Source organism: Anabrus simplex, chromosome 3 (assembly GCF_040414725.1).
Source record: "Anabrus simplex isolate iqAnaSimp1 chromosome 3, ASM4041472v1, whole genome shotgun sequence".
Classification (NCBI taxonomy): Eukaryota; Metazoa; Arthropoda; class Insecta; order Orthoptera; family Tettigoniidae; genus Anabrus; species Anabrus simplex.
The window spans coordinates 7,690,957-7,763,045 of record NC_090267.1 but is presented as its reverse complement, the minus strand read 5'-3'; the positions used below and the strand labels follow the sequence as shown (position 1 = coordinate 7,763,045).

The following is a 72,089-nucleotide window of genomic DNA, read 5'->3' as shown; positions in this document are numbered from 1 at the left end:
AAATAATAATAAATTTGTATTTCATTTTCTTCGTGCGTGTGAGGCCTTAACACTTTTAGGACAGGGTATATACACGGAGGGCGCGCCTAAGAAGACCAGCTGTTTAGCATGTGGTATGGCGAAAAACCAAATTGTTCGAGGCATGTTTTTCACATCTCCTTTCAGAAACCTGTAACTTAGTCTGTAATAAAGTTTTCTTCACGATTCCTTTTTCAAAATCTTCAGAAAATAACCCTTTTCCTTATGAGGTGCAAATGGAGGCAGTTCGAAGAAAATTAATATTTTAAACTAAATAATATTTTATATATGCACTAAAAATATTTTAATTGTTGAAATGAAATAACTGTAGCTTCTAAACTAAGCAAAATTTATCGATGAAACATCTATTATTTACGTTCCATACTTCATATTCCGTACTATCACAAATTTTATTGTAGTCCGGATTGAAATTAATTAAGAAAATATTGTTGTTGTCAACTTGATCTAAAAACAGCACAGGAGCGAGCACACATTGTTTGCCTACACAACACCAATAAACATATAACACACTGAAACGGACCCAACAATGTTTTTAAATGTTTCCAGTTGTTTCCCACGCATACATTTATTCACAAATATGTTTCGCAATGCACACACCATGGTATCCTTCTTGGCATTTGGTATACACAGTTCTTTAGCTGGTCCTATAAGTGTTAAAGATTAATAATAGTCATCATCTTATGACGTTAGCCGGCAAGTAACCTAGTGCACTCTTCTCCGTTTTTTCGTTTGTTTGTTTGTTTGCTTATTTACGGTATCTACTTTCCAACTGGATAATTATTTTGAGTATCGACTTCCGTTTTCTGTCGTACAGCCATCGCCTTTGTAAATAATGAGTGTTATATGCGAACTCTTGTAAATATGGAAGCAAACAGCTCGGCGAGCGCAAGGTGCTGCACTGTACTCGTTGCTCTTTATTTCGTGCTTCCACTCTTAAGCTAACAGTCCCAAATGATCTTCAAGACACTTAATAAAGCGTCATAATATTCATGTGTTAAAATATTTGGCCTGCAGATATCAATAGCGTAGCCAGGATTTCAGTTTGGGGGGCCCATTCATCCAGAATTTTATTTTTGTAGGTGTCCAAACTTCTATATTTAGGTGGTGTAGAATACCGAAAATGGAAATGAGTGTCCAAGTAAGAGTGGTGGATTCATGCGGATTCCGGAAGCTAATAATAATTTTTTTTTCTTCTTCTTCTCCTTCCTCTTCCCCCGCTTTTCCCACGTCTGTGGGGTCGCGGGTGCGAACTGTATCGGACATGTGGATTTGGCCCTGTTTTACGTCCGGTAGACCTTCCTGACGCCAACGTTATATAGAGGGATGTAATCAGTGTTGTGTGTTTCTTTGGTGGTTGGTAGTGTAGTATGTTGTCTGAATATGAATATGTTGGGACAAACACCCAGTCCCCATCCAGAAGAATTAATCATATGCGATTAAAATCTCCGACCCAGCCGGGAATCGAACCCGGGACCATCTGAACCGATGGCCTCAACACTGATCATTCAGCCAGTGAGTCGGACTCCGGAAGCTAATATTAATGCACATTATGCATAAAATGCTCAATAAAAGGACATTCGTTAAAACTCCTGGGGTGTCTGGACTCCTTGGATGACAACCCCCTTCCTCCCTAGCTACCTCTGTTACTCCCATCCCAACATAACTGCAGCATTTCATATATTCCGAGTACCAGTGAAATGAATGCAAGAATAAACAGTTTGAGTAAGGATGCAATATCCTGGTTTAGAATGAATACGGTAATGTTATTATCATAATAGTCATGTGATAACCAATAAACAAGTGACATTTTATACAAATAATGTGGCAAAGAAATACACACACACGCGTCGAATAGAGATTTCTCGGCCTTCTTGTCCATGGCTAGATGATGAAGGCATGAGAATGATGGCCCACCGTGACTCGTTATTTCGACATTATAAACAAATCCTAGATGAAACAGACTTCGCATCTAACCGCATCTTAAGAAATCGCACAAAGCAGTTAATCGGACATTTTAAAAATTTATATATTTTCGGTATTTAGCTAACAACTTAAATTCTAATCGCGCATGAGACCAACTTAGAGCTTTGGGAATAGGAAAACATCAACAGAGACGGACAACTCCTGACACTCCACTTGACGAACTGAACGATTAGTAGAATAAATATTCAACCTACCCAAATAAACTGCACCGACTCACCGCCCTCCCCTCCAGCAAATCCACCATTCACATTTCACAGTGTCACAGAAAATCAGGTTAAAAGGCTTTGTACTCGATTAAATCAAAGACTACAGGTGTAGATGATATTCCTATTACTTTTATACATAACATTATGGGTGCTATCTCGCCTATACTGACGCACATATTGAACTACTGTTTACTAAACGGAACTTTCCCTACTGTCTGGAAAGCAGCCAATATTATATCGGTACCTAAGAGTTTAGACCCACAATCACCCTCTGACTATCGTCCTATGTCCGTATTCCCTGTGCTTTCTAAAGACTTTAAACGTTTAGTATACGAGGAAGTTCTGGGGTACCTAAATAAAAATGCTCTTTTGTACCCTTTACAATCTGGATTTGAGAAGGGTCACAGTACCACGACAGCACTTTTGAAGGTTATCGAAGACATTAGAAACGCTATGGACAAAGGACTGCTCACTATACGTATCCTTCTGGACTTCAGTAGCGTCTTTGACACTATAGTAATTCCGACTATGATACAGAAAATGGAACTGCTAAATTTTGACCTGGCTGCGCTTAAGGTTTTCAGTTCTTATTTGAGTAACCGTCAACAGCGTGTAACAGTAAACGACACAGCCTCTAAATGGAAAATGAAACTTAGTGTTGCCCCACAGGGCAGTATTCCAGGGCGCCTAATTTTCTGTATTTATATCAATGACATACCATCTGTGACAGGAAATAACACACATGACCTCTGTGCTGACGATCTTCAAATATATAGACACTGCAAAACAAGATATTAACAGGGATCTCCGACGACTCAGTGTATACGCACAACGAAGTTCTCTAATACTAAACTGCAAAAAAATATCAGTCAATTATAATTGGATCACGAAAATTACTGAGCTGCTCAAACAATGTCGCAATCCTGCCTATCCTACTGAACACCTGCCTGCGATTTATGTACAATATCGGGTACAATGTTCATATCACCCCATACTATAGTGAAACGGTTAAAAATGACGGCGTAATGATGAATGAAACAGTTGATTGGTTTGATCACACGAAAGAAATACGTAAAAATATGTTTGGAGTTCTTCATCCTCTTAAATGGCAGAGGGATGTATTTCCATTTGAGCTACAGGCCAAACTAACACATACACGCATTCTCCCTATTCTTGACTATTGTGACGTTGTTTTAGTTGACATGACGAGAGAAGAAACACTTAAACTTCAACGAGCACTGAACACCTGCCTGCGATGTATTTACAATATCGGGTACAATGTTCATATCACCCCATACTATCAGGCTGTCTCATGGCTGATGTCTGATAAACGTCGGCAGCAACACACTTTAACGATGGTGATCAGTGTGGTAGCTGAAAGTCAGCCACTGTATATTTCTTCTAAATTCACCTTTTTATCATCATTTCACAACATTAATACACGTTCTAGATTCATTCTTTCTATTCCACTGCACCGCACAAGTAAAATTAATAGATAATTTGTGGTGACTGTCGCCAGATTATGGAATTCCCTGCCAGTTCAGGTCAGAGAAACTAGCTTTTTCAAATCACGATTTAAGGTCACCTGCCGAGACTACCTGCTGAGGACAGCTGACTGAATGGTTGAAGTATGAATGTGTGCGTTCCTGAGGATTAGCCATTGTTAAGAGTTTTTAATATTAAGTAGTTCTAATATTAATTTAGTAATTTATTTAAATTTATTTTCATTTCTCTTAATTTATGTAGTTTTAACTATTTTAAGTATCTCAGTATTTTATTTAAGATTCTGATTAGTATGTGGTTTAAGTGTACGAGAAAGCCTGGATCTCTAACTTCGCCACTGAACTGAAGGCACTAATAAATAAATAAATAAATAAATAAATAAATAAATAAATAAATAAATAAATAAATAAATAAATAAATAAATAAATAAATAAATAAATAAATAATGTGAAGCGTATGGGTATAGATATTTTGTTAGTTGGTAAAGTAAAGTACACGTTACAACATATGCTATGTGGGGTTTACGTTATCCTATTAGTTTCCAACGCGGTTAGAGCCACGCAGCTGTGTGCTTGAATCCGGGAGATAGTGGATTCGAACCCCACTGTCAGCACCCCTGAAAATGTTTTCCCGTGGTTTCCCATTTTCACACCAAGCAAATGCTGGGGCTGTACCTTAATTAAGGCCACATCCGCTTCCTTCCCACTCCTAAGCATTTCCTATCCGACCGTCGCCATAAGACGTATCTGTGTCGGTGCGACATAACGTAAATTGTTAATTACTTTCCTCGCAAGCCTGGGATACAGAATATAGTAGTATAAAGTTAGTGTTTTGTAACGCTAATATTCGTGTGTATAATTTTTATTAACGTGCCAGAAACCAACGACACAGCTGTTGCTATTTCAACACCGTTTTAAGGGTTACCGATTCAAGCCGGGATATGTACCTGCGAACTCAGACTCAGACGGACAGCGACTCAACCAACTGAGCCACACGAAAAGGAGGCGTTTGTGATTATTGTAGATGCAGTTAGTATTTTTACAAAGGTTTTATGAGGAGCATTTATTAAGGCGTACGTTTCCTTACTGTCCTAAATGCACGAGGGCGGACAGAACTAGCTGGAAGCTAAGGAACCATGCAGGGGTGTCGCTTCCTTCTCTGTTCACTTTTCCAAACCAAACTCCATGGCGTAAGAGCCCCGAAAGGCCATCGCCTACCAAGCGACCGCTGTTCAATCCGAAGGCCTGCAGATTACGGGGTGTCGTGTGGTCAGCACGACGAATCCTCTCCGCCGTTATTCCTGGCTTTCTAGACCAGGGCCACAATCTCGCCGTCATATAGCTCCTCAATTATAAACACGTGGGCTGAGTGTACCTCGAACCAGCCCTCAGATTCAGGTAAAAGTCCCAGACCTGGCCGGGAATCGAACCCGGGGCTCCGGTAAGAGGCAGGCACGCTACCCCCTACACCGTGGGCCGGCTGGTTACTTTCAGGTATCCTAATTTTCGAATTTGACTTAAGGCATCCTGCATTCGATTCCAGGCACTGACAGAGTTAAGAAAGCCATGGGATGGGGAGGATACAGGCTTGTTTTTGGGTGCAGTAGAGTTTTCCTTGAGTCTCCCTACGGCCTGGAAGGTAGTCACCTTCACGGGGTGTAGTACCAAAGTAGTTCCTTTTTTTGAAGAAGACAAATTAAATGAAGATTCTACTTCCTCACAAACGAAGAACGATATTATCAATTTTACGAACAGTTAAGAGTACAGAAGCTATGATTGTACATGGTAACAATCAAAACCAACAAAATCTATTGAAGATCCGTCACCGCACTCGGTAGGACCGGCTTTCGTTTCATATCCACCGGGCGAGTTGACCGTGCGGTTAGGGGCGCACAGCTGTGTGCTTGCATCCGGGAGATAGTGGGTTCAAACCCACTGCCGGCAGCCCTAAAGATGGTTTTCTGTGGTTTCCCATTTTCACACTAGGCAATTTCTGGGGCTGTACCTTAATTAAAGCCACGGCCGTTTTTTCACACTCTCAGCCCTTTCCTTTCCCATCGTCGCCATAAGTCGTACGGTGCGCCGTAAAGCAAATTCTAAATAAAAAATAAAAATCTTTTCACAACCCCTTCCAAGGTAAAGTTGTATCCACACTACTGGCCTGAAATTATTTTGTGGGTACGCCACTGCATTCACTCACCATTTAAGGTACAAGGTAAGTCCGAATAATGCTTGGATATTCAAAATACATCGCTATAAATGATGCGGTTCTGGCTCAAAAGTATAAGGAAAGGTAAGGGACGGGGTCTAGCGTTTTAAGTAGAATCCGTATCAATAGAACGTGACTCCCCATTTAAAAAATGTTTCATGCATCGACTGCGATTCAAGCCTGGGCCGTCCTGATGAGAAGATAGAACCATTGGAACTGAGTTATCACGCCCGCCAATTACAAAAAATTTATCCGCACTTTTGATGGTGCCATTTGAGGTTCCGATCAGTCCCCGGGCATTTGACAAAATATATAGGCCTACCTATCGAACTTAGGCACGCATCCGCGATTGTCTTGCTACTGTAAAAATAAATAAGTTTTCATAACTTACCGAGGATGCACATAGTGTTGGCTTCTCAGTGACAAAACGGTCCTTCTTAAAAAAAGTTACTGTACTTATATGGCACAAAATGAGGAACTAACGTGCAGCTCACAATCCTGTCACAGTCTGCAACTTAAACACAGCACGTCTCTCAACAACGGTACAACCCGAGGATCCCTAGGACATTGTTGTTTCCTGGAACCGATATGCAAAAGCTGACAAGATGTTGTGAGCTTGCAACTGTTTCTGGCCGTCGCCCCCGTTATCTCGGTGGTCACGTTCCGGCCCCCCTGGCTCCCCCTTGGCTACGCCAGTGGCAGCTATCCTTTTATTCCATTGACGATATATCGTCAGCTGGTTCTATAAGGATTAAGCTGAAGATAGAACAATTATGTAGGTAGTCTCTTTGCCTGTAGGCCTTGCAGTTATTGCCTCATCTTTTTAACTGACGCCCCGTTAGCGTCTTGCTTGCCATAATAAGGATAACACAGGCGAGTTGGCCGTGCGGTTAGGGGTGCGCTGATGTAAGCTTGCATCTAGGAGATAGTGGGTTCGAATCCCACTGTCGGCAGCCCTGAAGATGGTTTTCCGTGGTTTCCCATTTTCACACCAGGCAAATGCTGGGGCTGTGCCTTAATTAAGGCCACGGCCGCTTCCTTCCCACTCCTAGCCCTTCCCTGTCCCATCGTCGCCATAAGACCTATCTGTGTCGGTGCGACGTAAAGCAAATAGCAAAACAAAACAAAAATCTTCTTTCCAACTCGTCGTCGCTATAAGACCTACCTGTGTATTAAAGCCACAAGCAAAAAATTATAATAAAATGGATTCTTCATGTCGTGGCAAGCAAACTTCTCCCCTGTCTGACGCGTACTCGTGCGCTGTGCAGTCACTCGCTCTGTTTACGATCGAACCTAACAAATGGTGTTCGCAAGGAATGCGTCTCAACCCTCAGACACATCCTGTACGGCTAGTATTATTTTTCGACTCGTAGCTGGATAGTCAGCCTTGCGGGATCCGTTTCAGAGGATCCTAGGCTCGTTTCGGTACCGAACTGTGTCAAAATGGAATAACGGACGAGAGGATTTGTCGTGCTGACCACACAACACTCCCGTAATCTGCAGGCCTTCGAGTGATCGTGCTAGGTTTGGACAGGTAATAATCCCTGACCTTGTTAGGAATCGAACCGGGGATGACAGGGTGTATCTGTCCCCCTCCTCTGGACAAATCTCACGTAGAGTGACTAGAGGGATTTGAACCACAGAATCCAGTCGGGAACATCGCACCCATGGCCCCGTCCCCTGAGTGAGAGGAATGGTCGCCCTAAGTGTATTAAAAACGAACAGCTGAGATATTTGTTCGCCAATACTTGTGTGTCTAAAACGTTTATGCTAACACACGCACATCCATTTCCTGCTCCAAGCAACGTGTAAGCAACGTGATATCATGTATAATCTGTTGTTATCTTACACATCAGAGAGTTTCAGTGTTCGATTCCATGCTTTTTTTCTGTTACGGGAACCATGTGTTTGTGTCATGAAGCATGTGTAGACAGCAAGGTCAGGTCCTACTCAAGTATGCTGTGCCAGAACATCCGGTTAAGCAAACAACACGCAGGTAGCCGCGCAGTACCTTGTTCAATTTTTTCTATGACATCGCACAAAGCACTCACACCCCTACATACAAAAAATCTTTAAATATTATTTTAATTTTCCTCCTTTTTCCAGAATCTCAGGTAAAACAAATTAATTAGGAAAACATTTGAATGAAGAATTAAACACTTGTGTTTGGAATCTCTATAAGCTTTTACTGCGTGCGTGTAAATGAAGTGTGCAGAGAACTAATATCGTGTGTTTGCTTATATACGCTTGTAAGGGGCTGGTGCACAGCATTTGCTTGTCGAACAAATATTTATATTTTTCCATGTAACAATCAATTCCGTATTTTATGTGTGTGTGTGTGTGTGTGTATGTGTGCGGTTTTACGCTAGAGACTGCTGTGTGTGCGTATAACACCAAAGAAGTGTACTACCGAAAATGAGAAGTAGTGCGTTTGTTATCATTATAGTCTGTTGTTATCTTACACATCAGAGAGCTTCAGTGTTCGATTCCATGCTTTTACCTTTTCCTGTTACAGTAGATATGTGTTTGTGTCATGAATCATGTGTAGACAGCACACGAAATAAGGAGTGAGGTAGTTTCATCTTTTATTCTAGTATAAAACAGAGAGATCAGGGTTCGAATATTGATTTTTTATTCTGTTACGGTGACCATGTTATTGCATCATAAAGTTGATGTTATATTCGCCAAATAAATAGAGAGGTAGTTTCTCGTTGAATTTTATTCCATCTGCCTGCGTGTCAATCTGTATAGTTTTTATCAGGGAGGTACCGCGCCCTCCTCCTGACATATATTTATAATCAATGTAAGTTTTCTGTTCAGAATACGAGGGAATGTACGCTGACTATTGCAGTTTTTACATATATATATTTGAAATTCATGAGTAAGGAAAGATAACAACAGGAAAATTGTTGCTCTTGGTAGAGAGCACAACACAATCCATTTCCAAATCCTCTGCTACAGGATTGATTGTCAACATGATTTGTCCTGTTCAGGAGGGGAGGTCACGCGTCGGATGGTGGAGGAGGCCGAGGGATTGAGCTGACCTCCGCGACGTCACGCTATCGGATACAGAGCATTCCATGGTTTTCTATATACCCATCAGACAAATAAGATAAACTTTGGAAGGGGCATCTCGCACGATGGCGTCGGGAACGGCATCTCGTTGTAAAACTATGCGCTGTAAGGTTAGGCCCCTCAAGATGGTGTCGTGGAAGGTTTATACGGCAATGTGGTGTCGGGAATGGCGGCTAGACTTAGAACTATGATCCTATGGGTTTAGGCCCTCTAAGATGGTGTCAGGAAGGGGCATGTCGGGAAGGTCAGGTAGCCTTAAAACTAGAATCCACTGATTTTAGGCCCCTCTAAGATAGTGACGGGAAGGGGCTTGTCGAGAAGGGCAGCTATCCATCAAACTAGGATCCTCTGAGGTTAGGCCCCTATAAGATGGTGTCTGGAAGGCGAATGACGAGAAGGGAATCTTACCTTAAAACTTGGGTCTTTAGGCCCCGTGTCGGAAAGAGGCATGACGAGAAAGCACCATGCCTTAAAACACTGGCCCAGTAAGGTTAGAACCCTCCATGATGGTGTACGGAAGGGGCATGTTGAGAAGGGCAGCTAGCCATAAAACTAGGGTCCACAGACCTCTCTAAGATGGTGTCTGGAAGGGACATGTCCAGATGAGCAGCTAGCCTTAAAACTAGGGTCCTCTATGGTTAGGCCCCTAGGGATTCTAGCCAAAATCTAGGCCCCTGTGTGGTTACGCCCCTCCAAGAAAAGATGGCGTAGGGAAGGGCATCCAGCCGTAAAACTAGGTTAGGCACCCCAGTCGACATGGCTAAGTCCCGTCGATGTGACCGTTGTGATGTTAGGATATTTCTCTGTTTCAAAATTTCACGTCTCATGCCTGTCAAAATGCACGTGGCTAAGTCCCGACAAGATAACAGCAGTGAGGTCAATTATTGTCTTAATAAGTTGTATTTCTATATTATCTATCCCTTTGGACTTCGATTTTATTCTAAATATGGCTTGTTTAACTTGCGAGGGTGTCACATGTGAAAAGTAGAATTTTTCTCTGTCAGGTGCAGGGGAGTTATAATTGCTGTATAGTGTTCTATGTTTCCTTTCTCTGTCAATGGTATGTCCGGGAGTGGTAAAATATGTATTGAGGGAGTCCAGGGATATGTCAATAGGATAAGCTTGTTGTTTCTTACACACTGCAGACGACCGCGGAGGTATGAATTCATCCACTAAAGACAGTTTGTCGAGAACTGGAGTTTAAATAGTTTGGAAAGTAGTATGTCTATGTCAACAGAGTCGAAAGCTTTAGAGAAATCAAGAAGAGCTAGTATGGTAACTTGTCTTCTGTCCATCGCATTGCGAATGTCGTCTGTAACCTTAAGTAGTGCAGTACTAGTGCTGTGGTTACGGTACGTCGAAAACCAGACTGGTGTTCGTCAAGAAATTCGTGTATTTGCAAGTAGTTGGAGACTTGTTGGTGTACAATGAATTCTAGGGCTTTTGAAAGGACCGATAATATGCTCACAGGTCTATAGTCAGTTACGTCTTCAGGCGGTGATTTTTTAGCGAGCAGGACGACAACGGCAATCGACTTAATGATTGTCAAGAATACAGACAAAGTACTACAACACGGAGAAACATCTGTACCAGGAATTTCAGCTCATGACCTAGTATACATATCCTACTCCTTAAAGACCCGAAAGACAAAACCAAGGACTATTACATTCAGAGATCTCTCTAAAATTGACTACAGTATGTTCACTGAAGACGCACTAGATTTTCCATGGCACCATATACAACAGTTGACGACATTGACATTAAAGTAAACATATTTAACGAATATCTGACGGCAGAAAATAGAAGAGGTCCTAGATATCAAAGAAGTCTAAGATGGAACGGATATAGAAGCAGATGGCCACACCAAAGGAAGAGATATCGAAGGAACCAAAGATGTCCAGATATAAAGCGAGAATAGAAAGTAATTAGAGGAAAGGAAGAGTACTTCAAAGAATTAAAGGAACGGCAGGAAGAAGCACAATGGGAGAAGGCCATCCGGAGTCAAAACATGAACGCTGACTGTGTCGGAGCAACTAGATTATTATACCAACAGCAGCAGAGGAAGTAGAATACGGATAAAACACTTGATCCTGGAGCTACACCATTCAACAGCAGTACTATGGAGGCAACGGGGTGAAAGAATTTTGTTTTCGGATCAGCAACAGAATATAGAATTTGTAGATCAGAACGGAATATTGAGCAACATGATTGGATCGTAGCCAATATTGAGTCATGGTATTTACAACCCGAAGACTTATTGAAAGATTGTCAATCCGGCGGGTTCAAGCTAAAAGGAGGACTTCCCGTCATCTCAGTAATGACATTTGGCGTTCGCGTATCATTCTTACTAGGCACTGCGCCGGCATTAGTAGTCTAACATCGCTAAGATATTATTTTCAGAAATACAAGACAAAGCCCATATTCCCATAATTTCAGTGGCGAGTATTAAAAATGAAAGGCATAATCCCAGATAAAGTTATGATGTATGAAATACAGACGTATCTACCTATTGAGATAGGGAAAATGACAAACACCCATTCGCAGTGATGGATAGAATACAATACAATCTAATTATTGGATCTGACTTCATCAGGGAAAACAATATTAACACTGATTTAAATAGGGAAGTGTTCAGAATAAAATACAGTGACAAAGAACGACAACATGTTACAGCAAAAAATAGAAAAAGAAATGAGTGTGTTAGAGAAGACAATGCACATTTCGGTAGAAGAAGTAGCACATCTCACCGAATAAATAATGTAAAACATAATCCAGAAAATTCTAAAAATGAATGTACAATCGATAAAGGGATTGGAGGTAATGTCGAGCAGAAGAAAACGTTCATGAATCTGTTAAGGAAGTTTGACAACGCTTTCAATGCTCAACCTGGTGCGTTGAAAATTTTCAAATATAAATTATTAGTAAAAGATTGGAGACATTTTAAAGCCAAGCACCAGATAAGTTCATGCCTGAAGCTATAAAGGCAATACAAGAAATGGTAGACAACGGATTAATTTCCAAGGCGCACTCTCCTTATATTAGTCCGCTGGTCGTAGTAGGAATAGGTAATGGCTCTATCCGCGTTTGTTTGAATGCACGGCAGTTAATTGCCAAGTTAATACCTCCTATAAGAAAGGAGATTATCAGGAGATTTAAAAATATGAGATTTTTCACGATATTGGATTTAACGTCATCATATTACCACATAGTATTGGAAGGTAATTCAAAATTGTTCACGGCATTTTTGTTTGATAGATAAACATATATTTTTGAAAGATTTCCGTTCGGAATTCGTAATTCAGGGGCAGCATTTATTCGAGCCCTGGATAGGAATTCGAGGCCTTAGGTTAAGGAATTTGTAACCATTTATGTCGACAACATAGTGCTAGCAACACCAACATTTGAAGAGCATATGATTAAATCAGAACAGCTGTTAGGGAATTTAAAGGAAGCAGGTTTCAAAGATTAATAGGTCTAAATCAATGTTTTGCTAGTCGGAAATTGTATTCGTTGGGCGCATGATTGATGGAACTGGTATAAAACCCAATCCTTTTAAGATTCATGCCATATGCGAATTTCCAAAACTAAGAAGAATAAAACATGTTAGACGATTCTTGGGAAGGACACAATTCTTCGCAACCATTGCCCAGGATACACAGAAGTGGTAGCGCCCTTACAGGACTTGCTGAAGTCGAATAATTGGTGGCGTTGGAGTGATTGTCATGTTCAAGCCATCATTAATGCAAAAAATCTAATGGCTAATAACATCAAATGAGGATATCCAAATTTTGATCTGAGATCTTCGTCCAATCCTAAGTTTCGTTAATTTCTTGGAATTGGAGCTGTTTTGTATCAGGAAAACGAACATGCAGATAATGAGAAGACCTATCAAGCATTTACAAGCAGGAAATTACGATCTCATGAACTCATGTGTACGACAACTGAGCTAGAAATGTTAGCAATCATGTATGCACTACAGCAGTGGAGAAAAATAATTTATAGGTATCCAATAGTTATCAGAATTGATCATAAGGCGCTAACGTTCGCACTGTAATCGCCATTGTCCAGTTTGAGAATATCACCGTGGGCCCTCTATGCACAGCAATTCGACCTTCGAGTTGAATTCTGTACAGGGAAATCCAACGTATTGGTGGATAGCTTAAGCTGGAATCCGATGGACGAAATTCGAGAAATCAACGTGATAGAACTGACTCGCGAGGACGAAGACTCTCTCGAAAACTTGCAACGTTTATCGGAACTGTAACTGGAGGATCGATCGTTAGGAGCAATTATAGAATATTGTTAAAAGGAACGACAAATAATAACCATGAAAATCAGGTGATTGGCACGTTAATGGGTGATTACGTCTTTGAAAATAACATCCTATTTGGATAGAGAGAAGAAGAAACTAAGAGTAGTAGTTCCGTACAAATTAAGATGTGGACTTATTTGGTATATTCATCTCATGATTGGTCATGGTGTAATGGACAAATTGACTGCCACAATTGGAGACATATTCACTTGGATTGGATTTCGGAAAATCATAGGAAATATTATTTTAAGACCTGTGACACGTGCCAAATAGTAAAATGGACCTGTATGGAGGATGCCCTGTTGGAAAACGTGGGAACCGTTTCGTTCTGGTCGTTTTGGACGTTATGTAGAGTATAAATTCGTGTTGTTACAAGGCAAACTCGAAAGCGATAATCAGGAGCTTGGAAAGAGAAGTGATACCTAAAATGAGTAAGGTGAAATGCATATTGACCGATCATGGAACACAGTTCACATCAGCTGAATTCTCAGAAGCATTAGAGAGAATTAACATCCTACACCGATTCAGTTCATATGTCATCTGGATTCTAACATGGCAGAAATGGTAATGAGAGAACTGTCGAAATACTGCCGAATCACTTTCATGAACGTCATTAGACTTGGACTTCATTTCTATCAATAGGAAGGGGATCGGAATAACTTACCAAGGGAGATGTTCAATAAATTTCCAATTTATTTGCAATCATTTAAGAAAAGGCTAGGAAAACAACAGTACGAAATCTTCCACCCGGGCGACTGCCCTAAATGCAGATCAGTAGTGATTGATTGATTGATACCATCACTGAACGCATGAATTATACATGGCATGAATCGCTAAGTAATATCCTAAGTGTTATCCATATGAACAAATACCCAAGGCATCCATGAACATCAGCAGAACAATTGAGGAAAGATCCGATGCTGAAGAAAATATACAGCAAGCTCGGTTATGTATGAGAGGACAAGCAGAGTGACGACTCAAGAAGTTGAGGCATACAAAATTCCACAAACCTTTGTACTTGTAAGGAAAGCTGCAATCTCAAATCCTACTGTTAGATTTTATTCCAACTTTGCTCACTTATACATTGGACCGTTCGAGATCATAGAGGTGCTGGGTAATAGCGCATATAAAATACAAAGCTTAGATTCAGGCAATGTTTCCATTTTCATCGCATCTAACCTGAAGCAGTATCATACTCCAATTAATAGTGGGGAAGAAATCAATGCTATTTGGGACGACGATAATATGAGTGATGAATGGAGTGAATAAACGTCTACGGAGGAATGAAGGGATGATGAATGATGGATAGCTCATGGAAAGCTTAGAAAGTAATAGAAATGGTGGAGTGAATCTTAAATGGATATGCGAAGAATTATAAATACCGTGTTGATAATTGATCGCGAGTTATTTGGAAGTTCAATCTCAGTTAACCGTCCAATTGTTTTAGATAGGGAAGGATGGAACCATTGCAGGTATATAGTAATTTAGAAATTAATGAAGATCACATAAAAGTATACGTCCAGATATATAGTAAGTTGAAATAACTGCACCTGGTGAGCTGTCAGAAACAAATATAAGGCCTCATAGGTTGACATAGATGTTTCAGCTGAGCATGAATGCGTTAAATTTATGAGCGAAAATCTTGATAGTATCTTTATTTGTGTGGTGTATACTTTACGCCTAGTACTAAACTGGAAGCATATAATGAATTTTACGAAGGTATTGAAGCCAGTCCTTTTTTAAATAGTAAAGAGTTAGTAATATTAGAGGACTTTAATTTACCACAAAATATTGCAGAAAACGTTATAACACGTACATCCGTACGCATGAATAATTTCTTGTAATCCATGGGATTAAGAAATGTTAACGGCGTTGTTAATAACAATGGCAGTACTGTCAAATATCACTCCCATTACTGACGACATTACTCTCGTACCAGAGGGGAAACATCATCCGGCCTTAAACATTACATTTTTTACCAAAAAGGAGCAAAATGTAATGATGCGGGAAATAAAGTTGTATACAATTATAACAAGGCAGATTTTGAATTGTTATACAGAGGAATTTCGCACATAGATTGGAGCATTCTTGAAAATTACACTGATGTTAATCAGGCACTAGATATATTTTATTCTGTTATAAATTCCTGTGTTCCGGCAACCGTCAGGAAAAAGAAACAATACCTTGTTGTTTTACGCAAGAGATAATAAGAAATATTACGCGGAAAGCATACCATCACAGGAAAATGCGCGAAGGGCAGAAAAATCGGACTTCCCATTTCTTGAAATTCAAAGAATTGAGAAGAAGTGTTAAGAAAGACATAAGCATCGCGTGTAAAGCCTATGTCGGGCAGGTAGAGCATGAAATAGGCATAGATACTAAGAACTATTGGGCATTCGTTAAATGTAAGCAAAGGAACCCCAATGTCAGTGTAAAGAAATGCAATGGAAAGGAACTATTAAGCGACAAATCTGTTGCTGACAGTTTTGCAGGCTATTTCTCATCTGTATACTCAGAGAAACGGGCGCGGTATGATTTACCGAAATATGAGAATACAGAAATAGATCCATTGATGAATGTACTAAATGTTAATGGAATTAGTACTACCGAAATTCAAAACGCAATACGCAAGATGAAACCTAGCAGGCCCAGATCTAATCCCTCCGTACACAATTAAAATCTGTGGAGATATTTTATTACACCCTCTCTCAATTATTTTTAACATTTCGCTAAAACTGGAACTTTTCCTACAAGGTGGAAGATAACGTGAGTTAGTCCGTTCACAAATCCGGGGATAGGTCAGTAATTAATAACTACAGACCTGTTGCAATTTCTTCTGCATTAGCAAAAGTCTACGAACAAACCCTATATCGACATGTGTTCGAACCTGTAGAAATTATCATCAGTGACACCCAACATGGCTTCAGACCGGGGAAATCGACAACGAAAAAATCTGTTGGAGTTCACTCATGAAGTGTCGGCAGCCATGGATACAGGAGGCCAAGTTGATGTAGTTTTCACAGATTTTTGAAAAGCATTCGATAAAGTTGATCACGATGTACTTTTAAATAAATTAGCTTATTATGGACTCTCTTACAGCTTACGGTAATAGAATTACTTGCATCATATCTCTCTGATAGATAACAATATGTGTCTTATAAAGGATTTGAATATGAGTATTACAATACTGGATCTGGTGTCCCACATGGCTCAAATCTTGGACCATTACTCTTCTTACTACTTATTAACGATCTTCGTAAACGCATACAGTACCTATTCAAACATATTGCTATTCGCAGACGATGTAAAAAATTTCAAAACCATTCGTTCACAGGTGGACTGTAGATTCCTTCAGAAAGACCTCAATAGCATATCACATTGGAGCGTTATTTAGATTTTAATATTTCATGTAATGGTATTTTCCAGGAATAAAATTATTCACTGGTATAATATTTTGAATACTAATCTGTCATCAGTGAATTCTATCAAGGATCTTGGTGTGCATTTTGACGCTAAATTGACGTTCTCCCTACACATAAACGAAGTAGTTGCAGATGCTTACAGAATATTAGGAATTAATAAGAGACGCACACGTGACTTTGCACATCCCGAAGCAATAAAACTATTATACAACTCCTTTGTAAGAAGTCGGCTAGAATATGCATCGACCATTTGGAATCACACCTTCGAACTATATGAAAACAAAGCTGAAATGGTGCAAAACAAATTTTTTAGATGTCTTACGTACAAAATAACTAATGATAATCCTCATTTGATTCGTATGATGACTTCGTGAAACAACTTGACTATAAGTCCTTACCAAGAAGGCGAGTACCTACCTAATCGCAGTTCTTCTGTGTGTCTACAAATTATTAACAATCTTATTGGTAGCTCTAAAGTGCTCTCTCTGTTCAACTTGTCTGTCCCTAACCCATCTACACCCCCAAAACATGTTACTTTCTACTGCTGTAGATCAAGAACCCAACAACATAGTAATTCACCACTGTTAAACTCGATGAAAATATTTAACAAATACTGTATAGCAGTGAGTACAGACTAGATATCTTTGCAACTACATACATATCCATAGTAAAACAATGTAAAGAAATAAGTTAATTGTTTTCTGTTCTAAGTTAAAATCCCACTTCGCTGACTCCTATTGTTACGCTCATAAATTTAATTATCTTTCTAGTTTCTACTTATACCATCTAGCTCATCATCATTATTATCTTCAATAACATCACTACCATCACGTATAATTACAGTATTAATGCAGCTTTACAGCCGTTCGTAAATCATTTTAATTGTAATATTCAAATACCTTCTTACACTAATGTGCATATGTAACTGAATACTTGTAATATTATGTTACTGAAGAAAAGTGTATTTTTATTTCATTTATGACTTTATTTTACAAGGACTGTCATAAGTGATATTATAATTTTAATTTAATATTTGTTTTTATCTAATGTAATAGTATATGTGTTTCACATCATTAGGTTTGTACCTGTCTCAATCAATCAATCAATCAATCAATCAATCAATCAATCAATCAATCAATCAATCAATCAATCAATCAATCAATCAATCAATCAATCAATCAATCAATCAATCAATCAATCAATCAATCAATCAATCAATCAATCAATCAATCAATCAATCAATCAATCAATCAATCAATCAATCAATCAATCAATCAATCAATCAATCAATCAATCAATCAATCAATCAATCAATCAATCAATCAATCAATCAATCAATCAATCAATCAATCAATCAATCAATCAATCAATCAATCAATCAATCAATCAATCAATCAATCAATCAATCAATCAATCAATCAATCAATCAATCAATCAATCAATCAATCAATCAATCAATCAATCAATCAATCAATCAATCAATCAATCAATCAATCAATCAATCAATCAATCAATCAATCAATCAATCAATCAATCAATCAATCAATCAATCAATCAATCAATCAATCAATCAATCAATCAATCAATCAATCAATCAATCAATCAATCAATCAATCAATCAATCAATCAATCAATCAATCAATCAATCAATCAATCAATCAATCAATCAATCAATCAATCAATCAATCAATCAATCAATCAATCAATCAATCAATCAATCAATCAATCAATCAATCAATCAATCAATCAATCAATCAATCAATCAATCAATCAATCAATCAATCAATCAATCAATCGCCATATCTCAAATTCTGTGTCAATTTTGGGAAACTGGACGTGCTGTAATGTTTCTGGCATTGATTATTTATTTCAGAGTTTATTTTTGTACCAGTTAAAAAAATTTCGTCATTGTGTCTCAGTGTGGACCATCCGCTGCCTCACTGTGGAACATGGGTGGGCTACAGTGAGACGGCTGCGACATAATCACAATGTACTTTTTTCGAAAAGTTAAAATGCTTTAGAAATTCAAAGGGTTTGAAATTGATAAGCAAAAATCAGGTAATATTTCAGCATATAAAGATATTTTCTGAAAAATAAATCATTATACTAAAACAAAATTTTTCTGCCTCACTGTGGCCCAGACTCCTTCCCTCCTTCCATGGCTGTCCACATACTACGTTACGGCTTATGTAGCCATGGGGGGAGGGGGGAGGGGCTTGCCACCCCCTGCTTTTCTAAAAAGGTTGAAGTTCAATTGCATTATATAACAGCAGATTATTTCATAAACTGAACTTACTGACAGTCATCTAGCATCTGTTATAACCAGAAATTTCTGTAAACTTTTTAATGTTGCCGACGTTATATTCAAGAAAATATGTGCCCCCCCCTCCTGGAAAAGATCTTGCGGGCGCCCATGTTTGTAGATGCTGTTGTATTCTTTTTCTGCCCTGAAGCAACTGACCTCGAATTTCAGTATTCCCGTCTGTTTGTACACGGAGGGTTTCCTTCTCGATTGGGCCAGACAAAGCGGGACATCGCACCCAGTGCTATTTTCAATAACTTAGTGTTGTATACTCTGTAGTTGTCACAGGTAATACATCCTTTCCTAAATTCAGTCTGTTCTACCGACTGATACAAATCAAATTTGTTCTTCTAGAGTTTGTTTTAAGTGATTAAGTTATGTTAAAATACCAGGTTTTCTTTCTAAGTGTCAGGTATGTTGTTATAAAAGACGCGTATTAGCCAGTTGTACAGCTTACTCCGTTAATTGTTGCAGATTTTCTTCATTGAGAAATTGTGATTTCTGTCATTTTACACTGTGTTCACAACCTATAGCATATTGCCGGTAATGATCAAGTTTCAATAATTTGCATTTGCTAAACTTGTAGATCTCAATTGAGAACCGTAAGAAGTTAATACCGGTTCTTATCTTTCTCAGTTTCAACATTATACATATTTTTAATATGTTTAATTCTCTTAAATCTTTTTTTTTTTTTTATTTAAGCATTGAAATTGTTTACCTATGCATATAACTAGCTTTCTTTCCGAAAACTCCTAGCCTATGCAGTGCAAGTGCCGGCAAGTCGTGTGATGTAACAATATAAAGTATCGTATAGGTATCTAAATTTAGTGGAATGAGGAATTTTTCTGAAGAGCTACGCAGTTGTAGAAATGCAGATGGTAGTTACAGAAATAAACTATATGATGTAGTGTATAATTTTAATTATTGTATTCATGTATTATTTACCTCTGTGTGCAACTTAAAAGTAACGCTGTGAATGTACAGTTGTTCTCTATACTGTAGGCTGCAAAAGATGGTAGAAGGGTTCCAAGACTTTAGAGTTGTTCCGTTTAAGATAACTTATCTATAAGATTGTCATATGTAGAATTCTTGGTATTCAGTGTTGTTATGGAGATTCTTCTGCAGCACATCATAACCTTACCGCACTACAGCTATATCTGGTATTTACCGGTACCGGTACTCCTGATGTTTTATTTAAGAGTAGGCTGCCTCCCTCTTGTAAGATATTTCCTGATTTATTGGTGTGAAAAAGATCTTCTTCAGGGGTGAGTTTGCATGGGTTTGAATCCCAGGATCGGCAGCCCTGAAAATCGTTTCCGTGGTTTCCCTATTTTCTCATTAATTAACCTTAATTAACGTCCCTACCTTACTAATACGGCCCCTTTTGCTTGGATCCGTTAGTGCAACATTGAAATAGTAGCAGGAATGTAGAAATAATCTTCAGGAATAAATTCTACCTCTGGAAACTGCAAAAGGTAGTTACTTGCAAGTAAAACCAGTAATCTACATAAATAAAGTTGTAGGTTGTCTGTAATTTCGTTTGTTTTGCCAATTCTTCACATGTTTATCCGTTTCAGGTCAACTTAAGACCGAATATGTGGTTTTTATTTTTCGTGTCTGTCTGTTTGTCCGTTTGTTCCACCATCACGGCGAAACGGCTAGAAAGATCTCAACCAAACCTCATATTTAAATTATACTCATCCCGGGGAAGGTTTCGATGTGCATATCATTTTAAAATCTTTGAATAAACGGGGCATTTATTTTCTCTTATACTATTGATTTTCTGTAAACTCCGTGGACCGTATGTGAAACGTCTCTTCATTATAAATTTACCTTTCTCTTCAAATGTCGGAGAAATTTACTATTTTCTGCGGGTATCATGCTCTGCATTGAGTGACCGACAGACCGACAACGAACCTACAGGTTACCATGGCAACGTCTCCGATTTAATGCCAGCAGGGAAGTAACGTATTGCCATTTTCCTCATCATGCCTTTAAATTCGTGGTTGTTCCTTGGGTAGAAGGCAAGAGAGACGCCAATCGGCCATTCTGCGGGATATTGGTGGAATATCGTTGGAGGTTATAACCGTCCTCGGATAGCTCAAGTAATAATACCATTAGTCATCTTCTTATCCGTTTACATAAGAATCCCTGCGCCTAAATTTCTCCTCTCTTATTACTTTCTTATATCCATAACTCACACCAGCATAATTTATTGAGGGGCAATTGATTTTCCAACACATTTACATATTTGTCGTCATCCGACTGTCCTCAGTTATAATCCATTTTCTATTAATTTCAACTTTCCTAACTGTATTATTTTCTTCCTGAATTAGTCCGTATATATGCGAGTGCTAATCCCGAAACCTGGACACTCTTTTCTTTGAGGAAATATTCTAAGCTATGCAAATGTATTACTTTTGGCCCCGGAAAATATCGAAATATGGATGCAAATTTAACGACGGTGCGGACCTTCTTTTCGGGATAATTGGTGGCTAATCGGTAAGTCGTATCACAAATCAGAAAGGTCCTATGACTTTTTGTCGTATTTATATCCCTTATACGTTAAATAGAGCTTTATTTCTCGATTTCAAGTTAATTTTGTACTTTTACACGCATGTTATCGTTTGGCACACTTATAGAAAAGAATCATAACATTCGGCACGCACATTGACATGACCAGTGGTCATGTGATAGCCAAATTTTATGATTCTAGCTGTCACATGAGTATTAAAAGTAAAAAGTAGTATGTGAAAACTGTACAAAATGTCACCCCATTCAATGAATCTAACTCAATCTAACCCATAAATATATGAGATACGAGAAGATGGCATGGGACCAGCCATGTAGAACCCTGAAAGAGACGTCTGATGGTGAAGTCCGTTTGTAGATATGTCGTACAGTTTCAAAGCAGCAACTCTCGAAATAAGGATCTGCAGTTCTACAGTGTGTATGCGCATTGACTGTTTTGGCGAAATTTCCGTACAGTTATCCGTTTCAGGTGTAATAATGACCATATGCATATTTTTTAGCTTTAGTGTCTGTTTGTCTGTTCGTCTATAACTTCCACCAAACTTCATATTTAGAAGCCACCTGTCCTTGGGTAGGTTTTAGGGCAAATATTGTCCGACTCCATGCCTAAATGTTTAGCGTGCTGGCCTTTGGTCGCAGGGGTACCGGGTTCGATTCCCGGCGGGGTCGGGAATTTCAACCATCATTGGTTAACTTCTCTGGCACGGGCGCTGGGTGTATTCATCCTCATCATGATGCGCAGGTTGCCTAAGGGCGTAAAATGGAAAGACCTACACCTCGCGAGGCTAACATGTCCACAGACACTCCAGGCACTAAAAGCCATACGCCATTTCATTTCAGGACAAATATTGTTTCTAAATCCCTGAACTAACTGGGTGTTTATACGAAACCGAAACCGTGATTTTGCACTCCCACAAAATATACACAACCAAACTTAATGGAAATCTACATGCCTTAAAAGGAAATTAAATTCTAAACCTCTTTACTCATTTGCATAATTTCGATACGAGGATTAATAAGGGAGATATCATTAACGGACCGTTTTTCGGTTCAAGTCCCACCTCACGAGCAGGTGCGTGTAATGCGTATTTCTTAAAAGTACTGAAGATATTTGAATCAAACTTTATATTTAGCAGCCACCTGTCCAGTGGTAGGTTTTAAAGGTCAGTAACATTTCATGTTCCCGGAATGGACTGTCGGTTTTGTAGGGAACCGAAATGGTGATTTTACTCTTCCACAATATATACAGTACAAGACCAAGCTGTTTGGAAATCGACCCAACTTGGAAATCCATTTCAAAAACTTTTTATTTTCATGTGAATTTTTTCGACAGGGGGATTAATAACGGAGATATCATGAATTGTCGGTTTTGCAGGTTAAGTGCAGCGGACATAGCCCAAAAGGTGTTGTACATGTAGTAGATACCTTATCTATCTATATAAATAAAATAGTAACGACTGTGTGCATGTACATTGACTGTTTTTGCGAACTTTTCGTACAGCTACTCGTTTAAGGGGTAACGGGTACCGAAAGCCTGTAACGGACGGAAAACATCCAAGATCATTAAATTTTTCACTTTTTACCCCCGAGAAATATCGAAATATGCAGGTAAATTTTAAGGATGGTGCAGACCTTCGGGAAGTCCTATCACATCCGTTCAATTTGGAGTGATCTACAACCACAGTCTTATGACTTTTGTCGTATCTGTATCCCTTTTACGTTTGAATTTTCTCTATTTCTCGATGTTATGTAAATGTGGACTTTTCACATGCAAGATTCATACTTTCAATCACTAATAGGAAATATATAATCATCAAACTCTACACGAAAATTGGCCCAGGCAGTACCTATATATGAGCCAAATGCTATTGTTGTAGTTGTCACATAATTATCCAAAAAGTAATGCAATCTGAGATAATCTTACAAAACTTGTACCCTATTCAACGTTTCTAACTCAATCTGGCCCATGAATAGATAAGGTATCATATGACCAGCCATTTAGGCCGCTAAATCCGGCGTCTTATGGTACAATCCCTTGTCGATATGACATACCGGTTAGCAGCAATTAATCAAATGAAGGTCTGCAATATTGTAAACATGCATATACTTTCGATTTATATGTATTCACTGATGTCGATTTGTAACGATCAAAAAAGGGTGTGTCTGCTATTGTAATCAGTACTCCCCACACCGACTTTGACTAGCAGTAGGAATGTTGTCCTTCTCCAACTCCTGTGTAACTGGCATTAGTAAGGGAGGCCTACCATTGTAATGAATAATTCACTTCTGAATTTGACTTGCAGAAGGCAAGGGAGCATGCAGTTTTGTTTGAAACTCCCCTACCCAATTGTGTTTAGCTGTAGGAAAGGGTGCTCGCCATTATGAACAAATGTACTCATAAAAAATCTGACTGGCAATAGGCGTAGTGATCTGCTATTTTGATGGAAACTCACCAACTTGATGTGACTGGCAGTAAGCTGGCTGGCAGTAGGAAAAGGGGCTTGTCATTATAGTGATAGCTGCACAACTCCATTTAGACTGGTAGTAGGGAATTTGCCTGCCATTATAATAAAAACTCCTCAACCCTAATCTTTCTGGAAGTAGGAAAGGGGGTCTGCCATTGTAACAAAATCTCCCCAAGTCGAATGTGACCGCATAGTAGGCAATGGGGCCTGCAATTATAATGTAAACTTCCCAACTCGACTGTGAATGGCAGTAGGCAGGTGAGCCTGCCGTTATTATCACAGCTCCACAACCCACACTTTACATTGGAAACAACGTATGGAAACCTCCCCAAGCTGTTTCTCGGATAACGCTAAGAGATATGCATTTTTAAAACAATCTTATTTACTGCATGTACAGTGTTTACTTCGATATTTGAATACAATGTAGAATACCGTAGCGAAGCACGGGTACAATTGCTAGTGTATTAATAGAAGAACCAGTGATGGCCATAGCACGTAACTTCAGTATTGTCCCCTGCATTTAAATATACAAAATACACTTGACCATAGTTTCCTGAATAGATATGTGTTTACATAGAAATCTGTTTCCTGGCAATGAATAAGAATCGACACAATTTGCAACAGGAACAAAGCTCTGCTAAGCACCCCTTGGTTGTGTCATTAGATATGACATGCACACACAAATAAAGAAAGGACACTTAGGAAAAATTTGACAGCATTGTTCAATGAAATGAGCTGATGGCAGTGTTGTATAAATTTTTGTCTTCAGTTCACAGATTCTTCTTCTTCAATTTCCATTTCCAGTCTTCTGGGTTGAGTTGTGAATCAAGGACCTTCTCAGCTTTCTCTCTCTCCACCACTCCCTTCCTTCATCCAAAATTTCTTCTAATTTTACTCCTGTCTTCTCTGGACTCTCTTTCACCATATCCATCCACCTCTTTCTGGGCATTCCCCAATATCTATCTCCTATTATTATCTCTGTAAATACTCACTTTTGAATTCTATCGTCTTCCATTCTCTCTTGCCTAGCAAGTCAGGGAATCCAATTCTCTTCCCGGTTTCTATGTTTCTGATTTTATCCCTTCATGGCTTCCCTATTATTCCTGTAAGAAGTTTATTCTTGGCCACTTGAATTCTGCTTGCATCATGTTTTGTTGTTTTCCATGTACCTGTTGCATATGTCAAAATTAGTGTGTAATACATTAGGTGCAACATTTAGTTTCATTCCTTTCAGATATCCCAGTTCCAGACTATTCATCTCACACATTTGTAAAACCCATTGGCTTGTTCAATTCTCTTAATTTCTTAATTTATTTTCCTATCTTCTGAAATGATTTTCCTCAAATACTTGGAGCTTTCCACAACTTATAATGATCTTCCATTTATCCCACTTCATTCTCTATTACCTCTCGTCACCACTACTATCGTACACTTCTTCACATTTATTTTCATTCCATATTCCTCTATCTCCTCATTCCGTACAGTATCTTGTTCTTGTACTTCCATTTTATCTTATCCCCATATTATTGTGTCATATGCAAAAGGTAAGGCCTTTGCCTCCTTGGTTCCCTTTTCTTGTTGTATGCTCTTGTGGATTTCATCCATGACTGCAATTAAGAGTCATACACATCTTTGTTGATGTCCTGTTTCTACGTTGAATCAGTTTGTTTTTCCTATCGCAGTCTGCATACTGCTTACTTACTCTTCATTTATGGCTTTTATAGAGGTTTCTTCTCCTCTCCCTGCCTTCTTTTTCATCAATGAATTCCAGACCACTATTAATATCATCATGAAATCTTGCATAAACTCTCATCTTTTCTCCGTCATGTTCTTTGATTCAATGGACTGAAAAACCTAAAAATTATGTTTACACTGTGTGTGGTGTATGCCACCGCATGGAAGTGAAACATTGTGCCAAGAAAAAGAGATTTGAATCCTTTGATATGCCGTGTTGTTGGATGTTGTTGAAGATCAGATGAATAGGACATGTCTCTAATAAAGAGAGAATGTATCACCTTAAGCAGAGGAGGATGGCTTGAGGGAATTTAAACCTGAGAAGGAGAATTTTGATACAATAAATCTCAAGGCACTGAAGCGCAGAGTAAAGGATAAAAATGGTGGGAAGATTACAAGACATGGACCTGGGTGAAGAAACTGATATGCAACTTGAATAGTCACTGAATTTCAACCAGTTTTGTGCATTTCCATCAGAATCAATGTACGTTAGATTTTTAAAAACAAAAGTCATCTTGCTCTGGCTTTGGTTCTATATAAATCTGTATGTTTTATAGCTATGAATATGACATAAGGTGTCATGTAATACTAGGGGTCCTTTGACTATGATCTCATATCGACAGGTATGTTAAATTAGATTTCTTGAAAGTGATCACTGTATTAGAAGTCACGTAAAACTGGAGGTCCTTAGCTATGATTGTAGCATCAGTCTTAGAAAGCTTGAGGTCCTATAGGTATGATCACGATATCAACAGTCGTGTAAAATTTTGGGTGTTTTTGTTATGATCGTAATATTGACGGCCATGTAAAATTACAAGCTTGTTGCATAATCTCTTGACAAATAAACTAATGAACCCTTTAGGTCCATATTTAGGGCTACCTACCTTCCTTACCTATCAGCAAAGTTCATGAGATCTGTCTCTTGGGTCGTATCGGGTTCTTCGTCACTTGCTGAGGTAAAGGTGGGGTTCAGTATTTCTAATCTATATACTTGAATGAAAGGTCTGTTTAAAAGATTCCTATTTATTCAGGAAATTTTGAAGCATTCTGATATGTCAACGGTATCATAGATGTCAATTGTGTCCACTGGACACCACAATCATTTTTACATAAAGGTCAGAACACTGGTGTGAGACTTTGACGTAACTGCCTGATGGGCATTCTTACTAGAAACCATTGTCTCAATTATTAATTATTTAAGAAAGTAAAGTCTGGAAATCCTTAAATTCGGCTTCCATGTGAGATCACATGTACCATCATTGTGATTCGTTATGGTCCATCCCTCGTAACACGAACTCTGGACTCTGGGTATAATTAAGGCCGTCCAATCGATGTGTGCCATACAGTGGTTCTACGGCATGGACCCTTAATTGAATCGATGTGACCTGCGTCTATGTCATGGACCGACATCTAAACTTCTAAGTTACTTTAAAGTCATTGTGGATGATGACCGCAAGGAAAATGATGCTACAGTGGCATATGGCCCTAATCTGAGTCACTGAGGTTGATGACCCCCTGACCATCCATGTTTCTAGGCTGAAGGCTAAACACAATTAAATTACATCGGTTGATGACCAAAGTTTCCACTTTACTATCCCCAGCACATTCACTGGTCAATCAATCAAAGTTCAATAATTACAACAATAGCAATGCTCACAAACTATGTGGCAGTAAAATCCATTTCCTTCGGATATGTCCCCTTAATCTTTACTTTACCATTTAAATATTCCCCAGAAAACAAACTAAGATTTCCAGAATGCATCTCCAAGTTATTCGCTTGATTAAAGTTATTTCAAAATGCGGTTTCACTGAATTTAATAATTAAATAAATTGAAATGATTTAACGAAATGTTAAAGAACGACAATTTCTATCTCCGCGGACTCTGGTTTCTTCACAAATTCCTACGCAGCTGTGATGTAAATTCAATCATGTGATATTTATCTGGCTGGAAAAGAATTGTTACATAATTCATGTCCAGTTATATATCTCATCTCATGATCTCACACTTTAAATCTAATCTAATCCTAGCCATTATTAACACTTGGGTATCCTTATAATCTACGTACAAACCAAAGCAACTCGCCATATAATTACGATGTCATATCTCGTCATACCATTTATAAATTTTGCGCACCCCTCACAGACAAACCATAATCATAACCATCGCTCTATATTTTAGACAACCCTGAATTTGGTTACTCTTGTTCCTTATGCTCGAAGTTCGTGGTTTCAAATGTTCATTACGTCCCCAATTAAACAAATTCATAGTATTCCACCACTCAGATTATTACCGGATGAAAATTTCAACTAGATTCCATAATTGTCTCCGTCGCCACGAATGAAATCTCAATCCTACACGTATCCCGTTATCTTAAGGTGAAACCCTCTCAGCTGAGGCTTCTCGTCCCCAAGTTCGCTTGGCAGTAACATGAAACACCTGGTTTGTTCTACCTGACTGGCTTCTCAAAATGCTCCCTTTTAAACTCTGCCGACATAGTTAAACAAATACGATATTCTAACCAACAAAATGCACAGATTATGCTTCAAGATGCCCACAGTAAATATACGCGTCGCAAATTGATACCGCCACGGATTTCTATATATTTCTTTCCATTCCCAACATTATAAAATATTCCTCGGGCTTCAATGACAGGACTCTAACCTGATTCGCACATCTCATTTCGACAACCAACCTCTGTTCCCTACTCACAACTATCACCAACAAAAGAACTGGAATAAAATCCTTACTAGAATTCATCACGACTAATACGCACAATGCATTAATAATGAACAGCTTCGCATAAAATTATATCGTATTTAATAACTTGATTTATACGAAAAATGACTGAAACTTTCTACCAGATCTTTTTATTGTCAGTCAGACACAGTTTAAAATGGGCCTAGAAAACGTTTCACTCCGTGACCAAATTCATCACACTAGACTCTCTCCCGACAGCGCTCTTCCACTCGACTGAAAATGAGTAACCATGGATTTCTAAATTATTTACGTCAAAATTACAGACAGAAAAATTTTACGTCGAATGAACATATTAATTTGACATCACAAAATATAGGCAGTACACACACACGGAAATGGCGATCTACATTGGACATGATATCACTTCGAAACCCTATTCAATAACTTTTTACAACATTATACGGCACTCGCAAGACTTCAAAATTTTATCCAAGTGGAAAATAAAACAAATGACTCTTTTAGTCGTATTCTCACATTTACAAAACTTAATAGGGGTGACCACTGCGTCGTATATCCCCATTCAAATACACTTTTAGAGATCATGAAACAAGATATAATAGGTAGTAAGATGGAAAGTCACCTACCTCATGTAGTCACACCATTGTTCGTCATAGTGCTCACCTGCGACCCTGGCATTTTATTTAGCCATTTTTTACATTCATGGCTTTACAGATCATTATTATGTTTCTTCAGGTTTCCTGGAATGAAGCATAAAAAAAAAGAAATGCCCTTCACTTTCTTGTTGAGCGCACACGATGGACTGTAATTTCTTTCCGCACACGAATTACTTTCTTTACAAATTTATTCGGTACCTTAACCGTCCTATCTGATACAATTATTTCACTCAAGAAAACTACCTCCTCATGGAGTCAAGACCCCAACCACAATGGCTAGAATCTGCAGTTGAACTCAGTCTACTTTCGTTGTTTGATTTCAGAGAGCAGCTCAACACTTCATCGTCCGATTCGTACATAAAATGCAGGAGAAGGAGACTTCGCCATGGCGTCCCTTCATATTTATAGCAGTTACCCCCTCTCTTCGGGCATCTCCCTTTGTCACCAAGAAAATTTCTATAAATTTTCTGACTTAACTAAACTGTAATTATAAGAGTTTTGAGAGTGACTACATACTTGTTACATTTCTGGCGGTAGTGTTCATGGACATTTAGAATTTATACGGGTTCGATTGGTGGGATGATTGACCTCCTTTGATAGGCACTATATTTTTTTGACTTGGCTTGGGTCACGCCATGTACACGCGCTTTGAAATAGTTCACAAAAATGACTTGAGATTCATCCGCCGTTAACACGTGCGGCTGACGTCACGTATCCCAGAGCGTGGGACCGTAGGTAATCATCCCCTCGTCACGTGTCAAATCCATGCTATAAAGAATAGAACTTTTAATTTAATTGTCATTTTATGCATAATGTTCTTAGGGCACAAAGGTCATGGGTTCACTAAGTAGCAATGACAGCAATAAGGTATTCTATTTTTCTGGCCTGTGTTTCAGTGTAAGGTCACTAGAAGTAATCAACAATCGCAGAACCGTGTAATTACTTCAGTTGCAGTGTGAAATGGACTTGGACATGAACATTAAAGAGGAACCAGCCTGGATTGAACAAACAACAAATACATCACTTGTAAGTCACATTCCAGATAACTTTATAGAGATCGGAATTTAACCATTAGTAGCTGGATAAGTTTGGCAGGGGCATAATTTACTATGTGCCTCCCCAGTATTAACATCAGCAGTCACCATTTGCTGCATGGGCATCTAGGTGTGGTATGTCTCTGTTTTGTTTGTTTGTCATGGAATATGCCACCCACGCTACTCAAAGCTGCCAACTCTTAGCAACTAGGAACAACAGTATTGATGTACATCTATGGGACAAGCTAGTGACAAAAATATTGTTCATGGGACAAGGAAAGGGTTTCTGGTGGCATATGCCCTCAGATGTTATCACCAAGTGGACTGTTGGTCTCTAGCATTTACTAGGGATATGGCAGTGCATTCTAAGTTTGATAGTGGCAAAAAGCTGAATTAATGGTGTGGGCTTGATAGTGAAGGAACTTTGGTTAGGTCCAGCTAGTGATCAAGTTGTGACAAACATTGTTTCAAGATGGAGGCATCAGGGCATTTCGCGTGCTAAGTACCCATCGAATGACTGTCTATTTTTTATTGATTACCTCTATTGAATACTGAAATGAATTTCTGAAGGGTGTGTGGTTGTGTTTCTATTCTGCATGGTTTGGTAATTGGGAACATGCATCAATTTCAAAAATATTTTTTTTGAAAAGTACACCAATGAAATAGTACGTAAACGTATTACATTGTGGTATGTTGCCTTGTTTTATACCATTAAAAAAATATTTAATAGTGCCTTTCCGCTAGGCGAGTGAAACGGCCTCTGACGTAAGCGGCGCGCTGTGACGTCACGATCCAGTACCGCATGGAGCTCTACCAGCCGTTGTGCATCAGCCGTTGCTAAAAGCCGATTGTTTATTATTCATGATCGCGAATAACTTCGAAATGTCAGAAGAAAGGTTCAAAACAGCACAGTCAGACAATCTACCATGTGTAGATGTCATCATTCTTGAAAAATGTGACTTTTGTGGCCGCAGAAATTAGCGGATAAAAAGCAAGTTTGTAAGTGGCGTCTTTTATATACGTGCAATGTACTGTAACCCATAGTATTAGGATAACAACGAACCTGGATAGATATCACATCACTTTCAACATTTCCTTCTAGACTGATTCCCCTATTAAAGAATAACATTACATTTTCGGGCTTTCAGCATTAGTAAAGTAAGAAATCGGATTTCAGCACTAACATAAACATATAGGTAGCATTATAGTACTAGTCCGCTTCTGTGGTGTAGTGGTTAATGTGTGCCACTCCCGGAGGCCCGGTTTCGATTCCCGGCTCTGCCATGAAAGTTGAAAACAAATAGTACGAGGGTTGGAACGGGGTCTACTCAGCCTCGGGAGGTCAACTTAGTAGAAGGGTTTCGACTCGCACCTCAGCCATCCTCGAAGTGGTTTTTCGTATTTTCCTACTTCTCCTCCAGGCACCTAAGGCCACGGCCGTTTCCTTCCCTCTTCCTTGTCTATCCCTTCCGATCCTCCCATCCTCCAACAAGACCCCTGTTGAGCATAACAGGTGAGGCCGCCTGAGCGAGGTAATGGCCCTCCTCACCAGTTTCATCACCATACTCAAAGTTTCACGTTCCAGGACACTGCCCTTGAAGTGGTAGAGGTGAAATCCCTCGCTGAGTCCGAGAGAAAACCAACCCTGAAGGATAAACTGATTAAGAAAGAAAGAAAGAAGGAAAGAAAGAAAGATCATAGTACTGTAGGTCTATAACCTATCATTTCTGAAAAAAAAAATATATTTATGGTTGGGGCAACTGGCCTACCCACTTCCGGGGCCCATGAAAGAGAATTAAATATCTTTGTGGAGGGAAAAAGTTAAACATGATAAAGATAAATATGACTTCATCTAGTTTTCACAAGTTGGGCTGAGTGGTTCAGACGGTTGAGGTGTTGGCCTTCTGACCCCATCTTGGCAGGTTCGATCCTGGTTCAGTCCGGTGGTAGTTGAAGGTGCTCAAATACGTCAGCCTCGTGTCGGTAGATTTACTGGCACGTAAAAGAACTCCTGCCGGACTAAATTCCTGCACATGGGCGTCTCCGAAAATCGTAGAAGTAATTAGCGGGGCGTGAAGCCAATAACATTAATTGCATTTGGCTTTTAACAAGCTGAGCATATCAGGAAAGAAAAGTGTCCTGGTGACATTTTAGTCGCTCAATACAGGAATGTCTTTGGGTGCTGTGACTTTTACTTTTTTTTTTGTTTTTGCTGTTTGCTTTACATCACACCATCACATATAGGTCTTATGGCGACGATGGGACAGGAAAGGCCTAGGAATGGGAACAAAGCGGCCGTGGCCTTAGGTACAGCCTCAGCATTTGTCTGGTGTGAAAATGGGAAACCACGGAAAACCATCTTCAGGGCTGCCAGAAGTGGGGTTCAAAACCTTCTATCTCCCTGATGCGAGCTCACAGCTGCGCGCTCCTAACCGCACGGCCAACTCGCGCGGTATTTTTACCCTTCGGTTTATTGACTTGGCTTGTATAACCTAAAACTTAGGCTAAGTTGGATAATATTTTAAACACCTACATCACTATTTTCACCTGTGTGCAATTATGGTATTTATTTCATTAATATTATGATAATTATTATAATTGAGCATTGTTAACTTATAAGACCCCAACAAACAAGCATTGGTTTTGTGTAGAGTTATACATTTGTTAAATTCACGTTGTTTCCTTTCATGATGTACACGCCTATTCTTTGTTGCTTTATAGAGTATTTAGATATAGCCTAAATTTCTTTACCAATTAAGCTCATTAATAAAGACATACATAACTGTCCCATGCCAAGATATATTGGTAGAATTAGAGCTGTCAAAATGGTTCATAACCCCTTTGATTTATTATCTTGACATGGATCAACAAAACATAGGTTAGGTTTGGAGAATACTTTAATAATCAGCATTATTTAATGCACTGTTTATTACTTTCATATTCCAAGATGTAATTGAAGCATTTAAATAAAGCATCATACATTAAAATTTAAAGTTTTACCACTAGAACAGCGGACATGGAAAAGTGATTTGAAAATTCAAACAAATTCATCTTACGTTAAAATCTTCAAAAAAATAAACTGTAGACTTTCCCGATATATCACCAGCATTTCTCCGGCTCGCCAAAATCCATTTCTCCCTAGTTTTAGCGTCTTTGGAACATGTATAAACAATTTGTTTGGTATGGTATGCGATGTGCTATTGCACATCGGAACTCTACACCATTTATAAGTTTTCTGCCTCACTGTCTGCGCAGGATTCATTTTAAGTCTAAAATATACCACGCAGATTATTATCCGATGTATAGACCTCGAATTTAATAATACTAGACACTAACGTAAAGTAGAAATACGCGAAGTGTATCCTGCTTCTCACAGCGCACTACGTGTTATTTCGTCTGCTAATTCAGTCAACCTGTACGATGACGTCAGACCAATGAGATCGCGTACTTGCGTGACGTGACATTTTCGTAGATTTTTATCATGTTTGGAGTTATTTTTTGTACATTCTGATCACATTTTTGAATTCTGCATGAAATTTTGAATCAGATTAGCATATTTTTAATTAGAACCCCGGATCATGCATGTTCCCTATGGTATGGTTGTGGGATTGACATCATTTCCTGTCATATGTTAGCCAATTGCAGTGTTAGTAGCTGTTGAACTCGAGGACAATATTGTGGGTGCTACATTGAATTTGGTTATGGCCGGCAGGTCCCTTGCTCTCATGGTGAATATATTTCTCCTCCAACAGAAATTCCAGCTCAGATTTGCATCATTTTCTTCTTTACAGTGTTACTAATGTTCGGTGAGCATGTAGTAAAATTCTGCCCTCACAGTTTACTGTCGGTATAGCACGCCCAAACAAAACTGTTATGAAGGGGGAGAAGCAGTGTAAGATTGGAGAGAAGAAGTGGGTTATTTTCATCATCTTACCTTGCTCTGTCTGTTGCTACTGCAAACACAGTCCATTGCAATCTTCTGAGTGTGTGGCTTTCAGTTTGGTGCCTCTGCATCTGATAGCTTAGAGGGTGACATGATAACATGCTAATTTCATGTAGTTGAGTGGTGTTGACATTCGGTGTAGAGTTATTTGATGTAGCTGAAATTACACAGTACATGTCTGTAGTTATACTGACATGAAAGTGAATTCCTCAACATCAGTCTGGCACTTCAGCATCATTGTAAACCTTGAAAGTTGGAAGAGATATGTTGAATGATTAACTGTGACTTGACAGTAATAATCTATTCCAAACTCTGTGCACTGCTAATTTATAGATGTGATATTGCCCAAGAGTTGCTTTAAGCTAAAATTCTGCAATTAATGCACACTGTTCTCAGAATTCTATTGTTCTATTTTACAGGCTCTACAGAAGAGAATGGTGTCTGAACTTATCTAAGTTGCAAGCATACTGCTATTCAAGATCTCTACCTTTAATATTTCTGTTGTTAAGATCTGTGTCAACCATGAACTTGACATATGAATGCAGTCCTGATCAAGAACTCTAGGTGTGATATTTCTGTGTGACACTTGTACAGATATCTAAAGAAATGTGTACCAATATCGGAAACTGTTAGCGAGTATGGTAAGGTTGGGGTTTGATTGGTCTGTACCTTTTCCTGTGAGAATCAGAATTACTTAGGTTTAGGGGCTGCATGTCTGCTTATTTCCCCTCTGATTATAGTAGACAATGGCTGGCCTTTTGTACTTTTAAAAAAAACAGTAATATCCTCCTACACTACTTCACCACCATTAGCATCACATGTTAAATATTATTACTCCTATGTTATTGGGTATAGAAGAAGTTAAAGCACAAATTCTTGGTCAATGTTTCTGAGACTGGATACACAGGTCCACTAAACAGAAGGTCAATACAGGTGTTATTACTCTGGGTTACCCTAAAATCCACAATCTGCTGGAAAGGAAAGAGCAGATTTGCCTATAGGATATGAGAGATAAAATAGCTCAAAATATGAAATGTAAGTTCTCTCAAAATAAGTATTTTGCTCAGATGTTGAATTCATTTAGAAAGACAGAATAGTGGTTAGCTCATCTTATTCCTCCTATAGAGGACACTGTCTGTATTACATAGAGATCCATGTCTAAAGGCTCTAGAACGCATTATTTCTAAAAGAAATTGTCCTTAATATGCCCCTTTTTAGTGGGCTCCAGGGTTTTGAGGAATTTAGGTGCATTAATATTACCTTTTTCTTTCCTCTTTCTTATTTTTTCCCTTACCATTTTGAAGCATAGAAACTTTCCAGTTTGTCAAATGCACAACAATTTCAAAATAAATTATAACATTATTTCAGGACTGTGGACATGGAGATATAGCAGATATCTTGGATTCTGGAGGTCAAATGGACTGTATCGCGATTGACATGTCTAAAGCATTTGATAGGGTGGATCATGGGAGACTACTGGCAAAAATGAGTGCAATTGGACTAGACAAAAGAGTGACTGAATGGGTTGCTATATTTCTAGAAAATAGATCTCAGAGAGTTAGAGTAGGTGAAGCTTTGTCTGACCCTGTAATAGTTGAGAGGGGAGTTCCTCAGGGCAGTGTTATCGGACCTTTATGTTTTCTTATATATATAAATGATATGAGTAAAGGAGTGGAATCGGAGGTAAGGCTTTTTGCGGATGATGTTATTCTCTATAGAGTGATAAATAAGTTACAAGATTGTGAGCAACTGCAACGTGACCTCGAAAATGTTGTGAGATGGACGGCAGGCAATGGTATGTTGATAAATAGGGCTAAAAGTCAGGTTGTGAGTTTCACAAATAGGAAAAGTCCTCTCAGTTTTAATTACTGCGTTGATGGGGTGAAAGTTCCTTTTGGGGATCATTGTAAGTATCTAGGTGTTAATATAAGGAAAGATCTTCACTGGGGTAATCACATAAATGGGATTGTAAATAAAGGGTACCGATCTCTACACATGGTTATGAGGGTGTTTAGGGGTTGTAGTAAGGATGTAAAGGAGAGTGCATATAAGTCTCTGGTAAGACCCCAACTAGAGTATGGTTCCAGTGTATGGGACCCTCACCAGGATTACCTGATTCAAGAACTGGAAAAAATCCAAAGAAAAGCAGCTTGATTTGTTCTGGGTGATTTCCGACAAAAGAGTAGCGTTACAAAAATGTTGCAATGTTTGGGTTCGGAAGAATTGAGAGAAAGAAGAACAGCTGCTCGACTAAGTGGTATGTTCCGAGCTGTCAGCGGAGAGATGGCGTGGAATGACATTAGTAGACGAATAGGTTGAATGGCGTTTATAAAAGTAGGAAAGATCACGATATGAAGATAAAGTTGGAATTCAAGAGGACAAACTGGGGCAAATATTCATTTATAGGAAGGGGAGTTAGGGATTGGAATAACTTACCAAGGGAGATGTTCAATAAATTTCCAATTTCTTTGAAATCATTTCGGAAAAGGCTAGGAAAGCAACAGATAGGGAATCTGCCACCTGGGCGACTGCCCTAAATGCAGATCAGTATTGATTGATTAATTGAGGAAAATGGAAAGTTTTGGATATAGCACACTGCTTGCGGAGAGGGTTAGGGGAAGCACTGGCGATGCATGTGAAGCATTGTTGATCCCTCCTATTGGATGTTAAAATCTAGTATACTGTACCCGTAAAAATGTGTTCATATCTTTAAGGCGCTTAATATTAAATGAACGAGCATGAGTCTTAATCTCGGTTGTGGCTTTATCATTGGAGCTGGTACAGAGAGAGGTATAGTTATCAAATTGAGAGATTATTTTGATAAATTGAGTTTATTGATCATCAAAAGCAAGTTCATATCACCTTCATACAGCAGCGTGGAAATGTCGTGGCTGGTTGGTACCTCCAAGTCCTGGGATGGTGCTGGACATCGACTGGGCAGGGGCCACACCTGCTCGGATGAGGAGTTCTAGAATGTCTCGAGGTTCTGGAAGTGTCTCGACGTTCTGGAAATCTCGACGTTCTGGAATGTCCCGACGTTCTAGAATGTCTCGAAGATTGGTACGCGTTCCTGGGTTCGATTCGAGACGTAATTACACCTGAATTTCCTGTACGGCACTCCACACATTCAGGGCACTGTCTGAACAGATATGACCTTTTAATTATGATTACTGCAAAAACGTTCTAGAATAATCACTCGAAGAACAAGTACTGGTAGAAATGCAAGTTCATAAGGCAAGCTCACTGTAAGTCAGGATGATCTAGAGGATTACTGTTACTGCAGTCCTAAATGCACAGTTCTGAAGGTTTAAAACCTATTGGCAATGAACTGAATAAATAGCACTCGGAAACTGTCCTGTTGCATTAATAAGCGAAGTGAATAGCCATTAAAGAAAATAATATTTGAAAGAAAAAGTCTGACTTCATAAATTATGGATCACTCAAAATACTGGAAAGTTCTAGGCTTTAGGGAAATGCGATATGCGTATTCCGAATTGTCACAGTCTTTAAGAATCAAAACATAAGTCCCTGTGCAGCACTTGGAAAGCATTGCATATTTCACAATTAAACGTAATGTTTAATGTCCCCTAAGTTCAATGTTCCAGAAATTGATTCAAAAATATAAGTTCGAATAAGTTCGAAACGTAAGTTCAATGCGATACACAACACGCGTGAAATTCAATCGTCGTCGAATAAGTAAGTCCTTATGTGGCACTTCAAAAAAAAAACAAAGTTCCAATGTATAGAAATAACAAAGTTCCAATGGGCCAAAATGTTGAAGTCCCAACACGACACTCGAAGAAAATAAAGTTCCAGCGTGTCGAAATGTTAAAGTCCCAACACGACACTCGAAGAAAATAAAGTTCCAACGTGTCGAAATGTTAAAGTCCCATCACGACACTCGAAGAAAATAAAGTTTCGATGACAATGTTCCAGTACGTCACCTTAAGAAAATAATAAAGTCTTATCGCGACACTTGGCGAAAATAACTAAGTTCCAATGAGACGCTTCAGAAAAAAAACAAAGTTCTTATATGGCACTTTAAGAAAATATCAAAGTCCAATCACGACACACGAAAGAAAAACAAAGTCCCAATGCTTCAATATGACAAAGTTCCAATATGATGTCCGCAGAAAACAAAGTCCCATTCAGGCACTTCAAGAATATGGCAAAGTCTTGATACAACACTTAGAGAAAATACCGAACTTGGATTTCGCAGACTGTCGACTAGAAGTTCGACACGCACAACACTTATCTTGTCACCCGTGTCACAGAGACGGCGGAGTGACAGACACACTGAATTCGTGGGTCGGGTGGGCTTCCTTTTATACACGTTCGCATGGAAGTGTCTAGAACTCGGGTACTATCTACCCTTATAACTTCTATAATACTCGGTGGATTTTCTTGAAATCTGAACAGATGGTGTCTATTGTAGAGGATTTTAAGTTGGCAATGTCAAAATAACGATAACTTAGCTCAAAATGTGCTTTTGAGGACGAGCTGGATCATTACCATATATGGTAGCGGAGACCTGGCTTACGGCGGCCACGTCACTCGCTGGGTACGTCACTGCGTTCGGCGGGCTGCCTACCTTCCATCTCGCGCGAAGTTCAACAAACATACTTCGGACTTCTGTCGTAGCGGTGTTCCCGGTACAATACTCTCCTGTGGAGATCGGAGGGCAAAATAGGGTGGAGTGAGTGGTGCGTTGTGGAGCATTCTTTCAACACTGGAGAGGGTAGAGAATGTTACTGACCTTCTTCGTGATATAATGTACTTTAATGTAATGTGGATGAATGCAAGTAAATTATTGTAGGTAAATTAAGTATGGAATTGAAATTGAGAATCTTTAGGTGTGTATGTTCATTTAAGTTTGTTATGTTAGCTTTATTTGCAATGTAGATTTCAATTGCTTCCATTATATTCAAAATAAAAAACGAAACACCATGGCACTTCAGCCTTTGAAGGGCCTCGGCCTACCAAGCGAACGCTGCTCAGCGCTAAAGCCTGCAGATTACGAGGTGTCATATGGTCAGCATGATGAATCCTCTTGGCCGTTATTCTTGGCTTTCTAGAAGGGCCGCCATCTCACCATCAGATAGCTCCTCAATTCTAATCACGTGAGTGCACCTCGAACCAGACCTCGGGTCCAGGTAAAAATCCCTGACCTGGCCGGGAATCAAGTCTGGGGCCTCAGGGTAAGAGGCAGGCATGCTACCCCTAGACCCTGCGACTGGCACCGATTATATCCAAAGATTTATTATTTTTTGTGTATAAAATCTTTAGATCGGAGTTTATGTCTGTGAAATGGTGTGAACAATCATATATGTGCTCCCTGAACGCTGAATACCAATTATATGTGATCATGTTTTTGTGGTTTTTGTATCTTGTGTGAAAGTTACATTTCATTTTCAGTCAATATGTATGGCATTGCAGTTAGGTTCTTGGCACTTGAGTTCATAGGCTCTTGACTTAGAGAAAGGGTTTTTTGTTTAGGTTGCACTTTCTGATGTGTATCTATAGTGTGTTGTTCATTCTAAATTTTACTTTAAAATGTTCTTTCTTGAAAATATTAGCTACTTTTTGTGTGTTCCTTTTAACATTAGTTGAGAACCACCTATTTTTCCTTGTCATCAGTGGTGGATTCCTGAGGATTATCTACTGTGCCTGGAGGGTGGTTGTTTTCATTCATAATTTGTTTAATGATTTGTATCTCTTCATTGAAATCAGTTGTACTCATTGGTATGGATATATATCTGTGTATTATTGTATTCAGTTCTTCTGTTTATAATAATAATAATAATAATAATAATAATAATAATAATAATAATAATAATAATAATAATAATAATATGTTTTATTTATTCTGGCAAATTTATGGATATACTTTAATAATAACTACTGATGACAATAATATGATAATATTAACAATAATAACAGTAATAATATTAACAAAACTAATCACACTAAAATACGATCATATCATCTTTATAATACACATTGTACATAGAGTACATTAAAATATATACTACTACTTAATAGAAAGTTTATAAAATACATACATTTCTATAGTACACCGAAATATCGGCTTCAATTGAGAGGTGAAGAGAAGGATTGGGAAGAAGTAGACCAAGAAGAAGAAGAAAACATATGAAAAAGAAGAAATCTGTGCAATGAAGAGGGAAATAATGATGGAGAAGTGGTAGAAGGTGTTGTTTTCAGGTCATAACCAGATGATCCATGCATGTTTACCTAGTACTTCGACACAGGCATGTTTAAAAGCTGAGCTGCTGGAAGTGCTTCTGACATCCATTGGTAAGTGATTCCATTGTCGTACTGCAGTAACACTGAACTATTTTGTGTAGATTGCTGTTCTGTGTACAAGAAGGAGTAAACAAATGGTGTTGCAGGATTTGGTATTTTTTTATGGTCTGTGGAGAGAAGCTTGATGTGATCATGGAGATAGGCAGATTGAGTAGTTTTAAGAATATTATGCAAAAAGTAAAGAGTATGAAGTGTGCATTGTTCTTGCAGGCAAAGTCGTATGTGAGACGGTGTGACATGGTCAGCGTAACAAAGCCCACGGATAAATATTACACAAGTATTCAGAGCAGACTGTAATTTCCTTCCCCAGTCTACTCCTAGGTTGTTGTAAACTGTATCGCAATAACTGAAATGAGGTAATGTGAGTGATTCAACAAGAAGTTTATTTAGTTTAAGAGGGAAAGTGAACTTGAATTTACTGAGACAGTGTAGCCTCCCATATATTTTTCTACGCACATATATAGTTTGGGCAGACCAGGCAGGAGAGCTGTTTGCTAAATTTTATATCAACATTTCTTACATTTTGGCTATACTGTATGGGAGTACCACTTATGGACAACTGTGTTTAGGCTGTCCGATTGAGTTCGCAAAGTAATTTAGGGTAACAAATAACTATTGCCTGGGATTATGATGGGTTTGATTTTAGTCCGTGATTTCTGGCCCATATATCTATGGTCATCAAGTCTTCGTTCAGGTGAAGTGTTTCTGAGTGTTGGTTTCTGTGTTTGCTGTGTATGTATATATATATCTGTGAATCATCTGCCTTAGAGTGGTATTTAAAGTGTTTTAATCTGGAAGCTGTGCCATTTATTTACAAAGAGAAAAATAGGGGGCCCAGTAGAGATCCTTGTTGTATTCCTACGTCAACCGTACTTCAATTTGAATATTCATTGTTGTTATTAAGTACACACTGCTGGCAACCGGTGAGATAGGATTTGATCCCCTGAAGTGTACTCACAGAGAAATTTAAACTATTTAATTTGGATATAAGTATATCTCTGTCAATAGTGTTGGAACTTTACTAAAGTCCAATAACGCTAGAACTGCCTGTTGTTTGTTGTCAATAGCTTGCCTTATGTCATCAGTCACATGTGTTCATGCACTGCAAGTGCTATGTCTCGGTCTAAAGCCGGACTGGTGTGTTGAGTAGGATAGTTGTGATCTGTTTGTGAACAATGGATTTTAAAGCTTTTGACAATATGCATTAGATGCTAATCAGCCGATAGTCACCGACATCCTTTGCCAGTCTTATTTTCTGAAGCGGGCGATCTATGACCATTTTCCACATTTCTGGATAAGTCCCCTGTTGCAGTGAATAATTAAAGAACCAATGGATGAATGATGTGGTGGAGAATTATCATGAGCATTTCTTGGCAAATATTATCTATGCCTCTAGCCTTGGTCTGATGTGTTTTATTGAGTCAATTACTTCTTGCGGTGTGACATGACTGAAGTAAAATTTATCTCTATGTGGAGATGGCGTATTATCATATCTATTAATTGTTTCCTCTTTCGCGACCAGATTAAATCCCGTTGGCGAGATGAAATGGTTTTTTAATTCATCTACGTTAACATTTACTTCTTTGTTATATTTCTGGTTATTGATGACAAAATATTTCATAGATTTCCACACCATCGCAGGGCGTATGTCAGGCCTAATCAAGTTATGGGCATAACCTCATCTAGCGCTTTGCATTTTATAGGTTTCATTACGCAGTATTTTATAAGTCTGGTGGTACACTTCCATTGGGTAGTGCTTGTATCGTCTATGAGCAGCATCTTGTTCAGCCATTAAGTGGTGAATTTCATCATCTATCTGCGGTTCAGGAGCTCTTGAACCTTTTCCCGTATGCACTGGTGCGTGCCGATCATAGAGTTGTGTAAGTCTGCTGCCAGGTGCTAGCACTAGCTAGTACTTCTACTGTCTACAAAAGCTGAGGCAAAAAGCGAAATAAAATCAAAGAAGAAAGGAAGCAAATTTTGGAAAAAAAAGTAGCATTTCACTTTTTTGGGAATAATGATAATCAACTTGTACATTTTGTATAAATATAACAGACAAAACCCTATCAAGATTTGTCTTCACAATTTTATTTGTTCAGGAACTTGCTGCCAAGTGGCTTGGCGAACAAGCAGTAATTCAGATCCCACAGGCAGGCAACGAACCCCTTGCTCTTTTACCAGGAAAAGAAAAGAACGCAACTGTTCCCTATGCAGCAAGATTAGCACTAGTCGAATTGGTAAAAGGAAAAGTATCAGATACATTTTAAAACCGTGTAAGAAGGGTGTATACCTCCCTAAGTACACATCATAAACATGTGTAAATATTAGTAAGTAGCTTCTTGTATTATATTTATAATGCAATGAGTGAATTTTTGAGTATTGAGTTTGTGTGAAATAGACATTAGTAATCACTTTTTACACAAAAAAAAAAAACCAGGAACTGCAGCCATTTGCATATAATGTAAGATCAGAAAATTTCACTTTAATGTGATAATAATATTGTAACTGTAATTTTTTACATAAAGCTGAATGTTTTATATGTGGCATCGGAAACACCACCTCTCTAAATTGATGAAGTTCCTGATAGTAAAAATATTTGTTTCCTAACGTTTTTCGATCCTGAAATACATTTTTAATAATAATAATAATAATATTACTTGCTTTACGTCCCACTAACTACTTTTTAAGGTCTTTAGAGACGCCGAGGTGCCAGAATTTAGTCCCGCAGAAGTTCTTTAACGTGCTAGTAAATCTACCGACACGGGGCTGCCGTATTTGAGCACCTTCAAATACCACCGGACTGAGCCAGGATCAAACCTGCCAAGTTGGGGTTAGAAGGCCAGCGTCTTAACCGTCTGAGCCACTCAGCCTGGCAGATATATACTTTTTTTCAAAGAAAGAAAGTATGTATTTGAATTATCACTTCATAAAATAAAAATTTATCATGTAATTCTGCATTAATAAAATGCCCTTCAAAACAAAACAAAAATGCCCATCCAATTGATATAAATTGAACAGAAGTGATTACAAATCATTTACTGCAAGGTAAGAAGTGCGCGTTAGGCCTTGGTGGTATAGGACATGGACACTGCATATGAGGCTGGTGGTCAAAGGGTTAATAGCTGGTGTGCATTAGTGATGACATATCCATATGACGTCCTCTACGTATCTGCTCCAGTGTAAGATTCCGTTTGAATGCTGATCCGTTAAGAAGATGTTTTCTAAGTTATTCAGAAAAATGTTTGCTAGTATACCTGATAATGGTGAGCCCATGCCTAACCCTTTTTTCTGGCAATAGATTTTGTCATTGAATGCAAAGCAATTTTGCTGTAGCATTGTGTCCAGAATATCTCTGGTTACTTGTAGTGAAGTGTTTGCTTTAAGAAGATTTTCAATAAATTTAATGGATTCATCTATAGGTATGTTGGTGTAAATGTTAGTGATGTCAAAGGATATCACGTGTGTGCTCTCTGTTATTTTAAGTTTATTTAGTTGAATTAGTTCTGGACTGGTTTTAAGTGATCAATCTTCTTTAAGTGAGATTTTCTCTTTTTAGAATTTGGTTGAGTTGTTTGCTTAAATTGAAGACTTTGGTACAAGAAGGGGACTGCTATATTTTATACTGGTTTTCAGTTTTTTATTGACATACATGAGGAGAAATATTCTCTCTGTTTGTGCGGAAGAACGATAGAGCTCCAACTAATATTCCATAGGATATTAAAGGAAAGGAGTTGTATTGGTCTGTGGTTCAGGAGAAGAATGGGACATCTCCCGGGAGCTGTCCTATTCTTGTGCCAAACAGAGTTCACTGTCTGGCCACTACCAGCATTTAAGGTGTCAACAGTGAATACCTCTAGTCCTTCCTTTACTTCAGTACAAGCCTAACCTCAGCTTGATATTGTTTGTTTGTGTGTTTCATTCATGAGTGCTTTCCGTGATGTAGTTAACTGTGATTCAGATTCTGACTATGTTCCGGACAGTGACAGTGAGTGTGGCGAAGATTGAAATAGGCCTGGGCCTAGTAATGTGAATAAAACAGATTCAACAGGTGCAGTTTCTAGTCAGACTGAGAATGAATGTTCTAGTAAGCCTAAAGGTGTAGATTGTGTACGCAAAGTAAACTCTACTATCCTAAAGGAAAAAAGACAAATGCAGAAGAGAGACTCTACCAAATGGAACCGCAGTGTTTTGAAGAAGAAGGGAGGAAGTGGAGAAGAGCTCATCAATTCTACAGGTGCAGTGGCTGCAGCTCATAGCATCTGTAGCACGTGTAACAACTGTAACTTCATATGTTTTACCGTTGTAAGTGATAATATCAAAACTGATATCATAAACTCCTTTAATGTGATGGCAGATAAGGAAAAATAGGATATACATCTGAGTGGTCTCGTCAGCTTATCAACTGTTCCAAGACAAAGGCCTAAGACAAGCGAGGGCCAATGCAGCTCACTACAAAGTAAAAGATAGTACTTTTGAGAAAAAGGTGTGCAAAACAGCTTTTTGTTCCCTCTATGGAATAGGGAAACGTAGAGTGGAGAGTCTAGTAGGCTATCTTCAGGAAAGTATCCCCACGTTGATGCATAAGCATGGGAAACATGGAAATAGACTAAACAAGATACCTGACAATATTATTTATCAGATTGATGAGCACATACAAAGCTTCCCTGTTCAAGTATCTCATTATAGCAGAAACAAAAATGTAAATGTACGGTACCTATCATCGGATTCGAGTATTCAAAATATGCACAGGCTGTATTTACAAAAATATGAGACCGAGGTTCTTTCAAAAATAGAAAATGGCAAAGAGAGCAAACCAACAGTTAGCTATGATTTTTACAATTGTCATTTTGACCACAACTATAAACTGTCTTTTGGCACACCAAAAACCAACACATGTCAGAAGTGTGATCAATTGGATAATCAAATGAAATTTGAAAAACCCCAGAATCTTTGAAGGCATTACAACTTGGAAAAGAATTTCATCAAAGAAAAAGTGAGGAGTTTTATAAAGACATGAACTCAAAAATCAAAGAATCCAAAACCAATGACAAGATTGAAGTTCTAACTTTTGACTTTCAGCAGAACTTACCTTTGCCGGTAGTACCAAGTGGGGATGTTCTATAAGAGACAGTTGTGATGTTATAACTTCACTATATAATGTGTAAGCAATGGAAAATCATACTGTTATATGTACATGAAAGTACCGGAAAGAAAGGTCAGAATGAAGTTATGAGTATGATAAACCATTTCATAATAAATCACATTAAGTTCCAGCATAAAACAACTTTATCTTTTTTCTGACAACTGCTCTGCTCACAGATATCTAGAGCCATGACAGTTTTTTAACCTGCAACCACTCTTTTGGCATCATTGAAAAGGAGAGATGGAAAAGAGAACGTGTTTTTCTTCCTAAAGATTATGAAGACTTGGTAAAAAAGACATCAAAAAAGTTTGTTGTTGTACATGCCAAACAAAGTATGTTCTTAGACTTCACAACCCATTTTAAGGGAAATTTTAAGACATTACAAAAGTACGCTAAACGTCAGAATGTAAATGAAAACAATAATCCCAAGAAACCTACTAAAGGCAGTAAGTTCACAATATCAAAGCACAGTCTAATATATACAGTCACGAAGCTTTAATAAGAGGAAGGTTCATCCACTTGACATCTGGAGCAACACTAGCGCCTCTAGCGGCGAGGTTGAGGCAACTTGCTAGCAGAAAACAGGGAACAAATTACCACTACAGTTTAAAATGGTCATAACTTCTGAATCATCCATGCAAATAATGCCCTGACAAGGTTATTTTAAACCTTATGAAATAGTGGAGGAGGTCAAATAATTTATTTCGATGAGGAGTTCAAGGATAATATTGAAATATTTATTTAATCCTAAGGAGTTATGTTTTTCTACCACGGACTATAACATAAAATCGCTTCCAGAGAGCAACCGGTTTGAAATAGGTATATTCCATCGCAGACCTTTTGTAGAGGTTTTTATGCTCTACAATTCGTACACTTATACTTGGGGTCTATCGTTGACGGTTCACGCAACGTAAGCCAAGAAAGCAACCTCTACAAAGAAACCTCTACAAAAAATTCCACCATGTTATATACCTATTTTGAACCAGTTGCCCTCTAGAAGCGATTTTATGTTATAGTCTGTGGTAAAGGAAAATAACTCCTTAAGATTAAATAATTATATTATCCTCGAACTCCTCTTTGAAAAAAATTGTTCGACCTCCTCCACTATTTCATAGGGATTACAATAACATTATCAGGGCATTACTTGTATGAATGGTTCAGAAGTTATGACTATTTTAAACTGTAGTGGTAATGCGTTCCCTGTTGTCTGCTAGCAAGTTGCATCTTCCTCACCGCTTGGAGCGCTGTAGTCACCTCGGATGAAAAATATCATCAGAGCTTTGTGACTGTATGTACTAGACTGTGATCGAAGTACAGGTATGTGGAGTACACTAAAGCTATCATGTTGTGCAGTTCTTTGGCAGCCGTCGTGCCTTTAGTAAAAGATGCTTTCCTGCTAGAAAAACCAAACAGTACTTTCTCCCTACCCAAATATGTCAACGTTCGTTACCATGGGCCTTTGAAAATAAAACACTGAAAGTTCAAAGATGTGTAGGAGTTAGTTGAAAAATATGTTCCCCCAGATTGCTTGTGGTTTTACAATAAACTGATTCAAGAAGATGATACCTGAATACTCTTGGATTGAGCCAGTAAATTGTTTGGAGGAGTCCAGGTATTCACTCGTCTTTATGTTCATTCTAAGGTTGTATTGAGAGAAACAGATAAGTTTTTCCAATCTTCACCTTGATGCCGCAGTCCTGTTCTGGGTCTATCAGCTAGTGCAACATCATCTGCATATAGCGAATTACTCCACACATACTCTCCCATCATAGCACAGTATCAACGTCCCCGGTATCCTCTTTCCATGCAATGAATGTCTTGGTGAAAGCGTTCACTGTGTTCTTCACTTACTGTTCCTAAATTTGGCCTAAAGAAATCAATGTGAGGAAACGAATAGTGCAGTTTCACCGACATTATACATCCAAGTACATGATAACTCTGTATCAAATTCTCTATTAGTTTCATGTAATTCTCACATCTGTTGTTTCCCAAGGACTGTTGCACTACCGTTCTAAAAGCATCCTAGGCTTTTCGATCATCAAGAGTCATTGCATCTACGAGTTCTTTTGATTGTAATATCACACGAATCTGAGGTCTGATGAAAATTCTGCCTTGTATTTTTCTTCCGATAACTTGGGAACATTGTTTTGATGAGGCTCAGAGCTTCACTGTTGCTGTCTAAACCTTTGATGAATTGTTTAGCAAATCCAAGTTTTAAATGGAGTGGTGGTAACAGAATTTTCTCCCTGGACATAAGGGGCTCATTTCTCATGTTGTGTGCACCTGGAACAAGTTATTTTCTTGTTGAACATTGTTTCCTGGTGAAATGCTGATCATTCTCTCTGTTGTCTCACAGGCAGAGGAAGCAAGAATATTTGATGTAGCCATCTTCAGCCCCAGAAGAAATCCCAAAATCTTAAAATCACCATAAACATCCGATTTGTGACATCCATAGTTTAGCTTTTCCAGGAGCAGCTTCATGTTTTCATAAGTCTCCTTAAGCTGCACTGAATGAGCTACTGGTATGGAAGGAAACTTATTCCCATTGTGCAGTAGGACAGCTTTGAGACTTCTACTTGAACTGTCTATAAATGGACACCATTGATCCAGTTCATGAGGAATCTTAATGTGTTCAAACAGACCATTAACATCACTACTTAAACAAAGAATTCTGTATATTTGGTAAAAGCATGCAAAATCCTCTTTTCTTAGCCTATGTTTTGTTATTTTACAGGATTTATCGAGCAAGTTATATTGATTCAGGTAGGATGCAGCCTTTGATTTAGTTTGTTTCAACTCCCTAACAAGGTCATCCAATTTTGACTGTGTAAAAAGCTCTGGTTCCAAATTGCTGTCATCACCAAAACTCTAAAACTAAAATCACTGTAATCATTTGAATTCGCCTCTATGTCCTTTTCTTGTGTATTCTGTTTTGGTAGTGATGGAATTGGTAGCTCTTCACTATCTGGTACTGGAGTTAGATGATGGTATGCTAGGATATGGAATAATTTTCCTGCTTTTTGTACTTTTGTAATGTGGAATATCCACCATACAAGAATAACAGTCATCGTGATGATTTGTAGGCTCTGGCCATGTTCGGGGAATTGCCAATGGCATACATTTTCTTGTCCCACGTGGTCAACCCTCTAAAGTAGACCGACAGCTGCCTCAAGTGATAGGGGGAACCCATGAAAGATTTGGTCTCGAACATGCACACTGAAATAAGCGCGGTACGTCTTACAGAAATTTGTACCGGGCACAATTTTATGTTTCACTTGTTTAGATCCAATATAATGGCCGCAAACATAACAAAATGCATCTTCTGGCAATTTACAACGTCTGGATGTTGACATCTTTTTGTTAAAAGACAACAATTCAACGTTACTTATAACCACAGAATTGGATCTACATTCACAAATGACAGGAAGACATTTTGTGAAAAATGTTGATATATACATTTGGCCTTTTAAAGAAGTCTATATATGAACCTTTCCAGATGTATACCAATACTGATGGAGCCTCGCATTAAAGCGATCTAGTGGTGATCACCTTGAACAACTACGACTGCCAGAAATACACAAATTTTCACAAACCATTGAAAAAATAATGTCATATTCAAGTTCAGCACGTTGCTTTTATACAATAAACACAAAGAAATAAACATATAGAATTTTTGTTATGTAGTGAAACAAATAAATTCAATTTATATGTTAATCTTATAGCAGTTGTATAGTATTATGTAAAGTAATTCCACATACTGTAAGCACAAGCTGTACGATTAGTAGAAAAATTGTTGTTGTAAATTTTATCATACTGTGTTTTACGAAAATGTCTTCTTCTCTTGTCAATTTAAAATTTAGTGTTTGATAATAATGTATTTTTGTGTACCACTTGCCATTGATTTGGGCACTTCTTTTGCAAATAAGGTGATTTTGATTTGATTCGATATGATCGTTCCTTTCCATTCTTAAATGTTTACATTTAAAAATTCGGAGATAAATTAATTATACTCTTATTGTGCCAATATGAAATTTATTTTCTCAGCTCTTTGTTGTTTAGGCCTGTATATTTTTATTCCCTTACTTGTTTATTCTACTTCTCTTATTTCTTACTTACAGCCTTCTGAAGACATTAAGGAGGAAATATTCGTAGAACAACACACAGTTTGTCAGCTTGTACCATACATCAAAGAAGAAACAAAGTATGTACACCACAAACCCTGAATATGCTGTACGTATTCACAGTTTTCTTGAGTAGTGGATGTTTTAATTCCAAAAGCTGGTCATCCGTCCTTTAAAATGTTACATTTAAACACTAATATCTTAAAATTCTGTTGGCTAAAATTATCTCAAATTTTCAGGAACATTGAGATCATATTTCTTGTCCCCTCTTGTAGTTTTACGGAATATATATCTACAAAAAATCTCTGTTAAAGCTAGATATTTCTGAATTGTATCTGTTTAAAATACCTTTAAGCAACTGTGAAATATGTGTTCTTTTTTCACTGTCACCGCATCCTTTTTCATCACATTTTATCATCTGAAGTGCCATCTGCAACTATTGCATCCAGTTATTTGCAAATATTTCATACATTTGTACCAACGGTGACACACAGAAAAAGGCATGATTGTATATTATAAACTAAATCTACAAATTCAAAATTGTTATGTTTTTTATGTACATTGCAAACAATATAATAATTTCAAACTAACATAATTTAGCTTCATTAATCAATATATTGATGGCTCAGTTCAATAGTGTGACAATTCAAAGAATGCCATTTTAAAAATTGTTTATTTGGTTAGATACCATTTTTACGATCTACCTGGTTCAATTGTGTATTAAGTCAAATTCCTCCATTTATGAAAACCATGGCAAATAATGTAATCTAGAAATGAAACATTCAGTTCAGCGGTGTTACATCTTACATATCAAAGTTTTCAAATAAAATGTCCACATTGTTGTAAGCGTAAAAGTTATCTCGGTGTTGAATTTATGTTTGTGCTAGTGTTGTGGTCACACATGACAATTGTTGCCATTTCCCAGGCATGTGCTTGTACAGTGTTGATTGCAAACATATTTACACAATTAGTATTTTGACCATTCGTGGATGTGGGTGGTTCGAAATGACAGGATTTTCTTCGGTTAAACCTCGGCTAGTATCAAGGGTTCGCAAGAAACTGCACTCACGGTCATGGTCATTCAGCAGTACTGGTCAAATCTCTTCCAACATCAGCTCAAACAGAGTAATTTCCACATCCTACCTAACTATGTGCAGGTTCTTAAATTATAATTTAAGAAGGAAAGATTGCAATAAAGTTTTGGAAGGATAATCCATTTAATTAAGTAATCCTGAAGGAAAATATAATAATAGTAATAATCATCTGACTAGACAACATGAGGGAGAATTACAAGTAACACACATCTTATCAATCTTTGATGGTTCCGCAAATACATTTAAAAAAAACATTATCTGACGTTACCCTTTAAACTATTAAATAATTCATCATAATATCTGAAACATTTTCCACAAACAATGAAATTATTAACAGTTCCAAAATTCTGCCAATCATGAAGCATTCACTTTGTTCATTCATCTGAGTCAATATTTGCCCATAGTCTGCCTACCACAGTTCTATCTCTTTGATCATTTAACTGTCTAGCTATCTAATATACAACTGGAATATCCTGACGGTTAGTGACCCTAACTTTAATCATCTGTCAATCATCCAAAAGGACCCAAATAAATTCAATAAATGAACAATCACGGTGATGTCACATTCATCAGGAACACTCGGCTTCGTTGTACCTGAAAATCAACAACATCTAACTACTGGCATATTTAATGAAACGATAATATCTGAAAGTCTGTACTGCATCTGATCTCTCTCAGTGATTCCTGATAATAATTCTACTGCCTAAATAACTACGGCAAGCAATTACCTTGAATGCCAACGCAATTCATCAGGTGACATTAATCTCATAAAACAACTTATTTCATTGTTTAGATATGTCATCCCGAAGATCCTAACAACTCATCCGCTAATATATCCATTTTACCTTCATGCCATGCCATAAATTCGTATTTTGATGATTTCCACACGCTTAACATTTAATCTATCCTGGATACCTTTGAAAATACTAGCATCACATTATTCCACTTGCCTATTCAACATCTATAAAATCACATGATGAACATCTCACTTAACATTACCACCCTAGTTCCATTGACATTCTCGAAGATTTACCACATTACCGTAGTGTCAGTCTCAACAACCACATTCTTATAATAATCACACTATCTTATCATAACATATTCGACAACCCTAATATTTACCATATCTCTTAAAAAATCTGCACCATGTCTACATCATTATTCAAATATACAAGCGCAGGTATCGAAGAACCTCAACTTTACGCATATAAAATCATCGTATCATTACAGCATATACGCACTTCAGTAATTATTCTGCAGCACAAGTTATTCAAAGAGGATCACGACATTGACATAAATTACGTACAATCACTCACTGAACTTACCTACACAGCACTCGATATTATCTCATCGCAAATAGATTCTCACGATTATTCAGACAGTATCTGGAAATTAGATGAAATATAATCACACCTGTATACCTTTACTACTTGACATTGTCGATAGACCGAATTTCACTCTTACCAATGATTAGATCAACACTTCACATAGATACATAATGACAGATACGTTAGGTTACTCAAGCCATTTTCTTAAAAGGTCACCCGCATTATGCTATTTGCTTTATGTCGCATCGACACAGATATGTCTTACGGTGATGATGGGATAGGAAAGGCGTAGGAATTGGAAGTGGCCATGGCCTTAATTAAGATACAGCCCCGGCATTTGCCTAGTGAAAATGGGAAACCATGGAAAACCATTTTCAGGGCTGCCAACAGTGGGGCTCGAACCCACTATCTCCCGATTACTGGATACTGGACACACTTAAGCAACTGCATCTATCGAGCTCGGTACCCCGCATTATGATGACAAATCTAACACTACTATAAGCTTCTACAAATAGAATAAGGAAAGACAGTGCTTGGGTACTTAACATCCGAAGACTGTTGTTCATCCCATCCTTTAGGTTGTGGTAGCTATGGACATCTGTTTTCATATTATTGTGGCCACTCCAGCAGAACTCGGACCCATCAGGATCCCAGTCTCAAATTAGGCACACATCTCCATCTTAGACCCTTCATCATAATAATAATAATAACCAGTTTTCGTTGTTCTTCCACCCTGAAACTTGTACAGACCAGATTAGGATTGTGCTAAACAGAGTTTAAAATTCTCAATTTCATTTACTAAACTAGCCTTCGTATATTGACATTGTGTAATTGATTATTGAGCTCTTTTAAACCTTGCAATATCTTAAAAACTCTTATAATCTCCCCAATTCCTTTCAATATACATCAGAGCTATTCTCAAATCAACCTTCTACAATGTTTTTTCTTCATACATTGTCATAAAACAAAATCCTATTTTAATAACATCACAATAACACTTTGATTCGCATTTTATGATTCACACTAAAATTACTATGTCGTAATCTCCATTACATATGTTTTTGACACTTGAGGAACTTTGCCTAACACAGTCACTCTCTTCATTCACAGAACTGCGCAAAGGAACACATTCTGCCGTTCATTTATTTTCTCAATGCATACGATCCGTCACTCCGTATATGCCTTCTTGATGATTGACCTGGCATTGCTCCAAACTGTTCCATGGCCTCTGCCGCATGATGTTTCTGGACCTGAATATTACATATGAGATTTCTCCTTCACAGCTGTTAATACGATCTTTCATCTACTGGTCTTGATTTGTATCCCAACTCATGTTCTTAATTCAGTCATCTGAATACCACGGGGTTCTGAGCTTGTGAATTTCCTGATTTCATTCCATTAGATTTCCTTTTAATGAATGAGTTGTCTCGGTTTACGCACGTAGTTGGATGTGTAGATTGGACGTATTCCGGCTGGATGTGTACTTATGCACCGCTTCTCTTGATCTATATTACTTATAACTTTCAATGGCTCCTTTGCACTTGACCTCGAGACCATTGAAAGGTTATAGCCTAGTATGAAGTAAGAAAATGGACATCTTGAAGAGAAGTTTTAAATTTGTGCAGGTTGTCTAAAAAAAATTCCAGAATTCTTCAAGTAAATTTATTTATTATCTCATATGAGTAGGTAAGTAATAAAGTAATGATAGAATATTATTTCAAAATTGTTATTTTTATCGGTGATATAACAGAGTAGCGCAAATGAATATCCTGTCTTCAAACTTTTAATGCAGCAGTGTTTTTGAACTGTAGATGTGCCATTGGAGTACATGCTAATTAATTTTTCACTGTCACATCTTTGTTGATTATTGTATGTAACAATCTTTTATAATCCTTGAGGAAAGTTTGTATAAGCTCGGATTTGTGGTCTTAGCTGCGCCCTTGTATCGGCAGGTTCTGCAATGGCTAGTCATAGCCCCATGTTTGACTTGTAACCAGATTAGTGGTGGAAACTACGAATTCTGAAAGGTTTATTTCATCTTGTGGGTAGTTAAAGTCTTCTCAAATGTAATGACGCGTCGACTTGTGCATTCACAACTAGTGGCGAGAAATATTCATTTCAGTCCACAGAACTGCCCATTATCACCTTACGCCCTCTGATTAGTCTGAGTAGAACCATGCGGAAAACTGAAGAATGCCCAAATATCTCAACTCCTCGAGGTTCAAATTCTGCTGTTTCTTTGTAATTCTTGTGTAACAGGACACAATAGGCTACGTTAGAGAAAAATCTTGTAATATGACCACCAATAAAAATGTTGCACACAAAATGCATATCACTATTTTTGGATGGAGTGTAATTTAGCTTTGTTCTCCCTAAACGTATCTTCTGAAGATTCACTCAAACCAACAATGTGACAAGCTATCATGTGCATTCTTTTTCCTTGGTATAGAAGGCAGAGGACAGTCCATTGTCTACGAAGGTTTGTTTGTTGTATACCTGAGGTTCTAGAAGCTTCTGAAAGGATTCAGTCAACCTGATCTTAGTGTATCTACTGCTTCCCACTTTTTTTATATCTCACCTCTGGCGCTGTCTTAACCTGACTCTCATTTCAGCAGTCTGCAAATATCATGCAGCAACATAAATGACTTCTTTCAAAATATCTAACAGATTAGCTGTGTCAATTTTGTACTGAATTACATAAGAACAGACTTTAAGAATCACAAAATTTCCTATTTGCTGACTTGTGGAAAGGCACATACTCCTGAACTTACCCCATATTTATGAGGTTACCTTCCACTTGTGGAGAGAAACATAGCCCTGACCTAAAAAATAGTGGTGAGGTTAACTTACGTTTGTGTAGACACACATGGCACTGAGCTAACCAATTACTGATAAGGTTACCTTCCATTTGTGAAGAGACCCATGGCCCCGAGCTAAGCAATTAGTGATGAGCTTACCTTCTGTTTGTGAAGAGGCACATGGCCCTGAGCTAAGCAATTAGTGATGAGGTTACCTTCCATTTGTGAAGAGACCCATGGCCCCGAGCTAAGCAATTAGTGATGAGCTTACCTTCTGTTTGTGAAGAGACCCATGGCCCTGAGCTAAGCAATTAGTGATGAGCTTACCTTCTGTTTGTGAAGAGGCACATGGCCCTGAGCTAAGCAATTAGTGATGAGGTTACCTTCCATTTGTGAAGAGACCCATGGCCCTGAGCTAAGCAATTAGTGATGAGGTTACCTTCTGTTTATGAAGAGGCACATGGCCCTGAGCTAAGCAATTAGTGATGAGGTTACCTTCCATTTGTGAAGAGACCCATGGCCCCGAGCTAAGCAATTAGTGATGAGGTTACCTTCTGTTTGTGAAGAGGCACATGGCCCTGAGCTAACCAATTAGTGCTGCAATTTCCCTCCACTTCTAGAGTGTCAAGTGTCACACGGCCCTGAGCTGACCACTTTGTGCCACTCCTGCATGGTCTTCATATTTATAGACTTGATCAGGGTGTAAATAAATTAATTGATTTGGTTGTCTGCTGTCTGTGGCAGATGTAAACAGAAGTATGACTTGCGATATTCCATTCAGCCTAGAATACACTGAGTTGTTGGTACTCATAGAATTTTTCACTGGATACTCAAACTGTCACTGCCTATTAACAAAGATAATCCTGAAATTTTTCTTTTGTAGAGTTATATATTTTTAATATATTACATTTAATGCAGTCACTAAAACACGAAATCCAGAAGCATTCCGTCATTCAAACGTTATTTTGTGAAAATCAGTCATTTATAGATATTGGATGCATGCTTTAGGGAGAGAACTTGAACATGTTAAGTTGAAAAATGGTATGTATGAAATATCCATTGTATCCCTTTTTTTACAATAGAATACTTATCATTCTGCTTCCTTAGTGTTAGTCCTGTCTGGTGGCAGGGTCCGGTGTTGTGATACATTGTCTCCAATTAGATCAGTCTCGTTCCATGTCTTCATGTAGTTTGACAGCTTTTGGGTCATTTTGTGCTGTATCTGCCCTTTGCTGTCTTGTTCGTCCCTTGCACATTTTTCCACTGATTTACTATGCATATGCTCCCTTTCACAATATAGCAACCTGTTCATGCAACACTTGCCAAAACCAGCGCACATGGCCCTCCTCAATTTTTTGCTGGTTTCGTGCAATGACAAAACTTGTCCTAATAATATCATTTGAAATGTTTGAGACAGATCTAGTTATGCCAGCCTTCCACCTGAACATCTTTGTATCCTTGATGCTTAGTTGGTGTTCTACCTTCTCTTTATCTGTCCAGCATTCGTTGCCTTAAAAAAGACAGGGTTGATAACAGTTGTTAGATCTTAGATTTCAGATGGTCCTTCAATTGAGAGTTGAAAGGGTGCCCCTTGTCATTCTCCACTTCAGCCAGGCCTTGTATATCCTTAAGTTGACTTTGTCAGTAAGTCAGCCCTCACCAGAGGTTGTGGAGCCAAGGTATTTAAAATTCTCTACTCAATCTATATCTTCACCATCTATATGCATGATTCCAACCTCTCAACAATGTAATGTCATGTATTCTCTCTTCTTTTTGTTGAGGCAAATGTCATAATTTGCATAGAGAAATGTCCATGAAATTGGCTTGTGCTGGTCTGATGTAATGTGCCCATCACAAGAATGAACAGCAGTGGTAATAAGGCAGGGTCTTGGTGGACTCCTAGTTATGCGGAAGTAATCAGACGCTCCTGCTTCAGCTTGATCATAACTCCTTGTTTCTATGTAGAGTAATTATACCCTATCAACAACATGCTCTGGAATGGCATGTTCTTGTAGCACTGACCAGGTAAGGTCATGAAGTACCCGATGGAAGGTTTTCTCAAGGTTCAGAAAATTGAGATGAAGCTTCTTATTTTTAACATTGTCTCTCAACTAACAGTCTTAAAGCGTGTATTGCTCTGGTTGTGCCAGAATTTCACACAAATCCAGCTTGGCTTGTTGTAAGTTTGGCTAAATGGCTACACCTATTATTGAGGATTTGTTCAAAAACAGTAATTTCTTGGCTCAGAAGCCTGATTGGGCAGTAATTATGAAAATCGGCAGGTCCTCTCTGACTTTTAGATGGATACACCATCAGAAATCTGTTCTAATTTCACTTTCTTTGAGATCTGCTTGAAAAGCTTGTCTTAGCCACAACTGCTGCATCGCACTGTTGAGGGAAACATAACTCAGCTGGATGATCAGGGGGACCGATGGCTTTCCCTGGTTTGATTTCCTTCAGCGGAGCCTGGACTTTGGTGACGTCAGTTTCCTTCATTGGACCTTCAACAGTAGAGGTGATTGGGACAGGTAGATATGGAAATTGCAAAATTGAAATTTAATCAAAGTAGTTCCGTCAGCATTCTCGTGATTCCTGTCAGTCCAGTAGCAAATCATCTGTTTCTTCATTGATGCCGTATAAACATATCACATATAGACCTGCATAGCTGTTTGTTTTCATTATGGCAGTGACCTCTTTCACTTTACTAATGGTTACTTTGCAGGCATTCTTACAAGCAAGAAACTTGTGGAACAGCTGTTCCTTCAACCTTACTGCATTCTTAACATCGTCATTCTGAATCCACATGTCATTGTTAATCCTTGATCATTGTCACCCTCATTTAGTTGTTCCAAGAATAAAGCGTGTGGCGTCTTTCAGTTTAGTCCGGCTCACTTCAACTATGGTGATTTGTGCCACTGTAACTCCTTCTTCAGGTGCCACCATTTGATCCTTATTGGTCCATTTCCTGTGCAGTGTTGGTCTCTTGGTGACTTTATCCACAGCTCACAGATGACTGGTCAGTGTTGCAAGGATGTGGTGTGAGTTGGATGGGAGCCACTTTAGCACCTGAGTGGATGAGTATCACGCCTTTAGAACAGGGTATTCTTGATGATCAGTTTGTGCATAATTGGGAATTTGTTGGCTGTTGTCATCGTTATCCATGACCGCAGTGGGCTGTGTGGTCTTCTTTCCTCCATCGATGTCCATTTAGACCACAGGCAACAATGAGGTAGTCAACAGTACACCTCCAAGTAGTTGCAAGAAGGCACCTTTTGTTTCCATGCCCAGGCCATTTTGTGGAGTGTTGTACTGAAAAATTGGATTTTCATTCTATCATCAATGTAGACAAGTTACATCAAGCGATTTTTATATATTTGCATCTCGGAGACTGAACGGACAAAATTTTTCTGATATTACAAAGCCAAGCCAACGGCCGTAGGCGTCTTAAAACACCGGGGATCTCCGAAGTTAAGCAGTATTGGGCGTGGTCAAGATTTGGATGGGTTGCCATGCGCTGTTGGTGGGGGTAAGGGAATGGAGGAGCGGAAAGGAACTGGCCATCCTACAGCTTAGGCACACCTCTGTGGAGTGTCACATAAGAAATATACTCACCAGTGGCAATAATTTATTGTTGAAGGGAGAAGCCCACTCCAGAAGTGGATTATTAAATGCCAGGAACTAGTATTAAAATTTCAGCTCTCTTACCTATGTCCCATGAAATGAGCAACACCAGTTAAAATAAATAATTTTAATAAATCTATTTGAATTTAAATATCACATATGTAGTTAGATGAACAGCTTTAAAAGTTAAAATCTGTTGATAAATAAAAATAGTGAGCTATATTGACTAACTAGGGACACTAAGTTTGCTGATAATCAAAATTTAAAAAACTTAAGTGAGGTACCTCAATCCAAAAAACAAAAACATTTACTTAAATTATAACTAGAAGAAATAGATTACTACTGAACAGAAAATAATATCCGGAACCCCAAAATTATTTCTGTTTAGTGAGACTAGTAATATAATATCAGAATAAAGGAAACAATCTCACAAGTTTTAAGGTTCAAAAATACAAGTGAAAATAATTTAAGTTTGAGACAGATCTAATTTGATGATCAGTCAGGATTCTCCCACGAATTCACAAGCTTAAGGACCACAAGAAAAGGTCATCCAGTAATCATCTTATTGGTAACATCTAAAGTCTCTCGTTGTTGACAAACAACAATGGAAGGCATAAAAAACAAATTATCATCAAATAAACGTAAGGAGCTGGCAACAGCCAGAACAATAGCCAAGGCCAAATGTAACATATCAAAAAACAAGGCTAAAGTGAGCTACCGTAATAATTTTGAGGTTACAGTTACATAAGAAGAAATGAACGTTAGAGTCAACATAATATGAGATTTAGTTCACAGTGCGATAAAATTTACACGAAATTGACCCATATCAATCAGTACATTTAGTTAGAGGTTCCGGAATAAATACAACAGATTAAACATTACTAGGCCTGAATTGGCGTAGAAGGAAAAAACGTATCCCACATTAAATTCTGAAAGAAAACAAGTTCGCCGGTTGGCGCCGTTGCAAGGAAGGGTGTTCAACCCATTAATCCAACAACGATCATTAACCAGGATCATATTTCCTCTTCCCATCCTTTTTATCAAGAAACACAACATTCCATCTGAAGCAAACCCCATCACAGTATAGATAACTAATAACATTTTTCACTTGTCCGTCTCAATAATTTACTTCATTGTCGCAGTTTATACTGGCGGCCGCTAGGAGCACCACCAACTGGGTAGGACGTTTGTTTACGAGGGGCGCCAACATGATGCGCTCCGCTGCACACTTGTTTCAATTCAGAACGTGCTACGAATCTCAAATGATTTGCCAAAGAAATCCAAGTTCTTTAATAACGTCTCAGGAGATTCGGACCTGCCTTCAGGCAAAATACACCCCCCCCCCTAACAAAGCCAACACAATTAGTTTTCTTTGGTTTCTGTTGTACATTTGTTAGTAACCACACCCCATTTTGCCTCACTTTCCTCCACCCCATCTTTTTTACTGCACCTTACAGATGCCTACATGCCTTCTCTGAAGTAGTGTGGCGAATTTTGCTAATTGGCCCAGACGTAGTTCACTGATGCGATCGGATCGACTTGGAACCAGCCAAGTTGGTCGGTCACTTGCTTTCTTGCCTTACGCTGCCTGAACCGTCAACGATAGACCCCAAATGTGAGCATACGAATTGTAGAGCATGAAGACCTCTACAAAAAGTCCGCGATGGTATATATCTATTTCGACACGGTTGCCCTCACGAAGCGATTTTATGTTATAATCCGCGGTAAAAAAACATAACTCCTTAAGTTTAAGTAAATATTTCGATATTATCCTCGAACTCCTCATCAAAATAAATTGTGTGACCTCCTCCAATCTTTCATGAGGATTACAATAACCTTGTCAGGACATTATTTGCATGAATAGTTCAGAAGTTACGACCATTTTAGACTAGTGGTAATTCCTTCGCTGTTGTCTGCTAGCAAGTTCCCTCTACCTCGCCGCTAGAGGTGCTAGTGTCGCTCCAGCTGTCAAGTGGATGAACCTTCCTCTTATTAGAGCTTCACGACTGTATATGTTCGACTGTGATATTAGTGAGTGGAGTGTTCAATAGTATTTCCTTTGTGTGAGAGTTGTAGTGGAGTTGACTGTTGAACGAATTGTAACATCATTTTAATTCTTTCATTGTAGATCCAGACCCGAGGTGAGCTACGCAGGTCATCAAGCTACGGATGGTGGAGCACCTTGTTTCAGGTGCAATGTGTGTGGTAAAGTTCTGGCCAGGAAGTTGGGCCTCTTGCGACACCAGAAGATACACAAAAATGATCGTCCCTTCAAGTGCGGTCACTGCGGAAAGCTCTTTGGTAGCGGAAACAGACTGTCGGAGCACGCTATGATCCATTTTGAACAGCCACTTCTAAAGTGCGGAATATGCGATAAGAGCTTTAAAAAGAGGAATATGATGACAAGGCACATATTGTTCCACATGCGAAGGAAGGACCAGGAGTGTCTATTCTGTCATAAGATGTTCAGAAATTCATGGTACTTAGGCACACACATTCGAACTCATACAGGTGAGAAACCATACAAATGCAATGTCTGTGGTAGATCCTTCTGCCAGAAATTCAGTCTTACCGTACACATGCGAAACCACAACGGAAATAAGCCTTATTGGTGCAATGTCTGCGATAAATCGTTTGTTCAGAATGTACACCTAGCAGCTCATATGCGGACCCATACAGGGGATAGGCCTTACTGCTGCAATGTCTGCGGTAAATCCTACAGCCAGAAAGTAATCCTAGCAGATCATATGCGTACCCACACGGGCGAGAAAGTACACCAATGCAGTATCTGTAGTAAGCACTTCGCCGATAGAAGTGCACTCTGGAAACACATGCGGTCTCACACCGGAGAGAAGCCATACCGGTGCGAAGTCTGTGGCAAATCCTTCAGCAGAAAAGCCATCCTGGAAGAACACATGCTTACACACACAGGTGAGAAGCCACACCATTGCGATATCTGTGGTAAACTCTTTACCGTGAGGAGTGCACTTACGAGACACCTGAAGATACATATAGACGTGAAGCCATACTGCTAAAAATATCTGTGGCAAATCCTTCAGCCATAAAGTCAGTCTGACAGTAAGTTCACATTGAAAGCACACAGCTGTCAAAGCCAACACTTGTCGGGTAATGCTATAAAATGTTTAGAGAATCATACAACTTAACCCATTAAATGGGAAGCTCAGTAAAATAACTGGCTCACTCCCTAATGGGGAGTGATTTTCCTGACTGAAGACATTATTTAAGTACTTGCTTAAAAACTTCAAGTCGGATCAGCAGTTTCTTCAAAGATACTGAAAACGGATTGCCCACAAGGATCTATCTGCAGTCCTGATTTTTTTGAACATTTTATACGAGGAACTTCTAACTTTACGTCTTCCTGCTGGTTGTAAAGTTGTGGCCTACGCTGATGACGCCCTTCTTTTAATTAAAACAGATAATGTGCGGGATCTGAGAGTAGGAGCAAATTTGTCTCTTGACGTTTTATTTCCTTGGGGTTGTGATAATAAATTACTATTTAATCCCCAGAAAACGAAGGCCATGCTTGTTACAAGGAGAAGGAAACTAAGAAACCCTAATATTAAAATGTATGGACAAAATATCACAATTGAAAATTATATTCTTTATCTGGGAGTTGTACTTGACAAGAAGTTAACCTTCAGGGCCCATTTCAACAAGCTACAACACAAAGGCAGTAAGTTTATGCAAGGTTTAGCTATTGCCTGCAGACATTCGTGGGGACTAAATTCAGAGGTACTAAGAATTATTTATGATTCAGCGTTTGTACGTCTCATATTGTATTGTGTTTCCTCTTTTCGAATGACACTTCAGAAGAAATGGGCTCAGCATAAATTGATGCAAATTCAGAGAGGATTTGCCCTTCGTATTTCCCGTGCTTACCGCACCACCTCTGCTGATGCAGCTCTTCTTATTGCAGGCAATGACCCACTATTTCTGACGGCGATAGCAAAAGCTGTTCTGACTTTTTTGAAGAAAAGTAAAGTGTCACCAATGCCCATTCTGAATACCACTCTAGAGCAACCTTGTCATTTTCTACAGTCTGATCACTCAAGTCTCATCAAAAACTTAATTTATGAAAATTGTTCACTTACCTATGACTGCTTTATTTACACAGATGGATCTCGCATACCAAGTACAGATGGATGTACCTTTGTTCTTCTTGAAAACGATTCTGAGTTGTTCTCATCCCAGTACAAACTGTCTTCCACATGCTCTATTTTCCAGGCTGAACTGTGGGCGACCAAGTCTGCGATCGAATGGTGCAAATCTAACAATAATAAATCTGGGTTATTAAGTGATTCGCAAGCTGCGTTGAATAAGATAAATAATAAATATAATCTGAATCCAATAGCTGTAGCTATTAGAACCACAGCTCAACAAAGTCTGCACATCTGTTTTGTCTGTATTCACTGTCATTGGGGAACATCTGGAAACGAAAAAGCTGATCTACTGGCGAAAGCAGCGGCTACATGACAAAACGTCACCTAGCTACGCTAAATATCATAAAGAAGCACGTAATCCATCACTGGAACAACATTTGGGCTTCTTCCACTAGAGGCCAACTTACCAGAGAAATATTCTTCCGTGATATTTTCAATCGCCTACAAAGTAACGTGTTGGTGCCAAGCTTTGAAATTACTCAATTTTTGACTGGTCCTGGCAAGTTTGGTTACTATTTTTATCGATTCAGAGTTAATCGTCCTGATGGCTACGTGTTTGTTTGCGGATTCTCACACACGGTGGATCACCTACTGTTTGAATGTGCTGCATTTGAAAGAAGAAGGCATGACTTGAACTCTCATTTGAATTATTGCAACATTACATTATCGAAACCCCTGTATAATTTGTTTAAGAAGCCATGCTGTTACAAATATTTTATAAACTTCATCCACGTCATTTTCCATCGATTGGATACATGAATTCTTTTTCATTGTAAAACTGAATATATATTTTAACTACAACCCTAGTATACTATGTAAAATAGGGTTCCAAACTGCTTTCGATATTCAATAATAATAATTATTATTATTATAATAATAAAAGCAACTTTGGACTAAAATGGACAATGCATTGGCCACAAGTTAAATATTTACTCGAATATAGTGTATTTAATTGTTGAAAAATCATACTATTTTAATTTGTCAATACTTTGGGCATGAACGTACTAAGTGCATTCACACCGAGATACCGAGTTTGTTTCTTCCCTATAGCAAAGCTTATACAGTAACTTCTACCTAAATATTTTAGGCAGTTAACTAACAATCTCAGCCTGGGAATACGTTTTTATGTGCATGTCAATTTTAGATTTACAAAATTCCCATGTACATAGAAGATTTAAAATGGAATAAATAGTACTCACAAAAAGTTCAGTTATGTTCGTTAGCGCTTCTGAGGGATCCAGTATATAGATCTGCAATTCTTAATTGACACTCACAGATTATATTACTCTACAATACAAGTAATATTAGTATTAATAATCTTCACAGTGCTGTTTCTTCTTTGGCTTTCATTATGATATATACAGTAGGAGATCATGTTACATACCCTGTGTTGGCTTCACAAAATTTGTGTAATTCCATTTTGATACACGATCGTTTTCTTGGTTTGTAAATTTTTCCGTAAGAAGAGGTTCACTTCCATTGATTTTTCTACGACTTGGTTATATACTGGCTTTGTCTTGTATATTTTGGGAGGAATTTGCCCATTATGCGCCTCGTTTTAGATAAATGTAAAAAGATGTAAAGAAATGGTCTAATAATAGTAATAATATTTTAGGCTTTACGTTCCACCAACATATTTTACGGTCTTCGGAGACGCCGAGGTGCCGGAATTTAGTCCTGCAGATGTTCCTCTGCATGCCAGTAAATCTACCTACATGAGGCTGATGTATTTGACCACCTTGAAATACCACTGGACTGAGCCAGAATCGTACCTGCCAATTTGGGACAGAAGGGCGGCCAGCGCCTCAACTCTCTGACCCACCCCGCCTGGCGAAGAAAAATCTCTTGTGTCGTCAGGTCATAGGAAATGTGTGTAGTCAACAAACAATTGCGAAAAATATAATGTCCTAATTTAGTTTTATGTCATTCTCCTGCGGCGACAGTGTGCCCATACGAATTTTTATTCCGTCCTAATGTGTCTGGACCCGGTCTTGATTTCTGCATATCCTGTCATCAAAAAATTCAAATATTTCACTCGGCCCTGTTTTCTCTAAAATCTCTCCATTAGGTCATAATGGAATTTTGGATCCATGCAGCAAATTCTTTTTGTTCTCTTTTGGTCCAGGTTGACGGAGAAGTTACACTGGTTGGACTATTGTCAGTATTATCGTCATCGCTGTCACTGTCATGACTCCTACTTGAACAGTACTCGGACACATGTTATCTCTTTCGCGACTGCTAAATATTCCCATCAGCTGGGCCTGAACCCTGTACATTCGAGCATGCAGTAATTCTTCCATGTAAATTCCTGTCAGTTACGAATTCCCCTTCGGCAAAAACTACTTCACTAAGATCACTGTCCTCTCCACTAAATATCAACAATTTGTTGATCATGATCCGTAAATAGTCTTCCTCTAACGGTGGGGACCGATGATTTCTTTTATTAATTTTATTGGGGAAATGTAAAAAACGGAATTGAATAGAACCCTGGTCTCTGCAGATTGGAAGAAAATCAATAATTAATTGTGCCTGTATTACGGAACACATGCGTGCGATAATAAATGTTGTGTAAATCGCAGAAAACACATACTCCAGTCGTGAAAAAAGAACCCGAGAACTCAAGGTCACAGGTCTGGAGTGTCATCAGAGAGTTATGTTGAATATCATGATCTCCAGAAATAGCTTCTACAGCAACATTTTTGCATCCAAGGGGCGATGAGCTAAAGGTTCAGCGTGAGGTTATTGGGCTTTAGGTCGTTCTTGCCCGGACGTAATATGTGTTCTTTATGATGCAACTCGTGGATGCCACATTGGAATTGGGAGAATATAGTTGAAAAAATTCACATCACAGGGCCGACTCATCCAAAATTCGGTGTTGAGAAAGCAGTAATCCTCTGCAGGCAGGTAACTGAGGGAATATGCGGATATATCCTCGTTCCCTGCCGAGCAAGCAACTTGTAGCAGGGTATCGCCCACCAGCTGGTTAATCCAGCCCATATGAACCACGCTAGTGAGTTGCAATTGCTGCAAATCGTTCGCACGCAGCCCTACGCTGTCGGTACGCGCGAGCGTCACATCACGCCGGGCTCAACACGCACACGAGATTTAATAATGTGATTTTGCTTTACGTCCCACTAACTACCACAGTTGAGTTCGGAGTTCCACAAAATCTTCTCCTATTCCGGAGATATACCCAGCCAGAACGGCACACCTCATGATGTTCACCGTAGAGCGGTACATCCCTTTGTGCCCTTTCCTCTGAGATAGAATTCTCAGATAGCTGAAGGTGTGAAAGGAGTGAAGGGCATTTCATGAGTTACCTCCTCATCAATCCCACATCTTTTACATCCACTTATTCTCAGCCCTTTCTCTGCTTCCGGACATCAGTAGAAGTGTGGTCAGTAACACTCATTGAGGGGCCGCCTAGATGCGAGAATAACAAGTAATCCCGATAAACACAGAAGAATCAAACGACAAAGACTAGAAACGGTGGAGAAAATATTTAAATGTTGAATAAACAATGCACTGGATTAAATAAGTGCCGAATCAGGTCAAAATAGGATGTGGAATTGAAGAAATTGTTGCTGAAGTTTGGTCCCCATTGCTACATGTCACTATTGTGTTTCTTTAATCATAAGTAGACCTAGAATTCAAATTTGTACCTGCGCTCTCGGCTCTCGTATGATAACATTGTGTCTCTCAACCTGTTCTGAATGCAAATTGAATGCCCGTAGTGCTCGATGAGGCGTCTTGTAAATAAGACCTCGCAAGTCGACAGCTGCATTCTTGTTTACCTGGTGGCAGAGAAATGGCCACTCGCTTTTCTGTAATGAAACCACGAGTAAGTCACTAAAAACCTCGTATATCCCTTCATTGCAAGTTTTGAACATCGTAAGCATGAATTGTTGACTGCTGTGCCTCAGGGTTTGTTAATGACTCTTTATACTTCCGGACATGACTGTCGGGTATAAAGGAAGGCCTAGCTACTTAAATTAAAAGCTCGCATAATCTGACTATGTTTATTCAATCAAAATAATGAAATATGATGGCTGGTGTGTTTACAAAAGTGGCCATAAACAGCAGTTTTCGGTCAATGGCCTTAATATAACGCTGCGGCTGGACGATTTCTGAATGAAATTGACATCCACCACAGAAGTAAGCCTCAAGAGCTATTTACAGAGAAGCACTTGTTGGTTAACACAGAAATAACTCTTCTACGTGTCCGTACCTTGTATTTAAGACTCGCCTACTCCTTTCATTTTTAATGACCGTAGAAAGGCACCATTTATCGTCGTTCGTAACAATCGAATGTTCGATGCCGTTCATGATCAATCGAAGATGCACAAATGGTTACACGCTGTTGTTTGTTGTTTACGTTTACATCACACAGAACCCACTCCCCCATCTTTGAAACTTTCCCACGGAGTGTACATGTCGCACAGCCATTGACTGGTTACATTTAATTACATTTCCTAATTCTGGGGTTGAAGGACGTGGGTAGTCAGTTCAGCCAAGGCCAAGGTTCTTGCTAAATAAGGATTGTTTTTAAGATCAAAGTGAAGCAATTTTCATGTCGTACTCTCACCATTAACATCGTCCCCATACTTGGACCGTCTGGACTGCTTTTCCTCCTCCGTTAAAATCGAACAGAAGTATATGTCGGAAATGTTCGTTTTTCGCCACTTTGCACTCCATTCTATCAATTAACCTTCCGCAGAGCAAGACGGCAATGGCACTCCGATTGACAAACAATAAATAATCTTCTACCAATCTCAATGGCGCGAACATATATCCAAACCCCACGAACTTGAGCATCAACCCGAAAAATTGAATAATTCTTCGTACGATATTGTCTGAAATAGTTTGGAATCATTTAATTGTTCTGTCTTCACCGTATGACGTTGTGTCGGGAGTGTCCGAGGACATGTTCTGCTCGTCTGGTGTCTGGATATGGGATGACGACGATGATCATGATGATAGTGAAACACATAGCCTCCATCCGATCAACAGCGCCATGTGCCTACACTCCGGAACAACACTATGAAGAGGTCCTAACTGAATGCAGGATTCTGGCATCCAATTTAGTGGTTAGAATTTGTATACTACCGCCCCTCTTACCAACATTCTTATGGTGATTTTTCCCCGAACGCAAGTCAAGCCGCCCAACCACAATGTCATACATGCAGACTATCATCACCAGACGTGCTATTTATAGACGTGAGAAGGGAAAACAATTTGTTGAGAGTATTCGCACACCTATGTTTTATTGCAGTCATTTAGTGCAGCATTCACTCCTTGCTCTTTGACGTATGCTTCCATTTTGTTTTGCTGCTTTGCGAGTGCTTCCGCCTGCTTTCTTATAAGTATTCATCATGGCTGTAAGTGTAGAGTCTGCACGCCTCGCGGTTGGCGACGTCTCTGCTGATCGGATGATGGAGCATCTCCTGAATGTAGACCGACAGTTCTGTATGCTCTATGGACAGAGATATTCTTCCCGAGAATGGAGAATTGCCGGTTAAAACAGACATCTTGGAGGGATTTTTGAATACGAAGAGGGAAATCTCATTTCCAGCCTATATCAACCAATCAATACTGATCTGCATTTAGGGCAGTCGCCCAGGTGGCAGATTCCCTATTTGTTGCTTTCCTAGCCGTTTCCTAAATGATTTCAAAGAAATAGGAAATTTATTGAACATCTCCCTTGGTACGTTATTCCAATCCCTAACTCCCCTTCCTATAAATGAATATTTGCCCCAGTTTGTCCTCTTGAGTTCCAACTTTATCTTCATATTGTGATCTTTCCTACTTTTATAAACGCCATTCAAACTTATTCGTCTACTAATGTCATTCCACGCCATCTCTCCACTGACAGCTCGGAACATACCACTTAGTCGAGCAGCTCTTCTTCTTTCTCTCAATTCTTCCCAACCCAAACATTGCAACATTTTTGTAACGCTACTCTTTTGTCGCAAATCACCCAGAACAAATCGAGCTGCTTTTCTTTGGATTTTTCCAGTTCTTGAATCAGGTAATCCTGGTGAGGGTCCCATACACTGGAACCATACTCTAGTTGGGGTCTTACCAGAGACTTATATGCACTCTCCTTTACATTCTTACTACAACCCCTAAACACCCTCATAACCATGTGCAGAGTTCTGTACCCTTTATTTACAATCATACTTATGTGATTACCCCAATGAAGATCTTTCCTTATATTAACACCCAGATACATACAATGATCCCCAAAAGGAACTTTCACCCCATCAACGCAGTAATTAAAACTGAGAGGACTTTTCCTATTTGTGAAACTCACAACCTGACTTTTAACCCCGTTTATCAACATACCATTGCCTGCTGTCCATCTCACAACATGTTCGAGGTCACGTTGCAGTTGCTCACAATCTTGTAACTTATTTATCACTCTATTGAGAATAACATCATCCGCAAAAAGCCTTACCTCAGATTCCACTCCTTAACTCATATCATTTATATATATAAGAAAACATAAAGGTCCGATAATACTGCCTTGGGGAATTCCCCTCTTAATTATTACAGGGTCAGATAAAGTTTCACCTACTCTAATTCTCTGAGATCTATTTTCTAGAAATATATCAACCCATTCAGTCACTGTTTTGTCTAGTCCAATTGCACTCATTTTTGCCAGTAGTCTCCCATGATCCACCCTATCAAATGCTTTAGACAGGTCAATCGCGATACAGTCCATTTGACCTCCAGAATCCAAGATATCTGCAATATCTTGCTGGAATCCTACAAGTTGAGCTTCAGTGTAACAACCTTTCCTAAAACCGAATTGCCTTCTGTCGAACCAGTTATTAATATCACAAACATGTATAATATAATCAGAAAGAATGCCTTCCCAAAGCTTACATACAATGCATGTCAAACTTACTGGCCTGTAATTTTCAGCTTTATGTCTATCACCCTTTCCTTTATACACAGGGGCTACTATAGCAACTCTCCATTCATTTGGTATAGCTCCTCCGACCAAACAATAACCAAATAAGTACTACAGATATGGTACTATATCCCAACCCATTGTCTTTAGTATATCCCCAGAAATCTCGTCAATTCCAGCTGCTTTTCTAGATTTCAACTTTTGTATCTTATTGTAAATGTCATTGTTATCATATGTAAATTTTATTACTTCTTTGGCCTTAGTCTCCTCCTCTATCTCGACATTATCCTTGTAACCAACAATCTTTACATACTGCTGACTGAATACTTCTGCCTTTTGAAGATCCTCACATACACACTCCCCTTGTTCCTTAATTATTCCTGGAATGTCCTTCTTGGAACCTGTTTCTGCCTTAAAATACCTATACATACCCTTCCATTTTCCACTAAAATTTGTATGACTGCTAATTATGCTTGCCATCATGTTATCCTAAGCTGCCTTCTTTGCTAGATTCGATTTTCTAGTAAGATCCTTAAATTTCTCCTTACTTCCACGGCCATTTCTATTTCTTTCCAGTCTGCACCTCCTTCTTAGTCTCTTTATTTCTCTATTATCATAAGGAGGGTCTTTACCATTCCTTATCACCCTTAAAGGTACAAACCTGTTTTTGCGCACCTCAACAATTTCTTTAAACCCATCCCAGAGTCTGTTTACATTTTTATTTACCGTTTTCCACCGATCATAGTTACTTTTTAGAAACTGCCTCATGCCTGCTTTATCAGCCATATGGTACTGCCTAACAGTCCTACTTTTAAGACCTTCCTTTCTATCACATAAATTTTTAACTACCACAAAAACAGCCTCATAATCACTAATACCATCTATTACTTCAGTTTCCCTATAGAGCTCATCTGGTTTTATCAGCACCACATCCAGGATATTTTTCCCTCTGGTTGGTTCCATCACTTTCTGAATCAGCTGTCCTTCCCATATTAACTTATTTGCCATTTGTTGGTCATGCTTCCTGTCGTTCGCATTTCCTTCCCAATTGACAACTGGCAAATTCAGATCTCCCGCTACAATCACACTTCTTTCCATGTCGTTTCCCACATAGCTGACTATCCTATCAAATAATTCCGAATCCGCATCAGTGCTACCCTTTCCCGATCTGTACACTCCAAATATATCAAGTTGCCTATTATCTTTAGAAATGAGCCTTACACCTAGAATTTCATGTGTCTCATCTTTAACTTTTTCGTAGCTTACAAATTCTTCTTTCACCAGAATGAACACTCCCCCTCCCACCATTCCTATCCTATCTCTACGATACACACTCCAGTGCCGTGAGAAAATTTCTGCATCCATTATATCATTTCTCAGCCATGATTCAACTCCTATTACAATATCTGGTAAATACATATCTATTAAATTACTTAATTCTATTCCTTTCCTTACAACACTTCTACAGTTCAACACTAACAATTTTATGTCACCCCTACTTGATTTCCAGTTCCCTGTTCCCTTATCACCGCTCCCTAGGCCATCCCGTTTCCCTGAATGTACCTCCCTATTACCCTTCCAAACAAATTCCCTAACTTATACGTACCACTGCGGTTTAAATGAAGGCCATCCGAGCGCAGATCTCTATCTCCCACCCACCCATTAGGACCATGGTGTACCATGGTGTATCATCCCTACCTGGTACTCGACAGTTCCAAAGAAATACATTTGGAGTATCACAGATGTTTTTCATGTATTTAAAAATTGTATAGCGGGGAAACTTCTAATTACGCTCTCAGACTCATAAGACGCTTACAGACACTTGAAGTGCGCCTGCGCTATGATTTGAATTATTGATATGTGATTTGCTGTTTCTACATTGGCTGTTCCCCCTCCTGTTCCTTCCCCTTCGCTTCCCAAGCGTAGTCTTGGTGGCTGGTTGTCTCCAGCGTTTGTGTCATTATTTATTTGTCACTCTACCTCTACCTTTCGAACCCGAGGCTGCTGGGCTGCGAACACCGGAGTGTAAGTCGTGAGTGAATGTTGCATGTGTATATTGAGTGAAAGGTTAATGCTTGTGGCCGCGAATTGGTGTGTAATTGGGTAAGAGTTGTGCTTCTGTGTGTGCTGTGCTGTGTGGATGTGCCAAGTTAGTAGCCCAGGGGCCTATAGCCAGTTGAAGGCCGTTTCCTTCTCGTAATATGTATTTCTTTAATGTTACATTCTAGTACTACTTGTATTTCTTTAATATTACCTGTGGATAATAGATCTTCTTTTCTCTGCTGAATGTACGAGGCCAATAGTTTATTAGTTTACTATTGAAAGGGTGCTTCAGTTACGATATTGTAAATATTTTGTTAACTTTCAATAAATGACGGATGAATTTACGGATGGAAAACTCCCTAACCTCGGTCCACCACGCTTCCCCTGTG

At 38.7% G+C, this 72,089-nt stretch overlaps 1 protein-coding gene across 1 annotated transcript; it reads left to right on the top strand.

The window, feature by feature from the left end:
* Positions 1 to 19,247: 19,247 nt before the first annotated feature.
* On the top strand, positions 19,248 to 61,595 carry LOC136866923 (zinc finger protein ZFP2-like). Its single transcript, XM_068226545.1, has 4 exons — positions 19,248 to 19,338; positions 30,051 to 30,180; positions 49,717 to 49,799; positions 60,689 to 61,595. The coding sequence occupies exons 2-4, from the start codon at positions 30,115 to 30,117 to the stop codon at positions 61,593 to 61,595; spliced, it is 1,056 nt and encodes a 351-aa protein (XP_068082646.1). The 5' UTR covers positions 19,248 to 19,338; positions 30,051 to 30,114.
* The last annotated feature ends 10,494 nt before the right edge of the window (positions 61,596 to 72,089 follow it).

Coding starts and splice junctions, on each gene's coding strand:
- LOC136866923 (XM_068226545.1), top strand. CDS start 30,115: ATGGACTTGGACATGAACATTAAAGAGGAACCAGCCTGGATTGAACAA. Junction 30,181..49,716: donor AAACAACAAATACATCACTT/GTAAGTCACATT, acceptor TCTTACTTACAG/CCTTCTGAAGACATTAAGGA. Junction 49,800..60,688: donor TACATCAAAGAAGAAACAAA/GTATGTACACCA, acceptor CTTTCATTGTAG/ATCCAGACCCGAGGTGAGCT.